Source organism: Malania oleifera, chromosome 4 (assembly GCF_029873635.1).
Source record: "Malania oleifera isolate guangnan ecotype guangnan chromosome 4, ASM2987363v1, whole genome shotgun sequence".
Lineage (NCBI taxonomy): Eukaryota > Viridiplantae > Streptophyta > Magnoliopsida > Santalales > Ximeniaceae > Malania > Malania oleifera.
Window position 1 is genome coordinate 1632661 of NC_080420.1, and position 72089 is coordinate 1704749.

The window sequence follows — 72089 nt, forward strand, 5'->3', positions numbered from 1 at the left end:
TAAGATCTTTGAAGTTTGTCATTACATACTCCATTTGTATTCAAAGATCATATCTATGCAAAAATGTTTTGAAAAGCAAACACCCTAGGTTCTCTTGAGTTTTATTGAAAAATATTATGGAGAAATATTTATTTGAGTTTAAATCTTTGAAGTGCTTATTATATAAATCATTTTCAAAGATTGCAAAATCACTTTGAGGAAAAATTTCATACTTTACTGAGCACAATTTCATATCATAATAGAGTGCATGTTTTAGAGTTTTATTGGTGTACATATTTGCTTAGTTGTAGAAGTATTCTTAATGTACAAAAATATTTTTTATTATACCGGTTGGGTTCAGCCCATAAATTGAACTGGGGAGTCTTTACCCCATAAGAGAGACCGGTTCAGTTCAGCCCGAAAATTCAACTAGAGAGTTTTCGCCCTGTAAGAGAGACTAGTTGGGCTCAGTTTGGTAATTGAGCTGGGTTTCAGTTAGGTTATAGTTTCACTTGGTAAGTGCAGCTGGGTTTTACCTTGTCCCGTAAGGAAATGTTGTAAACGATTTCTGCTCCACCCGTTAAGTGAGCAGGTTTAGTGGAATCTTTGGGAGGTATGCCCAAGGCGGGGACGTAGGCTGGTTTGATCGAATCTCGATAACAAATATTGTGTGTTTCTCTCTCCTTATCTCATTTACTTTCTGCACCTAAATTTCCATATGTGTATGCTTGTTCATTTACAGTTATAATTATTTGCATGCACATATTTGAATTAAATGAGATTTGTTGTATGTGTATGTATGGACTATAATAATCCCAAAAAAGGATATAGAAGATTAGTGGAGTGATTTCAAAAAAAAGAAGAAGTAATAATTAATTAATTAAGTAAGTAAGTAATTAATCGAATTAAAAAAAAAAGAAGAAAAAAAATAAATAATTAAAATTTATTTTTATTTTTATTAATAAAATATATTATTATTAATATTAATTAAATATATTATTATTATTATTATTATTATTATTATTATTATTATTATTATTATTATAACTAGCTTTAGGAGGTTTGTTTTTTTTTTTTTTTTTTTATTTATTTCCTTTGGTTTTCTTCTTTTTCTTCTTCTTCTTCTTCTTCTTCTTCTTCTTCTTTCCTATTGCGTGCAGACATCCTCTATCTCCTCTCATTCTCTCTCCCTCTCTCCTTGATTTCATGGCGGATTTTCACCCGTTTGAAAATCGGAAGATACTGCTAGACTCCATTTTCCGCTGCCGTCATTTCTACCGGAGCGGATCGGTGGTAGGAGCGGCGTAGACGTATCTTTTGGGATAAGTCAATTTTCCCTTTTTCTTTAATTTCTTACAAATTATAAGTCTGATTAACGAACGAACACTACCACAAGAATCTAGGGATGATTCTCTACAAGTTTAGCGGGACGAAATTCTCGTGAGGTTGTCGTGGTCAAAACCCCAAATTTGGGGTACAGAGTTATTAAGGAGATTATTTTTAATTAATTAGGATTAATTTAAAAATGCTAAAATATTGAGCATCTGATGTTAAAGTAGGATTTCTGAAATTTAGGGTCCGGGTGAGCGCCACGGATGTAATTTTGGGATCCGCAAGCAAAATTTAGAAAATTAAGTGGGACAGTTAAATAATAGTTTAAATGATAATTTGGGGTATATGGAGCTTAGGGAAGGTTAGTTGAGTATTATTTTGGGGGAAATTAGTTAATTAATATGGGAAAAATGCAAATTTCAGGAGTTGAATTTCGGGCGCCAATGGCGTAGAATCTGGGTATTAACGAGTCTCTCAGTAAGTCAAGTAAGGGGAATAAATTATAGCAGTATTTTTAGAATTATTATTTGAATTAGTATGTGAAAATGAGCATATGATATTTTGTCTAAAAATTATTATGATATAAATATCAGATAAATTGTGTGGCATTTGAGTAATTTTAAATTATGATATTTTGGAGTGTAAAATATAATGATGAGTAATTTTTGAGAAAATATTGAAAGGAGAATTATTGATGTGATTAGTAAAAAAATAGTGAAACATGGTACTTATATATGAGTAGAAATGTTTTGCCTGAAAGATGAGATTTTGTGAATTTCTGATATTGGAAAATAATGAAATGTGACATTTGTTTGTGAGTGGAAATTATTTGCATGAGAAATGAGTTTGTACAAATTATTGATATGAGTATTTTGGAAAAATGTGAAAAATATGTGAAATATGATATATATTATTACGAGATAATAAAATATGCACAAAAAATGATGAGAATATTTATATTGAACTGAATTGTGATATACTGCAATATGATTGGTGAAATGTCAATACCGCATAATGATTGCGGGTATGTGGTAGTGAACGCTGATGGATGGTTATGATATTGAGCACGATACCATTGCTAGTGGTGTTAGTGCAACCACACGGACTCTTGGACCGTGTGGCATGACAGTCGACGATGCCATTTTGTAGGGTTGTGCGTCCCCTGAGTCTGGATCAGGGTTATAGGCCGGCCAATCGTACTATAGACGCGATATGTGATATGATATTTGATCTAATCGGGTCGACCAATTACGGTTAGATCCAGCCTTCAGGCCGCACAACCTTGACCATGGGGGGAAACATAGCGTGGATAGAAAGATCCTCAGGGTGGTCATGAGTTACAGACGCGATGTTGGTATTTGATACCAAGGATACTCATGAGTCGGAAAGTAAAATTGGAAACGGAAAGTGAAAGAATGATAAAATTGGATAAAATGAAAAATGAAAGAAAGAATGGAAATTGAGAAATAAAGAATGTTAAATATGAGAAATGAATTGTGTGAGTTAATGATATAAATAATTGAGGCGAAGTGAAACTCTCCGCCTGAGGGCTTACTGAGTAAGGTGAGTGCCCTGATAGGTATCAGATGTGGTCATACCTGACTGCATAACGTGTTAGGGCAGAGGGAAGCTACCTATATGAGCGGGTAATCTTCCTTATTCTCAGAAACTTCGCAGATAATTATGTGTTGAAATTATTGAATTTAAGAAATGATTTTAAAGTTTATAAAAGCTTGTATTGTATATCTATATGACTATGAGAATATATTTGCCAATGTATTTTCTCAGTTGAAATGATGATTTGAAAAGTAAAGTGTATCATAATTGAACTCATATGGCCATACACTGTAAATAATTTATTCCTTCTTACTGAGATGTGTCTCACCCAAATTATCTAAATTTTTCAGGGAACAATGATAGATCTGGTGATAGAACTTCGTGATCATAGGAAGCCGGGACCCTGACACACAGGGTGAGTTTTGTGGACTAGGGGAGGTGTAATTCTCCTAGAGTTGTGTTGTTTTTAGGTTGTGATGGTAGTGTATATATTTGTGTATATGTGTATATTGATACTCCTGGTATTGTATTCTGACTGATATGTATATACTGTCTTCAGCTGTTAGGTTTTATAAATAAAATGACTTTTTACCCGGTACCCAATGCGGGTCGGGTTGTATGAATGATAGTAGGGTTATTGACGTGGCCGATTTTTGGATGTGGTTAATGACGAGTGATTATTCATTTATTATTGATTATTGAAAAAAAATTGTACGAAAATCGGGGCGTCACATGGACTCATGGCTTAATCACTTTACATATACGCTTTAATTAAAATGAGATATGATGTGGTTTCAATATGCTAATATTTAATCTGCTGTGAATGTCATATTGATTTTAAATATTAGCATACTTGATTCATTGGGGGAATTGAGATTGCTTAGAAAGACCCTAGGTTATGTAATACTGATTGTGATTTTGAATTAACCCAGGAGAAATTTTTAATACCCAATTCACCCCCCCCCCTTTTGGGATCACACTAATTAAATCAATTGGTATCAGAGCTTGGTTACAATAAGTTTAACCGCTATTTGCATAAAGATTGTCACGACTCATATCTGGTGTATCCTTGTTTTGAGGGTCAAACATTTGCAAATCCTCCACTGCTTTTTAATATATAGATTTTACCATTTGAACATTGAAAATGATTTTTGTAAAATCAATTAATGGGAGGATTTGGAAAGTGTTTGTCAAAGTTTTCATATCCCATAGAAAATGATTTTGAAATGCAAAGTTTCCCAAATTTGAAAATGAGTTGAAAGTGCATGACATGAACTTAATGCATATCATTTGAGTGTCATGCATTTTTTTATTGTGCCTTAGCTACTAATATTTTAGCAAAGTCTATGTTTTATAGTAGTACTAAGGAAAATTGGGAACCGTAAGAAGTATGGAGAGATCGAGAGAGAGGAAGACACCACTCCGAGCTTAAACGATTAAGGAGTAAAATGTATTGGTATGTCTCTGCCTCCTTCAATTTTATTGATTATTCATGCCATGATTCATAATGCATATACTGTGTTAATTGTTTTTGAATCATGTGTAATTATTGCATGATATCTTATGAGACGCTTAAAAAGAAAGTTCATTAATACTCATAAGATGTTAGGATAAAATATATATAAGGGGTCATAATGCCTTAAATGATTAAAGAGTGTTTTGTGCCTAAAATTTTTTTTAATTCTAATATACACTATTGTTATACTAAATTTATTAGAAAAGCAAGCCAATATGAAAATTGTAATTGATAATATCCAATCCAATTGCTTAAATTATATATATTATGATTGGCTAAATTTTGAAAATACTGGCTATAGCATGCTTAAGAAAACCCCCTTCAAATGAACAATTTTCTTTAAATGATTCTTAATGCTATATATGCTTAGAGTTTAAATATTTTAAATATAGCATATTTTGTCCAACACACAGAATTGAGCTTTAGGGAATTCATCATAGTGATATAACTCACATATCCCTATACTCATCATTGAGCTTAAACGATAAATCACTTTCAAATGATAAATTTAATCTAAGAAATTCTTAAGCTCATCCCCATATAAAAAAATATTAGTTATGCCAATTACTGCTAATTGAATATAAATTCCTTGGTTGCACAACTAAGGGGGAGCAAAAAATTTAAAATCTCATCCAGTAAGCTCCTTATTGCAATCTACTTAATTTCATAAATATATTATTATTTCACATTGGATGATTTGTTGTTGAACTGCTAAGTACTATCCATAAATTGTGAAATGTCCAAATCTTTTAATGGATAGTTAATTATAATCATTGCTCTAAATGCCTACAATCCATCCTTCACGTAAATGCTAAATCTCACTTGATGGATTATGTCTTTGATATGAACTACTTTAAGCTGAACATCACTATCCATTGTCTGTAAAATGAACATATTTAATGGATAGTCTATATTGATTCTCTACTGAATTGCATGCCTGTATTAAATGTCTCCTGTATGGCGGATGCAGTGATACGAATTTCATGCTAGTAGTAGATATAGGTTCTCGCATGCTTGAACTGAATTATAAATTGATTGTGTGAATCTATCAGGTTTCAGGTACATGGAAAAATAGGAAAATGTTTAATTTACAAACAACATGCTGCCAAAATTTTGGTAGAACTTTTTCTAAAAATGAAACCATGTATTAAGATAGGTGTTTAATGCATGCTAAAATATTTTTAAAATGATGAGTGAATCATAAAAGAATATTAATTCTCATTTTTAGTAGAAAACACATGCAAAATAATTAAATAGGTTAGTACATGAAAAACCCAAAAAGCTATATAATTTGAAAACATGTACAATTTTTTAATAATCCTTATTTTTTCTTAGAATGCTTTAAATTAGGCAAATCCTTTAAGTCTAGGAAAATCTAACTCATGGACACCATTTGGTCCTAATCCTTAGGAAGTGAACTTCATGTAGGAATCAAATGGTCAATAATCATGTCATGAAATTTGAGTCCATGTATCTAGGCAAAATGCATGACATAGAGGTAGTTTTTCATTTCACACACTCATTGAGTTGTGTTATCATCACTTCACCCCATTTGCACATATATTGCATAACCTTTAAGTACAACTTTGATGGGCCATCATTTTTCAAATTGAAATGCAATATGTCATGCTATGTGCTAAACAATTAATATTTGCTGCACGCTGAAATCTTTTGAAAGGATGAACATATGATGAGTGTTTTTAAATGACTATCATCCTTGAGCTAAATTTCATGTATGCGTGCATGCAAGTATACAGGGGAGTTTAAGCTCCAATCTTAAGAAAAACAAATAAATTCACCTGCCCTATGGACTCACATTTTCATTGCTTCTACTTTTTGAGTCTGAAAGTGTAATGCCCCGAAAAATACATACCTCTAATACCACATTTGTAACCACCTGAAACCCAATGGGGTCCAGGGTACACCTTTCCATATCAAAATTTAAAACAAACAGTGGAAACACAATAAACCTCAAATACCATACCAAAGTACTAAAACCATCACCATTATTACATAGGTATCTCTCCAAAAACAATATTACATCCCAAGGCACACAAAAATATCTAGTTCAGTTTCATACAAACACTTACCCTGACTATACTATCTACACCCTACTCTGAAGCTCCTAAGCCTAATTCCCTGTTTGCCCTAAAATGTGTAATAATTATTTGAGGTGAGACACTTCTCAGTAAGACGAAATATATTATTATCAGTGTGTGGCTAACATGAGTTTTAGTGTAAGTAAAACACATCCATTAATTTAAAAGACATTTGTAAACTGTACTCACACCAGTATAGTTGAAAATACATATTTTCCTTCAGTTAATAAGTCCGACTCAATAATAGCCCCAAATATATAAATCTACAATTATGTCTAAAAGAACCTCTTATTTTGGACTAACGACATGTTTAAACCCCGATTGTGCGGTCCGAAGACTGGACTTCTCAGTAAGAAGAAATATATTATTATCAGTGTGTGGCTAACATGAGTTTTAGTGTAAGTAAAACACATCCATTAATTTAACTTTAACTAAAAGACATTTGTAAACTGTACTCACACCAGTATAGTTGAAAATACATATTTTCCTTCAGTTAATAAGTCCGACTCAATAATAGCCCCAAATATATAAATCTACAATTATGTCTAAAAGAACCTCTTATTTTGGACTAACGACATGTTTAAACCCCGATTGTGCGGTCCAAAGACTGGACTTAGCCTTGACTGGCCTACCACCAAACTAAGTCAAAGTAACTCATCTGTAAGTTCGATTTGCCTACCACAACTTGGTCCAGACTCCAGGAGGGTACAACAGCTCTTCACAGCCAAATCGACTATCCTATGGCCTACACTTTCACAACAGTATGGTTGCACTGATTTTCTCACTAGCTACGGTATCGAGCTTTCCACTGGTCCATCAAAGTTCTTAGAACATAAAATGCAATTTACATAAATAAAACAGATAGCATGATCATAATTGTCAACACATAATTCACAATCATCCCTCCACATCATTCTCAACAATAAATTTCTCAACCCTCATATGATCAGTATATCACCGTGAAATTCACAATCTTTGTCTTATTCTCAACATTTCAAAAACTCAGTATAAAACCACAACTTAATATAAAATCACAATTCAGTATAAAACCACAAATTTTCGCCATATAATACCATAACAATTCCCACAATAAAACAAGTCATTCTCATGCCACACTTATTTGAGTGTTAAATCAAAATATAACCAGTATAGTTTGCTGAAAATAAAGGTATGATCACCTCCACAATTTAATACAATTCCAAAAATATTTTTTATGAGAAAAAGGAGATGATTACCCTACTCACTTTAATTTTTCCCAAATACTTGTATAATAACCAAAAATCATCCATATATTCAAGTTTAATCGATTCAATTTCCAGTATATACTGACATAATCTATTCCCTTTACCTAATACCAAAAATAGGCCTACCACATTCCCGAAACCGAGCCTACAGCTTCCAGGAGACGGAACCCAAGTTTCCTTAAACCTGACCAAGGAGAGAAAAACAATCGAAGAGGAGAGAAAGAGGATTAGAGAGTGGGAGTGGAGACCTGGGAGAGCTTAGGAGAGATAGAGAGACGAGAGAGTGAGAGTGATGAGAGAGAGAGAGAGAGGCCAAAACCCTAATTTGAGAGAGAGAGGGTTTTAAAAAAAACATAAGATCCTCCCCACTTAAAGACCCTCTGTAATGACCCCAAAAATTATATGCATGGAAATGGAAAAAAATAATACTAATAAAATAAATAATTAATTAATTAATATATTAATATAATATATTATATTATTATATAATAAAGTATATTATATATATAAGATAACATCTGGAAGCTAGAAGCTTCTTGATGGAATTGAAATTGAAATTTCAATTCAAGCAGAGCCCTGCATCTCTCACATTTCTCTCTCCCATTGTCTCTCACTCCTCGTCTCCTCTCCCACTCTCCTCAATTTCTCGGCAAATATTCGACCGATCGAAAAATTGAAAATACCGTTGCTTTTCTATTTCTGCCACCAACATTTCTACTGGAGCGGATTTATCGTGGGAGCGACGTAGGCACTACTCCTAGGGAAAAGTATACTCTATCTCTTTCCTTAATTTCTCCTTAGATTTTCAGTTAAATCGACGATCGGGCACCACCATGCGTAGACATTTTTTCCAAAACAAATTTTTAATTTGGGGGTTCTAGGCACCACTCCAAAGCGAGAGGGAGATTTAGGGAATTAAGAAAATTAGTTATTTAGGCGAGTTTAATTGTTTATTGGGAGTTTATGGACCTAGGAAATTTTTAAAATAGTATTTTATTTGAGGTTAAATTGATTGAACTAGGGTTATTGAATTTAGTGTTCGGGTGAGCGCCGTGGGTATAATTTCGGTATCCCTATAGGCATAGTTCAGGAAACCAGATAAGAGAATAGATTAAGTTAGGTTTTTCAGGAAATTTAATGTTTATTAGTATTTAATATATGTTTCAAAAATTATTTGTATGATATAATTAGTTTTGGAAAATACTGATGTTGAACTGAGTAAATCATGATTTTATATTTAATAATATTTTATCACTAAATGGCATGAGTATAAATTGAATGTATTAACAGGTGGTCAGAATATATTTTTATTTCATGGAATAAGCATAATATTACAGTGATTTTAGAACAATGATAATCAGTACAGAAATTAAAGAATATTTTTAGTATATTATGATATGATAGCCGGCGCAGATGTCGTGATCAGTATTATTATGATGTTATGAATTAGAAATTATGAAATAACAATTTTATTCATAAATATGTAAAAGTCAGATTTTATTTCAGGAATATGAAAATGTTATTTATGAATAGAAATATATATTATGTGAAAAGTATTATATAGTATCAAAACCCGGATGGTTACTTACGTTAAGATCACGGTACCGTAGCTAGCTAGTCAGATCAGTGTAGTAGGTATACCCATTGAGTGCTAACCCCAGTGGTTTTGACGGTGTAGTAGGTTGGGTGGACCAGATTGGGTATAGCCGACAGTGCAACCACACTAATAAGGAAGTGTGCGTCGGTGGCCAATTAGCCCAGAAGTGAGTCGGTGTAGTAGGATACTCACTGTGTTACTGACCTGCTAGAAGTATGTGCAGTGTAGTAGGATGGGCAGGCCAGGTTGGGTGGGCAATCGTGCATAGTATGTTATGTTTAACTTAACCAAGTAGGCCAGTTAGGTTAGGTCTAGCCTTCAGGCCACACAACCCAGATCATGAGGGGTGGAGTCATGATAAACGGACATCTAGGGTATAATTTTAGTAATATACAGATTTAGCAGATGATTTCAATGTTATGTAAATTCATTATGATTATGTTTATAAGTACAAATCTTCCATGTATTATCAGCTACAACTTAAGTTATATTACAATTAAATTATTTGCAGTATATGTTTATAATATGACAAACTCATGTTGTCACACACTGATATTAGTCTATTTCCTTACTGAGAGGTGTCTCACCCTAACATTACAAATATTTTAGGAAACCTCGACAGACGAGTGGAGCGAGCTCCGTGACTGAGGAGTTCGTTGGTTTTACCCAGTAGTAGGGTAAGTAGATGAGTCAGGGACATGACGGATTTTGGGGGTTTATATGTTTATATGTAGAGATAGAGAAACTCTGGTTATTGTATATATGTTAAGTATATTATAGTTTTGCTGCTTAGGTGATATGTATGTATAAATAAGTAAATCTTCGGTATCTATGGGTTTAGGTTGACTTTAACTATAGATTATGGTATCTGAGTTTTATCAAAGTAATAATATTTTATGAGAATGAAAAAAAAAATAGTTCAAAAATCAAGGTGTTACACCCTCGGCCTCCTGAAACCGTCGATGGTTTTCCTGAAACCATTAACGATTTGGTCTCATACCAAACCAATTTTTTCGTATTCTTGCATAATGACTCTCAATTGTCCAAAACCGTCGACGGTTTCCCTGAGTTCCCTGAAACCATTGACGATTTGGTCTTGTACCAAACCAATTTATTAGTTTTATTATTATTATTATTATTATTATTATTATTATTATTATTATTATTATTATTATTATTATTATTATTATTATTTCCCGATCTTTACATCCACCCCTCCTTATAAAATTTTCACCCTCGAAATTTGTTAATTAGCATTCAACTCAAACTCTTGAATTTCCTAAAATGGTAACCTAACTCTACAGAAGAGCCAGTAGCCACCCACATAGTAGTTCTGTCCCAAGTTTATTAATAACCCTCACTTATGGCAGAGGAATACCGTGGTTACATACCAAGCCTCTCGGAGATTACAATAATCAACTAAAACTCTCCCAAAAACAACTATAACAAAAACCAAAACCGACAAATTAAAACTAAACAAACCTATACCCAAAGATTCAAGCAACTACATAACCCGTTAAAGTTACCTGACTTAACGTGGAGCCTCGTGGAATAAGTGCGGGTACCTTTGACGTATTTCCTCTTCTAATTCCCATGAAGTTTCATCAACTGCATGATTACGCCAAAGTACTTTTACCAATAGAATCTTTTTGGTCCGTAGCTCCTAATCCTTCTTGTCAAGAATCTGAACTGACACTTTCTCATATGATAAGGTGTCCCTGACTTCCAACGTCTCATAATTTATCACATATGAAGGATCTAGTACGTAATTTTTCAGCATGGAAACATGAAACACGTCATGAATCCTAGATAACACCAGGGGTAAAGTTATTCTGTAAGCAACTGGACCAATCCTCTCCAGTATCTCAAATGGCTCAATATACCTAGGGCTTAACTCACCCTTCTTTCCAAATCTCATAACTCCCTTCATTGAAGCAATCCTTAAAAATATTCTATTTCCTACATCAAACTCTAGCTCTCATCCGCGAGTATCAGCATAACTTTTCTGTCGACTCTGAGTTGTTTTAATTCTTTCTCGAATGAGTTAGATTTTCTCAGAGGTCTGTTGTATAATCTCTGGCCCCAAAATTTTTTGTTCACCAACCTCGTCCCAATATAATGGAGATCGACACCTCCGACCATATAATGCTTCATATGGTGTCATCTTGATGCTAGCCTGATAGCTATTGTTGTAGGCAAACTCTATCAATGAAAGATACTAAATCCAACTTCCTTCGAAATCCAGCACACATGCCCACAACATATCTTCCAATATCTGAATTGTTCTCTCTGTCTATCCATCAATCTAAGGGTGAAATGTTGTGCTAAAGGTGAATTGAGATCCCAAAGCTTTCTGCAAATTTTTACAAAACTGAGAGGTGAAATATGGGTCTCGATCTGATATGATAGACATCAGTACGCCGTGCAATCTAACTATCTCTTGAACATACAACTCTGCTAGTCTATTCATGGAGTAGTTAACTTTCATTAGAATAAAATGGGCAGTTTTCGTCAGACGGTCAACGACTACCCAAATGGTGTTTTGCCCATGCAGTGTTGATGGCAAATGTGCTCTCACTCTACTCAAGAATGTGAAGTGGCTACAATGGTCCTATCGGTCTTTGATGTTCAGTCTTCACTTGCTGACATGTAAGGCACTTCTCTATGAATCGGACAATCTCTCTCTTCATGTTGTTCCACCAGAAATACTCTCGCAAATCTCGATACATTTTGGTTCTTCCTGGATGCACTATATAAAGAGAGCAATAAGCCTCATTCAGAATTGTTCGTTTAATCTCTGCATCATTTGGTACACATAATCTGGTGTGAAACCTTAACACCCCATCATATGAGATGTTAAAATCTGTCCTCAGTCCACTCTATACCTTACTCATAGTCTTCACCAACTCTATATATGTCATCTGTGTGGCCTTAATCCTTTCTAGCAAGGTCAGTTGAATTACAAAGTTAGCGATGAAAACGTGATGATTCTCTTCCACTATTTCCATACCAAATCTTTCTAGATCCATCTTGATTTGATGTTGAGTTACCACTGCCGAGACCGATGCATTCCCTGACTTTCGACTTAACGCATCAGCTACCACATTAACTTTTCCTAGGTGGTAGTTGATGGTACAATCATAGTCCTTTATCAGTTCCAACCATCTCCTTTGTCTCATGTTCAGTTCTTTTTGCGTGAAGAAGTACTTAAGGCTTTTATGGTCCGTAAAAATCTCACATCTTTCACCATACAGGCAGTGTCTCTAAATTTTCAATGCAAAAATCACTGCCGCCAATTCCAAGTTGTGCATCGGATAATTCTTCTCGTACTTCTTGAGTTGCCGAGAAGCATATGCCACAACCTTCCCCTATTGCATTAACACGCACCCAAGTCCTTTCCAAGACGCATCACTGTAAATTACAAAACTACCTTCTCCAGATGGAATGGTCAGGATCAGAGCAGTTACAAGTCATTGTTTCATTTCCTGGAATCTTTGCTCACATTCATCTTACCACTCATACCTCACATTCTTTCTCGTCAACCTTGTTAGAGGACCTGACAATTTAGAAAACCCCTCCATGAATCGACGATAGTACCCTGCTAGACCCAAGAAGGTCCTAATCTCGTGAACATACTTCGGTCTCGCCCAATCCACTACTGCCTCTATCTGACATGGGTCTACTGAAATACCACCCCTAGATATCACGTGTCCTAGGAATGCAACTTTTTCCAGTCAGGATTCACATTTCTTGAATTTAGCATAAAACTTCCTTTCTCTTAACACCTGAAGTACCAATCTCAAATGATTCTCATGCTCTTCAGGACTCTTCAAATAAAATAAAATGTCATCAATGAATACCACCACAAACTAATCTAAATATTTATGGAAGACCCTGTTCATCAGGTCCATAAATGCAGCAGGAACATTAGTCAGTCTGAATGGAATAACCAAGAACTCATAGTGATCAACCTAGTTCGGAATGCAGTCTTTAGAACATCCTCTGATTTGACCTTCTCCTGATGATACCTTGATTGGAGATCAATCTTAGAGAAGACTTGTGTTCCCCAGAGTTGGTCAAATAGATCATCTATCCGGGGTAGTGGGTACTTGTTCTTAGTTGTCACCTTATTTATTTCATGGTAATCAATACACATCCTCATCGACCCGTCTTTCTTTTTAACAAATAACACTGATGCTCCCTAAGGTGACACACTAGATCTGATGAATCCCTTATCCATTAGTTCCTGTAATTGCTCCTTTAACTCCTTCAATTCTGTCGGAGCCATTCTGTATGGAGCCTTAGAGATTGGTGTCGTTCTTGAAAGTAGGTCAATCGTAAACTCAACTTCATGATCGGGAGGTAACCCAGGTAAGTCCTCCAGAAATACATCTGAAAACTCCCTCACTACTGGGATATCCTCAATTTTTAGTTCTTGCATTAGTGCTTCCTTCACACACGCTAGGTACCCTTGGCATCCATCCAAGAGTAGCCTTTTTGCCTGAATAGCTGACAATATCTATGATGAGGAGCGCACGCACGACCCAAAAAATTTGTACTCTTGCTCCTCAGGAGGTCAGAACACTACCTCTTTCCTGTGATAATTTATACTAGCATAACTGGAGGCTAGCCAGTCCATCCCCAAAATCACATCAAATTCATACGTGTCAAACACCACTAGATTAGCAAGTAGCATTCTTCCCTGAATACCAATTGGATAGTCCTTAAGTACTTTCCTACATACCAAGACGGTTCCCATCGGTGTGACCACAGATAGGTCTGTATCTAACAACTGAGTTCCTACTCCACACATCTTAATATACCCTAGAGATATGAACGAATGCGTTGCCCCTAAATCAAATAATACAACAACTTTATTTGCAAAAATATAGATATTACCTGTCACTACGTCACTGGAATTTTCTGCATCTCCTAGTGTAAAAGAATAAACTCGCGCCTAAGCAGTGTTCCTCTAATAGCCGCCTCGGGGTGCTTGATTGTTTTCCCGGTATCAATTGGGAGTGGGTTCATTGCTTAACGACCCATGACATTCTCATGTAATATGGTTAGGTCTACTGCACCAATAATAGATCATCGTTCCAACCCAACATTCCCCCCAATGCCTCATATTACACCTGGAACAAGAAAGGCGCGATGAATTACCTTGATCACCTCAACTCCCCATCTCCTGTCTCTGGACCACATTGTTACTATTTCTTCTCCATGGGTCTTGACTAGTACCAGCGTGAAAACCAGGAAGCATGGGTCTTTTCCTTCGATTTTCTATCCCTGCACTCCTATGTAGGCTTGTCTCCAACACCGTGGCTTTATCCACCAACTCTGAGAAGGTCTGAACTTGGAATACCACTACCTGCTCGTAGATCCTCAAACTCAGGTCTTTCTCAAACCTTTGCGCCTTCTTTTTCTCATCTTTAGTACACAGGAATGACTATTCTAACATTTATTTTTATTCTTATGTTTGGTTATGTTTTTCAAAATGGAAATACTTGTTCCCACTAAAAGTGAGAATAGGCAATAGGGATTCCATTATAAAATGGGACAAAAGCTTATTCAAACCTAATGTTAGAATTGCCTCACCTCCCTCCCTCCCACTCACTCACTCACTCACTCACTCTCTCTCACTCTCTCTCTCTCTCTCTCTCTCTCTCTCTCTCTCTCTCTCTCTCTCTCTCTCTCTCTCTCTCTCTCTCAGTGCATTACGGATGCAATGATTAAGGCTTTTCTTCATTGTTTCAAGCTTTATTTGTGCCGTGAAAATCAATCAATTTGAGCAATTTGCAATTGATTTTCTTCGATTCAGTCGCATTTTGGTGCTGCAAGTCGAATGTGCTGATTTTCAAGTGAATACTTTCATTTTAGAAGTTTAGATTCTTCCAAATATATGTTAATGTGTAAAAAATATTAGAACCAATTTAGAGCTGAAATTCTGAAACTGTCAATGCCTAAAATTGTTCTTCAACTGTGTATGTTAACATAAATGTTCAAAAGGGATTTGATATAGTGGACATTGTCACGTTTGGTTTGGTTTCTGTTCAATTCTGATACTTAGCTTCAATCCCAATTGCCCCTCCAAATGGATTTTAATGTGAGGGGAGGTGGTGGGTCGAAATTGGGCACTTTTCCATTAAGTTATGCCCCTTCGGGCCTTTCTATATCTTGTAGCTAAACCTTTTTCAACAAGACCAGAGCGGGAAAATGTAATAAGTATTATAAATGTTAAAGTTTGATATACATTGTTGGCCCACAACCTAACAACTTAAACTTTTAGTTAAAATGGTAATCTAACATGATATCAGAACTGGTTACCAAGAGATCCTGGGTTCTAGTGTTGTTGCTTGCAATTTAAAAAACAATATTGCATTTCTTATTATGGATGCTATTTATCATGTATTTAGCTCTCCACATGCTGTCGAAATGCACATGCGGAGGAGTGTTAAAACTTGATATACATTATTGACCCACAACCTAACAACTTAAACTTTTAGGCAAAGTGATAATCTAACAATAAATGTTCCTCTTCGGTTTGGGTTTGGGTTCTGATCAATTTGACACAGCCCAACTTGATGGTTGTCTGGGTTGGGCTGCCTCTTTTTTAAAAAATATGGGCACTTGGGCCATTCAAAAAAATGGAACATCAAACCAATCGTTTATTAAATGCCTCCAATTTTCAGTCCTTAGACCCCCACTTCCAGGCCAAATTAGTTTTTCTAATTGAGAATTCAAGAAGAGGTGGGATGCAGTTTTTGTTTCCAAATGACAGAATGGGCAATTCTGGCTTGGGATTGAAAATCTTTCAGCAAGTATACTTCTAACCAGTAGTGCATTTGCAGCCACCCTCCATATCATGAGCTTGAGTCTAAATTAGTCTTCTGTTTCCATTAGGATTTACAGAAGTTCCTGTCCAATTCCGCCGTGTTAAGCCTACAAGCTAGCCAATTTCAAGACAAATATTAGCCGTCTTTGTGTACTTAGATTTCATTGTATCATTTTCTAATTTGACAAATAGGAGTAATCCACACGTTCATTTCACCCTCTTTCACCTTTCATTAGCTTGGATAGCCTTTGGCAAACTAATTTGTACTATAAGTGATTCAGATCTTTCATGGATACTGAAACACAAAAACTGGCAGAATTCCTAATGCCTTCTACTCTTTCTGACATTCAACACTCTAAAGCTGCTGCTGATGTTACTGGTTGGCCTTTTTTTTTTTCTTTCTTTCTTTTTATATTTGTGGTCTTTTTAGAAAAATAAATAAAAATGAAAAAAAAGTATTAAAAGGTTCCTGGAAAGCTAGCAGCTTGGCAGCAGGACTGTTTATGTATACTTCTTTTCAGATTTAATTTAGGATCTTGGATGTTACAGGTGTTTGTGTTTAAATTTCAGATATTTGGTGGTTGTATGTGATGGCATATACTGATATGGATTTCTAAAATTCTTCAACAGCTGAAGGAAAATCATAGCCAAGCATGTCTCGTACAACTTCTACCATTTTTGGCTTCAATTTCTCAGACTTATTAATGCTTAACCACTCTAAACCTTCCCTAAAGTGCTCCACGCGGGAAACTTAATCGCCACGAGCTGGTAGATGAAACTCCCTAATGGTTAGCGCAATCACACTAGGAAATAGAGAACATAAAGGGAGGTTGAGACCTTTGCAAACTCTTCTTCGAGCTTGTGGAAGTTGCTGTTGGGTTAGTTTTGCCCATCTTAGTCAGCATCTCCCATCTTGAGATGGTTAATTATGTAGGCGTGAATTTTGGCAGCTACGGACTCGCAGCTATTGGGCCAGACCAAAAGCCAACAAAGAGGACTCACAGCAATTTGGCCAAGTACAAGATGGTGAGCATACTGACGCTCACAAGCTTTCTTTGGAATATCCATCAAGTCGATAGGGAGATCGTCCTGTTCTTTCTCGAAAAGTTCCTTCCAAATGGGACCAACAACAACTTCATCAACAGGATTGTCATTGAACGAGCTGCAAAAGAGAGATAAAAACATATGGATTGATATTAGCAAAATCAAAGCACCAAGTCCAGGTAAATGGCATTGAAGAAATACTAAAAGTAAATGAGGGACACATACCAGTGCTTCGGCTGATATTGAATCATTATTAAAAGCGGCCATAAACATCCTAATGTGTTTGGAATGTGCATTCGATGAAGTGTACACCGGGTTACGAAATAAAGGTAGCTTTACTTTAATTAACCAACTCAACCAAACTGGTAATGAAAATATTGAATTGCATGCAATCTCCCTAGAGAAGTGTTGAATCAGATTTCCCTCAAGGAAAAATAATATGAAGGAAAAGAGTCTCATTCTAAGAAAATTATCTCATCATTCTCATGCATAGAATATTATCAACCGCAACCAAAATAAATAAATTAATAAATAATTAGTTAAGCCTGAATTCAAGAAAACCCAAAGTAAGCTGTATGGATACTTCAATCAGAGATGCAAACTCTTTGAAAGTATTAAAATTCATAACTAAAAATAGTTTCTGTTAAGACTGCTTCAAGCACCTATTCACTATAAACACACAACCTCTGGAGTACTCAAGACTTTCCTGCGCACCCCATCAATGCTCCTTAAACTCTCATCAGCTATAAAATGAGAGTTTATGGAGCATTGATTTGTTACACGAGATAACCTATATATCCCTATTTCAAATATTTTTCCACCCTGTCTCAAGATTTAAAACTTAAGATCTCTAACATGATATCTCATCATCAGGCAGTTGAACAACTTGAGCTGACCCCTTATTGACCTTTGGTGAATTTATTATAGCTGACTTTTACATTAACCCACAATAGATGAAGAGTTTGGAACACTTTTTCATGAGGAAAACATTAAAATATAACACACATGGAATGGATAAAAGAAAATTAGAAGTATGCAGGGAAAAGAGGTGAAGCAAAGTAAAACAGCAGGGCACTAAAGCCTAGAAGGGATTCCTCCAGCCACGACTAAAGTTTCTCCTGTTATGTAGGAGGCATCATCAGACGCCAGAAATGCAGTTGCAGCAGCCATGTCCTCTGTTGTTCCAAGTCTGTTAAGCAAAGTTTGCTCCTCAATGGAGCTCCTCTGTAAACATTTCCCAACAAGAATTCAGCTTATAGTAAAGTGCAGCGTTCGAGATCAGTAAAAATCTAGACGTCAGAAATATTCTTACAACAGCATCATTCTTGGTGAGGAATTCCGAAAAATTGGTGGGTACGAAACCAGGGGCGACACAGTTCACTCGAGTGTTGGGGGCCAATTCAGCAGCAAGGACCTAAAAGAACATCAAGAATGTTCCGCGGATAAAAACACAAATAATAAAAAAATAATAATGTCAAACGAATTCCATATCATTTGATTTAAGGTGCGAACTATATTCTACTTCAAAGTCAGTAATTTGAAGTGTAACAAATCTTTCTATGAAGCAGTTGTAGCTTTCCGCAGTGGATTCTTGAAGCAAGCAAACTACCTTAGTAAGCCCAAGAAGTGCAGTTTTGCTAACCCCATACATGGCCAGGGAAGTCTCTGGCTGATAGGCAGTAATAGAGGAAATAAAAACAATGGATGAACCCTTCTGCAGGTGAGGAGCTGCATCCTGTGGATTTACAGCAAGAATGCAAGCAAATAGATAATGACACAGGAATTTAATATAGCATGAGTGCGCTAAAAAAAGGATTGATATCATTTATTTTAGACCACATAAGATGCATAACTGAAATATGTAATGAAAACCATGTATTTTTGCTGGTGAAGTAATTTCACAGGCAAAGGAAGTAGATACTTACTTTTAGGATAAGTATAGGAGCTTTGACATTAATTTCCCATATCTTGTCAAGGACTGATTCTTGGGTTTCCAAAATAGAATCAACAGACGGATTGGCAGCTGCATTGGAAACAATTACATCTATTTTCCCATATTTCTGCAACCAACACCAACAAATATAAATGAAGTAACAGAAATGCACTGAAGGATGGTAAAAGTCCTCCAAATGAAACTGCATCAAGTAAGAGAAATGCACTGAAGGATAGTAAAAGTCCTCCAAATGAAACTGAGTGAAAACAACAATAACCAAGACCTGTACAAAGGTTAAATAAACATATGAAAGAAAGAACAAGAAGTTTCATGCTCCACCAGAGTACTTACAGGAAAACACTTAAAGATTGATGCTGAGTCCAAATCTGCAATGTCAGGCCATCATTTTTATAAAAACTAAACCAGGGATGTGTGATGTGCGTGGCACTGCTTTTAGGTGGTAATTGTTTAAAATGTTATTGTTTTAATAATTTGAATGTACATATTTGAAAAGTCTATTATGTATAAATATTTATATATAAAAATAATAAATTAATTTTTTTAAAAATATGTTCTTAATAATTATCATTGTAAATACCTCTTTTTACCTTAGTCTAATGATAATATTAATAATGGTCCACGATCACATATTATTTGTTTACTTTACTAACTTTTGATCTCTCATAATTTTTGCAAGGGCCTGACCATCAACCTGTGCTTGGGATTGATCACTGAGACACATGGCATGTCTCCTGATCAAACGTAGGTTCTGGGATGTTATGGAGAGATTTGGCCTGGTCAGCTCTAACCAAGTCCATTAAGGGTAGCTCACATTCCTTAACCCTTCCTTATCCATGCTACGTGGCATTTCCTTATTTTCTTTATAGCCACGTGTCATTATACCATTGTGTTGATTTTTTGAGTCCGATCCCTGTTTTGATACTGACAAAACGTATGTATCTCATGTATACATTTAGTGTGTGAACAGGTCTATATTTTAACATGTTCATGAGGTAAAAGGAAAATGGAAATCAGAAGGACCTCAAGATCATACATCCTAGCGTATTCCATAAGGCTTGAAGAGCAAGACAGAAGAAAAAGACATCTACTTTCAATTGCATGGCATGCATGATGTGAATGTAAGCTCAAAATGACCATAGACTTACCCTAGGAACCAGCACTTTACACAGAAACTCATTTCTTAAATAACTAACTGGTTAGGGATAAAGATTCGGGCTAAAACAAAATTTACAAAAACTTCAGTCGACCTTTGATCAATGGACGCCAGGTTTTTGGGCTTAATTAAAAGCCTCGGTCGACCGACCATCGCAAGGTCATTTGACCTTGGTCGACCGAACTGAGAAAGTTGACCAAAGTCAAAGCTTCGGTCGACCAAACCCTTGGCAGTATAAATGCCTCGGTCGACCAAACCAACCAGAAGTTAACATGTTGACTTTACTCAGTCGACCATTCTGAAATGAACGTGTCTTCCACGGTCGACTGAACTGACACGTGGCTGACCCCCAACAACTTGGTCGACTGAACCATTAGTTCAAAACTGACTTGGTCGGACAAACCTTAGAAAATGGTCAACCAAACCTGCCTTGGCGGACCAAACCTCAAAGGGTTCGAAATCGCTTTGATACGGTCGACCATATCTCTAGTTCAAAATGGTCACGGTCGACCGAACTCAATAATATGGTCGACCGAACCTTAAATATTGTCAACCGAAACCTCTCGGGTTGATAAAATTTTTACTGCAATAAATCAAGATTAATTGTCATTAAACTCAATTAAACAATTTTCAAAATACCCTTGATGTCCCCAATGGTTATATTTTTTACCCAACTCTATATATACCCCTTTATTTGTTATAATTAGCAAGTAATTAGCATATAGATTGGCAAAATTTTTCCCTGAAAATTTATTGTGCTAAATCTTTCAAACTCCCATTTTTTTCTTACAAGCATATTGCAAAATCTCTTTCTTATACTCATTTCATTACATATCTTTGAGAGAGATTATTTTTGTGGGTATTCATTCATTCTCCTTGCAAGCTAACAACTCTCTCATACTTGCATTTATTGATTGTTGATTTTGGAAAGTAGCTTAAAGCTTTTCCTATTGTATTTTATTTATAAATATTAGATTGAGAAAAACTCTTCATTGGCTTAAGAACTTGCATCCTTATTGCAAGTTTCATAAGCGTGCTTTGTGTTTTGATAAAATCATTTTGAGCAAGCTTAAATCCTAATATCCATTGTGTTTGATATTTGAAAAATACTTTTGGGATGTTTGCTTAGGGTTCTAGAGATGCTTTGAATATTCATATTATAAATACATTATCTTAAAATCAAATGTCTCACTCTCACATATACATATTGACATACATATTATTGAGAGTTAGCACAATGGTTAACAAAATCTCACTTGAACTTAATATTCTATCATTTGTGAGTGCATATTTTGGGCTGTAATTGTTGTACACATCTGCTTGTATTAGAAGCATTTCTTTGTACACAATATTTGATTATCTGTTGTATTCCCAACGTATGGTCGGACGAGGGAGACTAGCCCTGTGAATAGTCCCGGACTGGTTCAGACCCGGTTAAGAGAACTAAGTGCACCATCCTGGTAAGGTGTTGTCTTAGGTGCTGCTCCACCCGTTAAGCGAGTCATAGTGAAATCTTCTTACTTGTGAGCTTGAGGCGGGGACGTAGGCAGTATTGGCCGAACCCCGATAACATATCTGGTGTAACTTTTGCTTGTCCACACTTTCAATTTCAGCACATGTATGTTTTATGTTTGACTTATTATATGCAGTACATGTGTTTGATTGTTTGAATATTTAATTGGGTTTATGATTATATAGAAAAACCCTAAGCTTGTGTAATACTGTTTGTGGAATTTGAATTGACCTAAGAGAAAAATTTTAAATACCCAATTCACCCCCCTCTTGGGAATACACAAATTCCAACACATTGAATGACTTAAATTATTGTTTCCAATTGACTGAAATCTCAAATACAACCACCGTCCTCCCTCGTTGCACAATAGCCTTATCCCTAATTAGCAAGATAAATACCACCCCTCTTGCCTCAGCTGAAGGATCTTTTGGGCCCTCATTTCTCACTAGAGACTTTCTCTCTCTAACCCAAAGCTTCTCTCTCTAAAGCCGTCTGCATCTTTGCGCCATCCTTCCACCACCTGAGACTTGAGCTCCTAAGCATTGCCTAGTTCTCTCTTGCCAACCTCTATTACATCCCATTACTAGTATGCAATACTACCTCTCATCCACATCCAAGAACCTGCATTCACAATCATTGTTGTTGCAAATTTATTTCGTTTATACATTGTTCCAAAGGGAGCATCCCAATTGTCATTAGATGTTTCAAATTCTAGGCACAGATATGCACATGCTTTTGAGTGGTCGTCATTTATGAAGATTAATAAAGAGTTGATAATTAATGAATACATGATCTGCAACTGGAAATAATAAGACTCAAGCTAAAATTATAATCTTACTTTACATGCCTTCAAAAATATAAAATAAAATAAATTTATGTGCAATTTGAAATCTTTTGCATAACATTAAAAAATTTTCAAATTGCGAAATAAATTTAAAAGAGGGAGTCTGTAAAAAAAATTTAAAAGAAATCAATATAAATAAGTATTGTAATTCATGCATGGCATGCAATGGACAAATGTCAAAAAACAAGCAATACCAACCAACAAAATAGACCATCAAATGAAAATATGGAAGTATTTAATGTAATGAAAAAAAAAAAATTAATGCCTTTTAAGCACAAATTTGATGAATAACACTTTTTTCCTATGTATAACAACAATTTAACTAGAATATAAAGTATGATACAATAAAAATATAAATAATTAATCACAGTAAAAATAAAATACATGTTACCTCAATCAAGTTGGACAGATACAAATACACAATCACACAAAAGCAGAACTTCCATTCACTGCACAAAACACCAATTAAACATTTGGACATGCATGGCCAGTACATAATACTCATTGCAACATTGTATCCATGCATCCACCTTTGTGGTTGGATATCCATCTTAATTACAGTATACATATATATGATTCAGAAAGAAAAGGGCTTACAAAAAAGAAAATTCATATGCACATTTGAAGAAACACCTTAGCCACACACAGTTCACTAACACAGCACAACCCAAACTAACTCAAACATAGGATCACACAAACATGGTCACACATACACACAGGGAGATGGGAAAAACATAAAACAAGAAAAAAAAAAAATCAACAGATATCCAATTTTGATTTATACACTAAACGATTTCACAAGGGCTCTCTCGAGTAGTTGGCATCCCCGTTCAACTTCAACCAACACCCAATGAAACTTCCACATTGAGCGGTACCCAGCAGCACATCCAAACTGAACATCCAAAAAGCAGTTGTTCTTCTCAAATTTCAAGTCAGCCATCGTCCTCTGCAGAGACGCCTGATGGGAAGAGAAGGGACGCACAAGGACAGAGGCATTTCAATTGACAAAGGTTCCTCATGTTCTCTGCCAATAATTTGCTCATTCATTGGCCCAACTTCTTGAAATTAACCATGCTGGGCATTCCTTGTTGGATATGGTGGAAGCAAGGATCCAGCAGCAGGAGGTGGTCCTTGAATCACTGTCCTATTTACTTCTACAACCACCATAGTGCGTTGCACGGGCCTTTGAGTGATTTTTTTTTTCAAAAATGAAGCTGTCCCATCTTCTTTTACTATTTTATATGTTTTAAAACCATGCAAAGTTAATGTGGGAACAGTTAATAGGAAAGACGGAATGGGTTTTAATGAAACAAAAAGACCAAACCAAGTTAAGGGGAATCCTCTTTATAGTATTAAAGATGATCAAGGATCGAAGTCTCTATGGATATTAAAGCTACAGCATCCGTGTTGAACTGCAGTCTGAATCTGAAAAAATTCATGAAATTTAAAACCAAAATATCACATGAGTATAAAAACAATAACCACCGAGCCTCAAATCCCACTTGGTAGGCCAACAATATGAATCCTTTCCCACCATTCCGCATGATCTTGGACACTATCAAATGTCACACATGGGCATAAAAGCTACAAAAATATGCAAATGCACATTCATTGCTTCCAAAAAGAATTAATAGATCAATCTCAAGCTTTTTTTATAGATTAAAAAAGAAGGTATAATAGATAGACAGATAAGTTAAAGTTTAAGGGGACAAGAAGTCCACCTGAAAAATATAAATAAATAAAAACAGAAAATACAAAAAAAATAAAACATCAAACAAAGAGAAAAATTAACCAAGAAAACCCCTTTTCAATCCCCTTCCCATTGTAATTCACTTAGCACTTCAAATTTGCTAGCTCCCTTTGACCCTTCTTCGCTTTGAGCTTACCCCCAACAAAACACAGTTTCGTTCTCCCAGCATCACTCCTTTTCAAATCCAATTTATACAATATCTCTTGGGCTTATAAACCCTTCCAAGAAATCACCTCCTCTTGAGTAGGTAAAATACCATCATTGCAGTACATTTCGTTATCCAACCTCTTATTATCAAAAATAGAAACCTCCTCCAGTCCTTCCAATAGTGCTGGATGAACATATGTAAGCTTCCCAAGATCATCACAGGATTCAGAAATATATCCATATCCATATTGTTTCCAAATCTCGTCCAACAGTAAACCCCCATCACACTCAAACTCACTTATGCCATTCATTATCTGAAAAATCTCCCCAATTATTTTCTTCCTTTCCTTTGCTAACTCCATTACTTCCTATATCCCTCATCTTAGCAAGTGCATCTTCCACAATACTCAATTCACCTGCAGAGTCTCTCCTTAAATTCTTCAGCCTTATCTCACCAGATACTCTCTCTTCAGTTAATATAATTTCCACATTTCTGCACCCATCTGAGCAGCCTTCCGATGAGCGTACACCTTTGGGCCCTAAGATTTTTCAGAATTAAAACCTAAAACATCAGATTTTGTACCCAAACCAGATTCCTTCAATCCCAAACCTCCCCCACACTGAAGACATAATTTTCTGAGTTCATATTACTTGCATCTCCTTTGCCCAATTTCCCTTCCAGCACCACCTAAATCCATGACCTGGGATCTAAAGAGCTTGCTGCACCCACTTTTTCAAGATCAAGACAAAACTCCTTCACGAACACACAGAACTCATTTGCGAATCTTCGCCATCCATTACCATTTACACCTAGAAATGAACACTGAAAAGTTCTTCCCTTTCACCCTCAGCCCTAGCTCCAAAAACTTCCCCACCCTCATCCACCTAATTGCCATCCAGCATAGAAGACTTATGAACTTTTCTAGATCCTTTCCAGCTGAATGAAGGTTGATCGGCCATTGGCAAACCAAGAAGTTGCCTCCTTCTAATGTTTAACCAACCTACTTTCGAGAGATGTTGTTCTCAAACATGCACAATAAAGGGATCTTCCCCTCCTTCTCCTAACTCGGATTGAAGGATTTACCTTCGATCTGCACCGTACACCTTAACATCTACAGATTGCACAGCAAAGATTGATTTCAAGTGAGGATGAGAGTCAATTCACAACATACGAAAAGACCCATTGCCAATTTTCACTAGTTCAGAAGTCGTCCGTGCTTGTCTTCTCCTTCTAGTTTGCGATCCCGGGAACAAAGGCTGGGAGGGAGGTTTGAAGGTCACAAGCAGGAGGGCTTAAAGAAGATTCGAGGCTTAAATCCTTCCACACAGCAATGTCCAGCCATGGCTAGAGTTCGAAAATCGTAACTCACAAGGCTAGGGGATTCGAAGGTCACAACTGTCCTCCCCAACAAACCCTTCAATCTCAAGTTCTAACTTAAAGAAACCACATAAGGTATATCAACATATTGACTTGGAAGCACAACTGTCCTCCCCAACAAACCCTTCAATCTCAAGTTCTAACTTAAAGAAACCACATATGGTATATCAACATATTGACTTGGAAGCTGTCATGAAAAAGTAACCAAGCAAAACATACGAGCACAAATCCACTTTGAAAAATATCATCATATCCAAAATGCATAATGAAGGAAAAAAAAAAAAATTACACCCCAGAAGAGGAAAATGTATCACACAACAAAACCAACTAAATTCTCATTAAGATGTTACATGGGCTTCCTTTCCATTTCCAATAAAAAAAAAAATCAAAAACAATAATATCAATAGGAAACTTATGTCTAACCTGAATAGTGCTATCTATGAGATTTTTCCTTTGTTGAGCATTTGATACATGGCAAACGATGCCCAATACTTCAATTCCTTGAGCTTGAAGCTTTTCAACTGCATCATTCACATTTCTCTGCAACAATCAAAATCAAACACCAATAAATTGACCTGTAGTTAACCTCTTTTAAGGCGAGTTTTGGGATAAGTAATAAGTTGCCAAATGCCAAGTAAAACATCTCATCCAATACTCTATGCAATAAAAACCTATATTTAAACTGAACATCTGTGCCCGAGTTAATTGTCCTAAAGGTAGACTTTGAGCATGCAGTAGAATTCCTCCATTATCCAAAAAAAAAAACCTTTCAGAAACTTCCAAATTTCTTTGCCCCTCATTTGGGAGTTTGGAATTTGGCATTGGATTTATCTTTGTATGGATTCAAATAAAATAAAGCGTAGAATTCTACTAAATTTCTTCCGAATCTACATAGTCTAAATCTAACAGTTCGAAATTCATGTTTTCGAACAACTTAATCCTCCTCCTAGTTCCCTTTCGTTGAAAAAATTTAAATTTTGAGGTTATCATCCAAGCCCTTCCCTCAGGCCTCACCAAAGCATAACACCATCATTCAGCTCAGCGTAGATGATGGTTCCATTGTCCGAAACCAAAACAACAGAAAACAATCACTGCACATTTTCTTTTAATTCCTTCTCCCCCCTCAGCTTTCTCGGCGACCGAACACAGAAAAATCTCAGAAAGCAGAAATTCCACAAACCCAGAAGAGCAGAGGTCTAATCCAACTTATCCTACGAAAAGAAGAATCTAATAAGATAACCAAAGAACACAACGATCACGAACCTGCCTGCGAGAGGAGATGACGACGGAGGCACCCTCCAAACCAAGCCGCTGGGCGATGCTGAAACCGATGCCCTGAGTGGAAGCCGTGACGATCGCCACCTTCCCATGAAACCTCTTTCCGATCTTCTCCATTCTCTACTTCTGCAAGCGCTTTGAAGAGAAAATTAAAGGAGTCCCTAGGTTGGGTTTCTGTCGCAGAGCAGCCGTGTAAGAAGAAGAAGAAGAAGCTCATAAGTCATTGTAAGATAAATAGGCTATCAAATTACCATATTCACATACCAAATTATCATTTTTTTTAATTTAACTACTTATATTTTCGCGGAAAGTCATAACTATCAAACAAAGATGAAAAATTTTACATTTGAAAATTTATTATATGGATTCATTTTAGTATTGTAGAATTACAAAATAAAATTATTTTAAAAAATTTTAAATTATTCTAACTGAATTAAAAAAATTAATCATTTAGTTATAGATCATTTCTAATGAGACCATCAATTCCAGCTTATCTTAAATTACCTTAAGAACCACCATAAATATTTATTTTCATTTAATTTTTTTTAAAAAATTATATTTAATTAATCTAAATTATATGACAATAATCAAAAACCATATTTTAATAAAGGAACAAATGACTATGCTATAAGTGATTACAATTATTTATTTTAGCTAAATTATTTCATAGTCTTACTTTTTTTTAAAATTTAAATGATTATTTAACATATTTTAATTTTAATTAAAAATCTACAAAAAAGCTAACTTCATTGTGAAATTATCTTTTGAACAATAATGTTTTAAATGTGGAATTTTTTGATAATTTTCAGAAACTCAAGGGGTAGAATGTCATGTTGGAAATATAATAAAAGGAAAATATTTACTAATAAAATGAAGATTAAATAAAGCATAAATATTTATCAAAAGTTGAGGCGTGGAAGGACTACTATCCTTATAGCTGATTTCATTCATGTGGAGAAAATTTCTCAATGCATATAATCACTGAGCTTACAACCTCTGGGACATTCACAAATACCAGAGTTATAGGAGATATTGTATCATTTAATTACCCAATAAAATATGAATTTCAAGAAAAAAGATAAAACTATTTCGGCAAAGGAAAAAACATATCTTGAAATGAAACTATATCACAATTTTTATAAATAAAATTAAGTTTTACTTCCAACACCACAAATGCAAAACTCTTAAAGTAATTAAAATTTTAAAACAATGTTGATTTCATTCATATGGAGAAATTTCCTCAGTACATATAATCACTAAGCCTACGATCTCCAGGATTACTCAACTAACTCAATTTTGTCTACATTCACAAACACCGGAATTATAGGAGATATTGTGTCATTTAATTACCCAACAAAATATGAATTTCAAGAAAGAAGATCAAACTATTTCAGGGAAGGAAAAAACATATCTTGAAATGAAACTATATCACAGTTTTTATAAATAAAATTAAGTATTACTTCCAATACTACAAATGCGAAACTCTTAAAGTAGTAATTAAAATTTTAAAACAGTTTAAACTAATATATTAAATTTAACATATGCTTAATTAAAATAAAATCAACGATTATTATATAATATTTATTAAATAAATAATTTTTTTAATTGAAATATCCAACATAAATATCAACAATCCCCCACATAGATGAAATTAAAATTAAAAAAAAAAATCGAAGAAAGATAAGAAAGTGGCATTGGGTGACTACGAGAATAATGCATTGGGTGACAAATACCTTTCAGTTTGAATTGCACTAGGAGAAAATATGTTCTGAGTTACAAGAACTTGGTGAATATTAAATTTTTGAACCAAATTCTTTTAACGTAATACTATAAATATATGACTCACATAACATCTCTAGATACAAAATTCTCAGGGGTTGGTACAAATAGGTCATGCACCATACACTCATACCTAAATATTCATGAGCACTGTATAAAGTTTTAGCCCAATAAACTTTCATAGGATACGAATTTATAAAAAAAATAAACTCAATCTCACAATCGTTATACTTGCACTATTCAAACACCATAGAATTGATCAAAACAAATATAGTACTCATCAAACGACTCAATGAATTATTATTACCCTTTGAACCTAATTCATGAGATCTCCAATCATATGACTTGGGTTGTCATCATTACCAGTTTATGTTAAGGGCTTAAGATGCATCCCTCTTTATGTTTATTTTCTATTAGCTTTTCAATTAGTTAAGAAATTTATTAGTCAACTTGTTGTGGAAATCGAGTATAGGATGCACAGCGGAATAATTAAACTTGCAACAAATGATAAAGCACCACAAGACACAATTCATACACAACTAGAATTCTAAAAGCAAATAAAGAGAACAACACAACAATATACGTGGTTAGGCAAAGCCTACATCCACTGAAGCAATTGGCACAAGAATTTCATTAAGAAATATGTAAGTACACAATACACTTCACAATGATCTCTCTCCCTTTCAAAGTATGCCTAGAAGAGCATAAATAACAATCCCTCGAAGGTTTCCCTCCAAATTCCCAACCACCCCAACGTTCCAATTCAAAATTCGAATTCCTTCTCGCAGCTCAGATGCACTCATTGACGAGACACAAAAGACCACTCGTCAACTAGTATGGCCACTCGTCGACAAGTCTTCGTATTTTTGATTTCTTGTTATCGGTATCTCATAAACTTTGAACTTTTTGGGCCTCTCAGTATTTACTAGTCAGCAAGTGCAGGGCACTCGTCAACGAGTCCCTGCTATGCAGCACCATTTAATCCATATGTTTTTCTTCATCCTTTGTTTATAAGCTCTAAGTATAAAAGTCACACATATAAATACAACACAACTGTTGTTTCTCAATTCTCATATATTTGATTATATTGGTACTAGGTATCCTCACATTTTGTGATCACTCTAATAGTAGCTCAATTGACTATTCAATTAGTTTAGGTTAGTCTATAGATACACAAATCAAAGTTAATACTATGGTTACATGTCTATTATCCACTTAGACAATGCACTATAAAATTACACATCTATATGTATAATTATCATACTCAAATTAATTTTCATGCAAATATTTTGCGTCAGTTGTACCCATCTTACTTTGCAAAAATATTAATAATAATTATCGAACACATTAATTTAATTGCATATTTATGCAATACTATCTATTTCACATATGAATAGAATATCAAAATACTTTAACCTCAACAATTAAAAATTATAAATTTACATGCCTTATAAAAGACATGTTACCATATAATTGGGAGAAAATAGGAAATAGTTTTTTTTTCCATATATATAGTGAAATAGAAAAAAATATTAAAATGTTACATATTGGAAAACAATAGAAGATAATAGTGTCATCTCATTTATGCTCATATATGTCTCGTATTTTAATAAATTAGTTAAGACCAACAACAGGAGTGGAAAAAAAAAAAAAAAAAAACTTCTAATTCAATTATTTAAGCCACAAGTTTTATACTTGACTCAAATATAATAAATCTCAAATCATACTATAGCTACTATAACATTGTAATCCCCACACTTCAATATATTTTCAACTCTAACAATATTTAAATAAGTTCAAGTGTTTATTGTAAATATAAAGTAATACCAACAATTCAACCCAACCTTAATGGAATAAAAAAAAATTCCCAAAAATTTAATAAATGCAATTCATTTTTTTTTTCCTTCTAAAATAGATAATAGCATTTGGCTTTAAGATTGTTGGAAATATAATAGAAGAAAAAAAATATTTACTAATAAAATTTAAATGTGGTGTGGAAAGACCACTATCTTTAAAGTCAATTTCATGTTTATGGAGAACATTTTTTGGTGCATATAATCACTGCGAGCACGACCTTCACGATTACTTAACTAGTTCGGTTGTGTCTGCATGCACGACCTTCAGGATTACTCAACTAGTTTGATTTTGTGTACGCTCACAATCACTAGAGTTATAGGATAGGTAGTGTTATTTAGTTACTAAACAAAATATGAACCATAAGAAAAAATAGAAGATAAAGTTAGAAAAAATGTATCTTGAAATGAAATTGGATCACGGTTTAAATAGTTAAAATTAAATATAACTTCCAATACCATAAATACGAAATTGTTAAAGTCGTATTTAATATTTTAAAATTGTTAAAATTAATATATTAAATTTAACGTATACTTAATTAAAATAAAATCAACAATTGTTATAAACTATTTATTAAACAAATATTTTATTTTTTTTAATTTGAAACATCCAACATAAGTATCAACATTCCATATTTAGAAGGCTCAAGATGTAAGAACCTGAACCGTGATATATGGGTTTAATTAATTAAGAGAGGGGCAAAATGATAATTAAACAGGCTTCGTCAACGACGCCAGAGTTCGTCGATGAAGGCCCTATATTTCTCGTCGACGAGGTGCAGGGGTTCATCGACGAGGAGAAGCCGAGAGGTTTTTGGGAGTGCGATGAATTTAGAGGATCGTCGACAAGGAGAAGCCGAGGGGTTTCAGAAAATTGGAAATCCCAGGCTCGTCGACGAGCTGTCTATATGGTCTCGTCGACAAGGACGCCATTTGTCGACGAGAAGTGGCCAGGTCAAAGGGCTATAAATAGATATTTTCATTACTTATCAGCTAAGAAATCTCATTTTCTATCTCTATCTCTTTAGAAACTCAATCTACTCTCCATCTCTCTAGATTTCTTCGCTATTGATCATGAGAATCGTGGATCCAAAGTTACCACGAAGATCGTGGAAGGATTCTCTACAATATCTACGAATCAAATTTTCATTTTGGGCATTTTCAAGTTTTGATGTAAAATCGAGGTAAGGCTCAGTTTTCAATTTTGACCCAGTAGTTGTGTAGAGAATAGGGTTGTGAGCATATTTTGTATTGTGGTATGTAGGTTTTGGCGCTCGGTTCGCTGTTTAGGGGTCTTGGAGTTCGGGATTTGTCCTTTGGGGGAAAGGTAAGGGGATTCAGTTTATGTCGGTTATTTTTAAAATCAGACTCAATGGAACTGTGGTCCACAGTCCTGTGTGCGTTTTGGTTACTCATTTAGGGGGATCTAACGGGTAAAATTATAAGTTTTTCATGATTACAGTTTTGGGAAAAAGGGGGCAACGGGCTGCATCCCTGGTTTTGTTAGAAAATCGTAAATATATTGTGATATATATTGTGTTATAGGGATAGTCGTGCCTTGACTTGTTTAAACTGTATATGTTTGGAAAATCATGATTTTAGATTACCAAATGAGTGTGGTTTTGTTTGGCTATATGAGCATGCATGTGTTGTATTTTGGTGAAATAGGAACGCGGTTCCGAATTGTTCCAGGTTTGAAAATTCAGCTTTTGCCAAAGAGTGCACAATACCACTAGATCGGCCAACTTACGAGCCGAAGGGTGTGCAAACACCAGATCTACACCGATTCAACGCTAATGCTATGCCAGGTTACCGGGGGCACCGGCATTTGCCGAAGGATGTGAAATATCACCAGATTGCTAGTTTTTACAGAAGGGTGTGAAATACCACCAGACAGTCCGACTTTGAGCCGAAGGGTGTGACGACACCAGATTGTATTGCTTGTTTTTTGAAAATACTGGAACTGGTTTAAATTGTTTTGACTGTTAAACTATGCATGTTAGTATGTCATGATAATACTCATATGTCACATACCGATATAACATGTATTATTCCTTATTGAGAGGTGTCTCACCCCTATTGTACGTACACATTTTTCAGGTCCTTCGAGTAACCGGAACTAGCGCCTTTGTGTAGAAGCGTAGTGGTCGGTGTACTACAGACAGTACTTGGGTAAGTACTAGGACGGTATAGGGTGGTCCTTTGTGGTTTTGGGTTGACACTCGGGTTTTGTATTATCTTATGGACCTGGATTTCCTTTTTGTATAAACTCTGGTATGTTAATGTGTATGTATAGAAAGACTTATTTTCCGTTGTGTATATGGTTATATATGGATGTGTATAGGGTTCCTAGGAACCCCACGGGGTCGGACCCTCATTCATCGTATTGTATCTTTAGTGATTTGTATAATACATGGACAGGTTAAATTACTATTTCACCCCTGAGTCCCATTTCCGGGTTTGGGGCGTGGCACAAGAGGTGTTGTTGCATTTTACTCAATAAAAAAATTAGCCGAATATACAAGTAAGGTTGAAGAAAAACCAAAAACAAATAAAAAATAAAGAAAGATAAAAGATAAAAGAACATATAAGTAGAAGAAAATTTGTTTTCTCCACAAAATTTGAATTTAAAAGAAAAAAAACGAAGAAAGAGAGAGAGAGAGACTATGAACGAAGGTAGTTTAGACTAAAGTTTCATTTGGAACCACTTGAAATGAAGTATTTTTCAAAATAAAGTGTTAAATTTAATAAGTATTGAGCCAAAAAAGTGATGAACATGATAAGTAGTGTTTGGTTGTATTAAAAATAAGTGGTATTTGAATACTTGGTTTAATTATAGGATACTATATGATTATTTTTAAATTTATTTTAGATTATAAATATAAATATTTTAAAATTAATAACTTTAATAATTATTATTTTAATTATTTATTATTAAAATTTAAATATTCTCTATTAAAAATAATATAAGATTATTATTTTAATTAACAATAATCTTGTTATTAATGTTTATTTATAACATATTACTATCATACTAAATAATAATAAAAATAATAATATTAATTAAATTCAAAATTTTAATTTATTTAATGTTAATTTAAATTAATAAATATTTCTTTTTTAATCCAAAATTGAATTATAATAATTAATAAACCATAATACATGTAAAATAATATATAATTATTTTAAAATTTATTTTAAAAATAATGATATTTTTATATATAAATTTAAATGATAATAATGTTAACTTTCTATTGAAAGTTTGAATATTTTCTATTATAAAAATAATATTAGATTACTATTCATCAATTAACAATAATCTTATTATTAATAAATATTTTTAACATATAATTATCACATTAATTTATGCTAAAAGTAGTATTGATAACTAAATTAAAATATTTAATTCATTTAAGGTTAATTTAAATTTATAGATAGTTCTTTTTATTCATTCAAAAATTTAATTATATTTTATTAATAATTAATAATCTATAATGCATAGTAAATTAATATATGGTTAATTTTTAATTAACAATTTAATGAATGATTATGTTTATTATTATTTTTAAATTAATATTTAAATATTTTTATTAAGTAAAAATAATATAATATTTTTTTTTATTAACAATAATCTTGTTCTTAATTTATATTTATAACATATGATTATCATCTTAATTTATATTAGAATAATATTATTAATTAAATTAGTATTTTTAATTTTTAATACTATTTCAAATTAATAGATGTTTTTTATTCTTTATTTTATAATTGAATTATGTTTTATTAATAATTAATATAATATATTAAATAATAAAATAGTATATGATTATCTTCTAATGTATTTTTAAAATTATAAAATAACAACCAAATTTTCTTATATTTACAAAATTGACACCGCCTATGAAGCATGCCACTTATAAGTGGCAAAAAAGTTATCTTAGATTGCTTCTCAAAATTTACTTAAAAAGTTCTTAAAAAAATGATTTTAAGAAAACATTTTTTGCAAAAAGTGTTTCTTGTACAAGTTAAACGCCACTTTTTCTTTTTCTTTTTCTTTTTCCTTTTTTATAAAAGTGCTTATTTTAAGTGATAAGTTAGTTTTTTAAAAATTTAATAGGCGAAAGTGTAAACTATATGTTTGAAGTGGTCTTGAATTTGAATAATTGAAATTTATTTAGATCAACTCAAATCCAAATTTAAGATTTAAAATTCATGCTCTCAAACATAATATAAGAATTTTTGTAAAACTAGCAATTGGAGAAACACATGGAAATTACAGTTATTGTTTACTAATTAATTTTATAATTTTATAACTTAGTTAAATTCAATTTTTATGTGTAACATTTTTACTCGCAGGATAATATGCTTCCACTGGGCAATATATGATTCTGTGAAATTTTGATTGAAATTTCTATTTTAATAAAATATTTTAAAATTTTGAAAAATAAAACCTTTTTTGTTAGCTCTAATCAACTGTGGATTACTTAATAATTTTTATGTATTGCAGTATCTTTACTATTCAACCAAATTTGCTAAGGACATTTTACAAAGTGAATTATAGATACAAGAGTGAGAAAAACCTATTTATGTATGTCGTGGATAAGATGATGCTCGTAATAAAAAAAACAACAAAATATTTGACAAGCAAAAGTTATAAAAATAAATAAATAAATAAATAAACCATATTCAGTAAATTTTGAAAAAAATAAGATAGTTGATATATGTCCAAACTGCAAACCATGTACCCTTCATACAAGATAGTTCATATTCACTGATAAGGATTTCTAAAATTCTTCAGCAGCTCAGGAATATCATAGCCAAGCATGTCATCTACAGCTTGTACCAATTTTGGCTTCAATTTCTCGAATTTATCGATGCTGTAGCCACTCAAGACCTCCCTAAAGTGTTCCACATCAGGAAAATCGCCACCCGGAAGATGAAACTCCCTCTGGACCTGTTCACAACAAATTTTATAATGATTAGCACAATCACGATATGAGGGAACATAAAAGAGGGAGAGAGACCTTTGCAAACTCGTCTTCGAGCTTATCGACAAGCCGCTGTTGAGCTTTTGCCTTGCCCATCATCGCCGGCATCTCCTTCTTGAGATGGCTAATTAAGTAGGCGTGAATTTTGGCAGCTCTCGCACGTTTGACAAACTCATTGATCTGCAGTACATGCAAATAGATGCTGTCAAATACCCAGAACAAATGCAAAATTGCAAATGCAAAGATGCACACATGGCAATTGGGCTAAATACAAAATGGTGAGCATACTCGACGATCACAAGCTTTCTTTGGAATATCCATCAAATCGATAAGGAGATCATCCTGTTCTTTCTCAAAAAGTTCCTTCCCGATGGGACCAACAGCACCTTCATTAACAGGCTTGTCATTGAATGAGCTGTAAAAGAGAATAAAAAACACTTGGATTGATATCAGCAAATACAAACCCCAAAGTCCAGGAAAATGACATTGGAAAAGCACCAAGGTAAATGAGAGGGACAGGTACCAATGTTCTGGGCTAATATCGAATCATTACCAAAGCTGTTATTACATCATAATGTGTATGGAATGCGCATTGGATGAAGTTGAGTACTAGGTTAGGAAATAAAAGTAGTTTAGTTTTAATTAACCAACTCTCACAAAAACTAGTAATGAAAATATTAAATAATTTTATGCAATCTCCTTTGAGAATTGTTTGATCAGATTTTCCTCAAGGAAAAATAACATGAAGGAAAAGAGTCCCTAGGCAAATTGTCTCAACATTCTCATGCATGGAAAATTATCAACTTAGCCAAAATAAATACATAAATAAACAACTAGTTAAGCTTGATTTCAAAAACCCGAAATAAGTTGTATGTATACTTCAATTGTAGATGCAAACTCTTTGAAAGTATCGAAATTCAAAACAGAAAATAATTCAGTCAAGACTGTCTCGAGTACCTACCCAATATAAACACGCACCACCTCTGGAGTATTCAAGACTTTCCCGAGGGACCACATCAATGCTCCATAAACTCTCATCAACTATTAAATGAAAGTTGAAATGTTGCCATCAGCAACTGCAATCAAGGATTTCAAAATATACATACAAAAGGCAGCACTACTGTAACCAAGGAATTACAAATACATGCAAAGGAATAAAAACTAATAGCTACAAGCCTACAACTGACCTGCTGTGTATCAACTTGGTCTGCTTTGTTAAGAACCACACGTATCTTGTCATCATGACCACGTAGAGATGTAATCACACGTTTGAATTCATCACTGATATCAAGTTTATGTGGATCAAATAAAAGAAGAATAAGATCACATTTTGCTGCAAACCACGATATAACACCAGTGAAATCATAGCTACGCTGTGTTCGTTGCTTTTCTCCAGATAAAACCCCTGGAGTGTCCACAAAAGTGATGTGTTCTAGCAGCTGCAAGCATACAAACAGAAGATCAATTTATATTTAGTGACGGTGGTGATGATGAGCAAGCTAATCATAAATAATTAAAACTTCTATAAATGCTTATAACTCACTGGATGTTGCATCTGAGAACACTCAAATTTGGATAAAAATGCACCACTAAATTTTGTCAGACCACTAAATGGCATGTCTGCTTGAACAGCGATAGTGTTCCCCGGAATACTTCTTTCATCAGGTCCAGACTAAGCAAAAGAAGACAGTAAACTAATTAATTACTAACATGCAAATAAATTCAGGCAAAAAAAAAAAATTTAACCATTCAATCCAAACTCTACAGGCTTTTAGGAGTATATAGCAAAAGAAGAAAAAAAAGTACAAAAATAACTTTAATATACCATGACGACAACAAATCGATCAGTTGTGGGCTCAGGTCCAATATGGGCTCCTGTTCAAGGAAGGAAAATTGTAACCAACAAAAATCACTGCTGCTTACTAGGCATCTTTTCAGAATAAAAAATCAATCAAAGAAGTTCACTAACCTGGGTAATTACATTTAAGCAGATGTTTTATGAAAGTTGTTTTTCCAGTTGAATATTGACCCAAAAGCATAACCATAGGCTTAGCATCAAAATCACTGTTTGTCTGCAGGACAAATCACAAAACAATAGCTGTATCAAACGAAACATCTGTGCATAATTCTATGGCATGCTGATTGCTGACAAGAAAAGGGCACTTCCACTTACAAACCAAAGTTTACAACTAAGAAGATAAGAATACAACTGACCAACTCCAAAGAATAGAATACAGTTACTCTATTGATAAATGGTAAAAGTACTTGTCCTGACCAGTTTACTTACCAAGAAAGGAGATACAAAATCATTAAACCGGTATGTAACTTCCAATGGCTTTAGCTTCTCAATGTACAATCTCTTCAAGCCATCAATTATTGATGTAACCATAGTGAGAGATACCACCTAAAGAATAAGGAAAGATGTGGCAGTTAACAAATAAGGCAAGAAACCAACGCAAGGAGAGACCCCCCCCCCCCAAAAAAAAAAAAAAAACACAAATGCAAGCATATGTTTATTGTGTGCTCAGATGCTTGGTTAATCTAGAAACAATGTTGTTTACAGGGATGTTGTTTAGGTTCAGGAATTATGCAAGGTTTTTATCATATGCAAAAATCAAACACCCTCTCATCATTTGGTGGAAGGGCAAATCTAGAAAAGTAATAACATTCCCATGCCTAAATTTCAGCAATGTATAATATCAAATAGTAAAAAATGAAAAGAATACATTTCTTTGTATGAGGAAAGAAGCATTGAATTTGTACAAAGGGGCAAAAAAGGATTACTCAATCATCAAATTCATATGCAACACACTAACACTCCACCATACAACAGCACAAGGAATTCATTGCACAAGAGAAATTTTTTTATAAAATAACTACAAAAAGCAGCACAAACAGTACAACAACAACTACAACAAAACCAAACCTTAAGTCCCACTAGGTGGGGTCGGCTATATGAATCTTTTTCTGCCAATTTATGCAATCATGGACCATTTCTTTTGACAAATTCAGGGATATTAAATCCTCACTATCTCCACCCAAGTTATTTTTAGGTCTACACCTACCCCTTCTACTGCCCCCAATAGTAACTAACTCACTCTTCCTCACTGGTGCACTATGTGGCCTACATTGCAAGTGTCCATACCATATGAGTCGTCCCTCCCTTATCTTATCTTCTATAGGAACTACACCTAACTTACCGCAAATAAGTTCATTCCTTAATTTATCTTTCAATGTTATACCACTCATCCATCTAAACATTCTCATCTCAACAAGTTTTACTTTTTGGATATTATGTTTCTTTATCGCCCAACATTCCGATCCATATAGCATAGCTGGTCTTATAGCTGTCCTATAAACTTCCCTTTCAATTTTAAGGGTATCCTACAATCACAGGGCACATTTGAAGCACTTCTCCATTTTACCCAACTTGCTTTAACTCTATGCATTATATCATCTTCAATTTCTCATTTAGCTTGTATAATAGATCCAATGTATCGAAATCTACAAGTGCTATTTATTTCTTCATCATCAAGTTTAACTTTGTCTCCAATATTCCTCCTATCATTACTAAAATTACATTTCATATATTCTATCTTATTTCTACTTATCCTAAAGTCTCTAGACTCCAAAGCTTCTCTCCATAATTTTTGACTCAGCCTCTACTCCATCCCTAGTTTCATCAATTAATACAATATCATCTGCAAACAACATACACCATGGAACCTCCTTTTGAATACTAGTCCATCGCTAAAGGAAAAAGATAAGGACTCAAAGCAGATCCTTGATATACACCTATGGTGATTGGTAATTCTCTAATTTCTCCATCTATTGTCCTTACACTAGTCACTACTTCATCGTACATATCCTTAATGATATCAGTATACCTACTACAAGCACCCTTTTTTTCTAAAACCCACCATAAAACTTCTCTAGGTATCCTATCATATGCTTTCTCAAGGTCAATAAATATCATATGCAAATCCTTCTTCTTTTCCCTAAATTTTTCCATTAATCTTAAAAGATATATAACTTCTGTGGTAGATCTCCCAAACATAAAACCAAATTGATTTTTTGAGACTTTCATTTCTAACCTTAATCTTTATTCAACTACCCTTTCCCATAGTTTCATCGTATGACTCATAAGTTTAATTCCACGATAGTTATTACAATTTTGAATATCTCCTTTATTTTTGTATATGGTTATTAAAGTGTATTTTCTCCATTCATCTGATATTTTCTTAGTTTTTATAATTGTATTAAATAAATTAGTTAACCATATAATTCCATTATCACCTAAGCATTTCCAAACTTCAATTGGGATGTTATCTGGTTTCATAGCTTTCCCATTTTTCATATTTTTTAGTGCAAACTTAATTTCGTTAACTCTAATTTTGCGAATAAATCTCATATTTTTAATCCTTTCCTCATTAGACAATTCTAAGTTTAAGCCTTCTATTTGGTTTTAAACAACTTACTAAAGTAACTTCGCCATCTTTCTTTAATGTCGTCGTCCTTAACCAAGACAATATCATCCTCATTTTTTATACTTTCTACATTTCCTAAGTCCTTACTCTTCCTTTCTCTAACTTTAGCAAGTTTAAATATATCTCTTTCCCCTTCAAAGCAGCACAAACAGTGAAATATAAAAAATATATATATAAAGCTACAGGAAGCATACACACAATGATGCAGATATTAGACTGAAAAATATTTCCCACACTGTTATTTGGTCACTAAACAATCATTATCACTAAAAATTTCTACAAGCCATGAATGAATCAACATTAAATCAAATGACTTAAAAGATTTGGGCACATCTAGACAGATCTTTTGCACAACAGCACAAGGAGCAATACGTAAATTAACTTCATGATTTGAAAATCCCTTCAACCTAAGGTTTCCTTCTTGAAATACATCCAAATATTCAATCAATCGACATCAGTCTCCTTTGGGATGGAAAGGGTTCAAAATTATAGGTTGATTTGGGCCAAATTTTAAGTCCAGTGTATGTGGAAGCTAGGCACTTGCATTTGCTCTTATGACTTACAGAATGTTTTCCTAGCATCCTAGTCAGCCATCCCAGTCAGCCCTTATGGTCACAAAAGACAAGAAATTTATCAAAAGCATTGTGCTTTTCGATTTTTCTTAACAAAATCCATTGACACTCCATTGGGAGAAAGAGTTAATGATGTGGCAAATATTTATAGTGGGATACAAAGAGCTTACTTGAATATCTCCGTACTAAAAGACAACCATTGCACATTGGATGACATTAAAACAATGTGTACAGTTCAAGACATAATATGTTACAAATTGAAGTTTAGAGTGTGTCTGGTTGGGGAGAAGTGGAGAGAAGAGAAAAGAGGCTAATAGGAGAGAAGAGGAGAGAAACCGGTTTCTCTCTATACACTTGGTACAACAAGCTATTTTTCCCTATCTTTCAAGGGGAGAGAAAAGAAAAGAAACAGTACATAGTCATTTTACAATATTAAGCTGGTAAAAAAAGTGCAGCATAACGATGTGCAACAACAGCATATAAAATAAAAAGTTTTTTAACTAAAAGTATTTTTTTAGATTAATCCAATTGCTCTAGGCTCCATTAAATGCTGAAGAAACCTAATTGCGGACTTGGGGATTGGTTTAAATGTGGAAGTGTAGACTGAAGAGCGCTGTGCCGATACAGGGTGTCCACAATGTGTCCAAGTCAGTCTAGTGAAAATCATGTTTTCAAGCTATTCATTATCGAAATTCTTCTACATATGAACCCATGGAGAGAAACTCCAGCAAAATAATGAAAGAAACTTGAATTTTGGGGGGATATAATCAGAATGTCTTAGATCAAGGAGGGTTTCAACTTTCAATGCGGTGCTTCCAAAGATGAAGGATTATGTTTGGTAAAGTAGAAAAAGTAGAAAGTTGTGGTTGACTGGTAGCCTCTAGTGGTAATTGCAGAGGCTTTGTAGAGAATGGAAACAAAAATTATTGAGTTTTGAGTTGTAGAAATGGTTTAACTTCTGAAATTGCCAAAGTAAGGAAGGCAACAATTGGATTATTAAGGATGCTAAAAGTGAGGAAGTGCCTATTTTAGAGAAAATTGGAGTATTTGAGTCCAATCGATCACTAGTGATAGAAATAGTTCTGATTTTTGCCTTGGTAATTTAGGTTTGCATAATTTTTCTTGAGTTATTTTTAAAGGTTGAGAAACTCTTGAATATAGTGCTGGATGTTTTGTTGTACAAGATTGGCTTTGAGGGTTTGGTCATTGGTGTCTCTATAAGCACCTAGAAATGTTGCACTTTCAACAGTATTGAACATAGTGTATAGTTTTTAGTCTCACATCGGAATGTTAGGATAACCTCACTCTCTTGTATAGCTATATATACATCTCAAAGTTGTAAGCTAAGTACACCAAGTGATATTCACTTCCTCTTGTATAGTTCTCTCTCTTTTACTTTCTTCTTGGTATCAGAGCAAGGTTGGGTTCCTTATTTAAGGTCCGAGTTCTCAATTAAGCCGTATGTTTTGCACTCGCCACGTATGTAGAGCTTGTGCATCTAAAAGCTTTATTGGTAGTAGGTAGAGTCGTATGCTCTGTACTTGCCACTTTTAGTGGATCTTGTACATAAGAAAACTTAGTCTACTATTTTCCCGGTGCATCATTTCATACTGTCACTTTTTGGTGACCTTTTTCCGACAACTTTCCAAAGACTTTTTCGGTGACTCCATCGACGTTTCTAGCGGCTTTTCCAGCGACTTCAACAACTTTCCCGATGATTCCGGCATCCTTTTCCGGCGGCTTTCCCAGTGCGGAGGTTTTTGCCACTTTTCGGCATTCTTCCAACGACTTGCTTTGCTTTACTGCGTTGATACTTTGCAGCCTATTCCTCTTCTTTACAATGGCTAACAAGGACGGTGATATCCCTACCAAGGACAGTACATCCATCTCTTCTTCTTTGAACTTTCCACGCCCGAACTTATCTCTGGCTCAGAATGCTCCTGTTCAAAAGGTCACCAGCATGCTTCTGAATGGCGGCAACTTTCATGCCTGGTCATAGTCCCTTCGCTTATATCTTGGGGTCGTGGCAAGGCTAAGTGATTTTTACGATTGGAGTTTTGCCCTACTAATATTGATCCGGCTCACCAACAGTGGTCCATTAACAATTGTGTCATCTTGGGTTGAATATTTGCTTCTATGGAAGACCGCCTCTACAGGATGCTCATGTTTCACGATACTATTCATAGTCTTTGGTCTACCTTGACCAAAATGTTCGCCCACACAAGGTGTGAGGCTCAAATTTTTTAGCTTTATCGGGAGCTCCACCAAGCGACTCAAGCTTCTTTGGGTTTATCTGTGACTGACTTCTTTGGCTATCTCCAGTCTCGATGGGAGGAGCTCGCCCAGTATGAGTCTCTTTCTGAGTTTCCTACCGAGGCAGCAGCTATTGAGGCAAAGCACCAAGATCATCAGCATACCTATCAGTTCTTGATGGTTTTAAAACCTGAGTTCGAATCACTCTAAACTCATGTTTTGAACACATCCCCAGTGCCCTCTTTCTACGAGGCATTTGCAATAATTGATGGTGATGATCGGCGACGACGTCTTCTCCCTGAATTTGCTTCTTCTCAGACCAAGCTTGATGATAAGGTCATCCAGTGCATTTTTCTAGGATATTCCTCTATGTCTAAGGGATATCGCTGTTATGACCCTATTGGTCGGCACATTTATCACTCTCTCGATGTCACATTCCATGAGTCTACCCCCTTCTACACTGACTCCTTTCCTTCCATATCTTCGACAATGCCATCTCCACTTCCTCAACCTGAGCCTATCTTTCTCCCATCTGTACCAGTGCCCCCTTCTCCAGTGCCGTCTTCATCTTTTGAGCCTCCTACCTCTACCCCCACTGGGCAGGACCATATTGCTCTCATTCCACAAGTTTACACTCACTGACTGCGCCCTTTGGAGCCTTTGCCAACATCTTCACCGAGCTCAGGTATGTCTTCTATAGTCCCTGATCCCCCTGCTCCCTCCTCACGGTATCCTTCTCGAATCCGTCAAGCTCCTGATAGACTTTCTTTAGCCTGTTTTACTGACTACCCTATCTCCTAGTATTTTTCTTATCAGGATATTTTCTCGAGTTATCAAGCCTTTTTGATACAGGTTGATGCTATTATCATACCTCGCTCAGTTCATGAGGCCCTCCAGGACCCCAAATGGGTTGCAGCCATGCGTATTGAGATGGAAGCTCTACAACAACAGCATACTTGGGATCTTGTTCCCCTTCCTTCAGGTGCACGAACAGTGGGCTATAAATGGGTGTTCACAGTCTAGCACCTTGCAGATGGTACTGTTGACAAGTATAAAGTCCGCTTGGTGGCCAAGGGTTTTACACAGATTCCACATCAAGATTTTCATGATACATTTGCTCTTATGGCGAAGCTTACTACTGTTTGCCTCCTGATCTCTTTGGCGGCTTCTTTCACTTGGCCTTTTATATCAATTTGATGTCAAGAACGTCTTCTTGAATGGTGATCTTACTAATACTATTTACATAGATCCCCCTCCCGATTTTTCTGCTTAGGGGGAGTATTCTGAAAAGGTGTGTAAATTGCGCAAGACCTTATATGGGCTTAAACAATCACCTTGTGCATGGTTCAAAAGATTCAGTGATGTGGTTCTCTCTATGAGATTTATTCAGTGCCAATCAGACCACACTTGCTTTATTAGGCATCTCTCTCATGGTCCTTGCACCATTATCTCTGTCTATATGGATGATATTATTGTTACAGGTAATGATTTGTCTGGAATTGCTCAGATTAGAAAGGACTTGGGGGACACCTTTGACATCAAGGATCTGGGACCCCTCAAGTATTTCTTGGGCATTGAGATTGCACGCTCCTGCAAGAGCATCTCCCTCTCTCAACGGAAATATGCCCTAGATCTCCTTATGGACAATGGTCTGTTGGAATGTCAGCCTACTTCTACACTCCTGGATCCAAATATCTCCCTTTCTGCAGAGTCTGGTGATCTATTGACAAACCCTTTGGTGCATCAGAGACTTGTTGGTCGCCTCATCTATTTGACCAACACTCGGCCTGATTTGGCCTATGCAGTGAGCCTAGTAAGTCAGTTTATGCATTCTCCCCGGACTTCACATCTTGATGTCGTCTATCACATCTTACGATATGTGAAAACCTCACCTGGACTGGGATTATTCTATTCATCTAAAATACAACCAGGTCTTTCCGTGTTTACTGATGTTGACTATGCTGGGTCCAAGATTGACAGACGATCTACCTCAGATATTTGTACTTTCAACGGTGATCATCTTCTTTTTGGAAGAGTAAAAAGCAACAGTGGTTTCACGTTCTTTTGCTAAAGCTGAGTACCGTGCTATGGCACAAGGTACCTGTGAAATCCTGTGGCTACACTCTCTCCTATTTGAGATTGGCTTTCCTATGACAGACTCTTCTTTGTTGTTTTGTGACAACAAGTCTGCTATATCTCTCTCTTCTGATTTAGTTCTACATGAGAGGACCAAGCATATTGAAGTGGATTTTCACTTCATCAAGGAAAAAGTTCGTTTGGGATTATCACTCCCCACTTTATCTCCTCCAAAGGCCAGGTTGCTAATGTCTTCACCAAGTTTGTTGGCCCAAGTTTATTACAGACTACTCTCTCTAAGCTTCAACTTGTCTACATCTTCATTTCAATTTGAGGGGGAGTATTGAACATAGTGTATAGTTTTTAGTCCCACATCGGAACGTTAGGATAACCTCACTCTCTTGTATAGCTATTTATACATCTCAAAGTTGTAAGCTAAGTATACCAAGTGATATTCACTTCCTCTTGTATAGTTCTCTCTCTTTTACTTTCTTCTGAAAGTGTTGGGTTACAGTGTTTTTGAAGTTTTAAGTGTGTGAGAATTATATCTTGTGCCCTACAATAGAATGGATGCATGAAGTATATGAGCTTATTCTCTATTTTAACTTATTCATAAAATGTAACTCTGGCAATAAATTTATTATAAAAAAAAAAAACAAAAGAAGAAGAAGAAAGAAAAGGATGACTATTAATTTATCATAAAACAAAAAAACAACCAAACCTATTGATTTAGTGTGCATACTCAAAGTCAAAAGTAATAATTACACATGCCCACTTTAAGGAAAAAAAATATATAGATGCATGTGTACATGGATTTGCATGGAGTGCAAGAAAGAACCAAGGGAAGAAGCCAGACGGACTTTAGTAGGAAAGTCAATAAATCACTCGAACAACTAAACTTGATGAATGATGAGAGCTAAACATAAATCCAAATAGATCATTCTGAATGCATAATAGATGCAACTAATGATCAATCATTTGGCAAATTCAAATAAAAAAGATGTCCAAAAAAACAATGACTATAATAATTAGGCAGAAAATAAGGGGAAGTCAGTGAAGAAAAAATTTACCTTCTTTGCAGATTTTGAACTGAACTTCTGAGCAGATGGTAATGATTGCAGCTGAGCAGTTCCTACATCATTGCCACTAGGTTGATTAATTCAAAGAACAAATGGAGTAAATCAAGTCATGTCACTTATAATGAAAAGATAAGAAATTCACAAACCATTGACTTCAGATTCGCTATAAATTGCTAAAGATTTGACATTCTGTGAAAGAAAAAAATATATATATCATGAGTAAAAGTGTCACTAGAATATTAAAATGCACAAGCAGATGAAAGAGGAACAACTTACAGCAATTAAAGCATCCAAACCTTCCATTAATGGAGGTTCTATAGCTTCCAACTCAGCTGCAATAAAAGAAAATGCATCACATTAGAATCTCGAAAAATGTAAATACGCTTAAGAAGCATTTAAAGCTAAACCTCCAAACTCCCATTGAGGCAAAACTGATCAATGACTACTCAAAACTCAACCCAAATGCATGATGTACATATGCCATAATACTATGTTTATTTAAGAACTAAAAGGTACTTTTTTCAAACTTCTCTTGAAATTCTGCAACATAAATAGATTATTTGAAAATGCAAACTTATATAATAAACAACAAAAGGTTCTCCTACTGATGGTGGAAATTGGGAGCACAATCCCATTAAATAAGATTGCAGGATTTCTTTAGTTTTTAATCTCATCAGAAGGGAATTAGATGATGCAGGATTTTCTCTGATTTTTTTTCAATATGGATGGATTAACACACATCAATTTATTTCTCCAAAATCATTCTTTCAAAACATTTTAGATTCTTTAGTAAATTATTCCTCAAGAGCTAGACAAGCATGATGTGTAAATCAAAGCTCCATGCACCTAGAGGTCTTAATGCCCCACTTCAGTTATAATTTTCCATTATAAGATTTTTCAAGCATAAGCCTCAGTATCCGAGGTTTACCCTCCATGTGCCCTAAGTCATGAGGTCTTACTGCCTGCCTTCATACTTCCAAAAAGAAATGATGAACAAAAATATTTAGAAGAACAAAGAATAGAATTAATGAACAGTCATTAAAAATGAGTATTGCTGTACTTGCCTGCAGATTTAAGATATGTGGTCAAATCATTTCCTGCTTGTGCCAAAGAAATCAGCTGTTCACCACAAAATAGAAGATAATTTTAAAATTGTTTCAAATGTATTGCATAAATTGCAAAGGCGCAAAAAATGCACATTACAACCTGCATTGCAGTAATGAACTCCTTAAAACCTAGAAATCCTTGTCGTTTGGAATCTGCAATTGCCCATACCTTTAAAAAGAAATGAAAAAAAAAAATAATAATAATAATAATAATAATAATAATAATAATAAAGGAAAAGGTAAGTTTAGAATATAACCAATTCAAAAGAACGGAAAAATGGAATGCAAAAAATAAGCTGTATGACTAAATTCAGGTATCTGGAAAAGAATATTCACAAAGTGAAACAAAGAGATTTCCATGTACAATGGTGAAAAGAATTTTTATATCAGGAAAAATAATATACTTAAGACTTGGTTTTGTTGTTGTTGTTGTTGTTGAAAAATAATATGCATGGTTCCAATGTCATGTTCACGCAACTGAATTCAATGAGGACAGAAATTATTTTTTCAAAATAAATAAATAAAAATACAAATACCAGTCGAGTCCAAACATTCAACAACTTAAAAAATCTGTATTTACAAAAAAAAATCCCCAAATCAATTCAATCCAGAAATTAGAGCAAAACACAGCTCACTGATGACCCAAACAGGCAGCCATCCAATTTCCAAGACTACCTAAACAATTTAAGGTAAAAAACCAAAGCTAAATAACACTCCATGAAGTCATAAACACTCTATTGTCTAGTTTTCATCATTTTGCTGAACTATATGAACACAATGATCAATATGAAGCTCAATCTACAAAAAGTACAACTGAGAGCCAACCCTACTTTAATTTGAGACTACCCAAATTTTACTTACGGACTGAACAACCCTACTTCCATAAACCACCAAAAATACATAACTAGAAATTAACTCGCGTCTGCTACACAAAATTAAACAAATAAATTAACATCAAATTAGTTCCTGAAACGATTAATCGAAAGCAACACAACAAACATTCGGGGACCTATCAGAAACCTGCTTGAGTTCTGGTCGTGACAGCTTCGACGCGGCGAAGAAGTTCGTGGCATCATTTCCAGTAAGACGACCATCTCTATCTGAAGAAAAAATTGAAAACCATAACCGAGTTTCTGTTATTTAATATTCGAAGCAAGAGATCTTTCGGTAGATCCTTTCGAACTCAAAATTGGAATAGTGACAAAAGGAACCTGAATCGGCGAGGCTGAACCAATGTTGGTAGATCTTTTGATGCTCTTTCGAGCAGGAACTGATCGGAGCAGATGCAATCTCCATCACGGTATGGAACTCCGATGATCGATGGAGGAGTCTGGAATTTCGAAAATTGAAATTTGAATGAGAAGAAAACAGAGGCTTTGAGAGGGAGAAGGTCAGGTGCCAGAAGTGATTTTGCTCCCATTTATAACTGTTTTCGCGCTTTAAAAAATTAAAAAATGGAAAAGAGAAAACGGCGTCGCTTTGAAAATTATTGCAGCTTTTTATTACTGGCCAAAGAGTTTGTTTAAATAGGTTGCATTTGGATCTGGATCATACTGGATCTGATCATGGTATGATCCAGATCCATTTGTTAAGATTTAGATATGCAATCTAATTTTTGTATTATTAATAGTTAATTGACTCGAATTAAAAAAAATTAATTAATTAATAATTTAGCATATAAAATATAGTAATTAAAAATGTTTATATTTTTTTCAATATATTATATAAATAATTTAAATTTTATATTTATTTTTATTAAAATCATGGATTACTTATTTTTTTGGAGCAAATTAATATAAATTATAGTATACATTTTTTTATTTAATGAATTAACATTTTATAACTCAATCCATCAAAAACTATTTGGATCAATGTGATCGAATTCAATCAAATAAGATCCAATAAAAAGTTAAAGTTTAATTAATCTTTTAATTGTTGCACTTACTATTGTTCCTCAAGTGTTATTACTTTCATAATAATGAAATGTCATGGAACAAGTAGCAACATTAACTTTGTGGCATACATGAGCTTACAATTATTAACTTGAGTAATTAGTAATTTAATGCAATAACACTCTTTTGTTTTGAGTACTTGGAAATTAAAAAAGCATGATGAATCATTCAAGAAAAAAAAAAATAATAATAATAATAATAATAATAAAAGCCCATTTAGTTGTGGAAATTATTTTTAGTTTTTTAATTTTTAATTTTTAAAAATAATTATTAAAATTTTACTTTATTTTTAATTATTTAAAATTTATATTAAAAGGGTAGATTTTTTTTAACTGTACAAAATATTTTTTTTTGTTTTTATATTTTAAACTAATCACAAAAAAAAAGTCAAAATTTTATGCAAATAAATATTTAGAATCATAAACTTTGGAGTTTGAATTTGAATTTTGTGAGATTACAGATTTGGATTTAATTCATGAAAGGTCCAGCATATATTTTTCACTAGCTGGATTTGGATTTAATTCATGATAGACCTTGACAATAAATTTTTAGTTGCTTGGAAGGCTGAATTAAACTAAGGTGATTTTTGGTAATCAATTCTTAAGAATTAGACTCGAAATGATTGATTTTTATTCCATTCCTAATGTTTATTTTATAATAGTTTTATTCTAATTTTTATTTGAAGTAGAAATGAAATTCTTTCTTTTACTTATATTTTGATTCCTAATTTTTATTCTAAAATCAATTTCTGATTACCGTAAACATAGTATTTATTATAATACTATAATTTATATAATATAATATAATATATATTACAAAAATTTTTAAAAAAATATTAATATTATGATATCATTATTCATATTTAAAATATAATATGATTATATATTTTAATATAAACATTAATCCGTCATTATTAATATTTTTTATTATATATAATAATATGAGATATAAAAATTAATATAAAAATATTAGATGCTAAAATATTAAAATATACTTATGGTATGATTATTTATTCACTATACTATTATTTATAAACTTAAAAATAAAAATAAAATAAAATATTTATTATTATCTTCAATTACAAATATATAATAATAAAATTTAATAATGATATAGTATAGAAAAAAAATATAATACCATTGAATATTAAATATACACAAACACACATATTTTATGACGTAATATTATCCATAATATGATAAAATATATATTATAAAAACATAAAAAATAATATTAATATAATAGTATATATAATATAATATATATTACATAAGTCTAAAAATTAATATTAACATTATGACATCATTAAATATAAATATAATAATATATTATATATTATAATATAAAATATTTTAACCCTTATTATAAGAATTTATATTACTTAAAATAATAATACAATGCATAAAAAGTAATAGAACAATATTAAATTATAAAATACTATGATGTAATTGTGGAATGATTATTTACTATATTATTATGTAGAACCTTAAAATAAGATAAACTAAATATTACTAATATCGTCAAACAAATATATAATAATAAATTATACTAATAATATAATATGCAAAAAAATACAATTGTGTTGTAAAATATAATGCTATAGTGCTTTTTTATTATATTATTAATTAATATAATTAATATCGTTAAACAAATATATAATAGTAAATTTTACTAATAATATAATGTGCAAAATAATAATAAAATACTATTGTCTGATAAAATATATTGTTATGGTGGTTGTTTTATTATATTCTTATTTTATGTTAAATAATAAATTATGTTATACAGTCATAATATATGAGATTTTTATTTACATTTAATAAATTACATATTAAAGTATAACATTAATAAAGTATAAGATAAAATGTAATATTAAAAATTTTGATAAAATATAATATGCAAAATATAATCAAATATATGATTAACAAAATGATTTTATTATAAAAAAAATTATTTATTTATATATTAAATTAATTGAATATTTTTTATACTAACTAGACTTATTTCTAATTTCCAAACACTATATATAATTTTGATTATGAATTTGTGCCGAACCAAACATGAGACATGAATTTGACATTCCATTTTTTATTCCAATGAGTTCTAATTATATCTCCAATTCTAATTTAAAATGTAAATCGAATGTTATATGAATGCTGATGGAAGGTGTAGTGGGAGATTTGTTTGGGCGTTAGATATTATAATTCTTCAATTCATACTAAGGTTGATACAAAGATGGTAGCAAAGTTATGGTAACAAGACTAGACTCAGGAGCTCTTGGTAACCAATTTCTATACCATATTAGATTATCACCGATACACCCTAAATATATCAAATTCAAATGGTCAATCTGCCATAGGGGACAATTAGGATGCGGAAACAATCAAGGTCATCAACACTCGAAGGCAGCTACTCAGAATGGGTCAAACACCATAAAGGCTAGAGTAACTCACGTCCGCGCCATAAACAGTTGGTGTCAACCTCATAAAGGACAGAGTGATTCACGCCTGCGCCATAACTCGCCAATAAATGGCATTACCTCCTAAGGTCAAACTCCTCTGCTATAAATAGGGACTCAGGTGGAGAGGCAAAGGTGTAACACCCCGACCCCGAGGGGCCTGGGATATTAACTTTTTACTACTGATTAACAGCGGAAGCAAATAAACTCAACTTTTATTAAACCAGAGCGCTAATTATCCATATTACAATCATTTATTTCAAAAGAAGAAAAATTACACAAACATAAATATCTAAAACCATACTAATATTTCTAATCAATCTTTATTTTTCTAATCCCCACCCGCATGCTTGCTAAGCTTGATTTCTGACATGTCCTTCAGAGTTATCTGAAATAAAATACGATTGGAGTGAGATGACGCTCAATAAGTAAATAAAATTATTATTAGTGTGTGGCCAAAATGAGTTTTTAAAGAATTTCGTAAAACAATATTTAATACTATAACTTCAAGATTGCTTTTAGAATAAATATAAATTTAAAAAATACTGCATAAAACTTTTGTCATCAATTTCAACAGTAAATTTTTATAATCATATACTATAACTACTAAATTAAACTCTTAACTTTAAAACTGTAAAAATATTTAATGATAAACATACATATACTTTTCCTTATACGTTTTCCTTAGATCGTCATTTAAGCACCAGAATGATCCTTTTCACGTAAACTTACACTTTTCCTTCAAATCATCAGTAACTTTGTACACGTAATTAAATATGTATAAACATATATTATAAAAAAAAACCACCCTTAGGCCTGTTTGCCGTAAGTCATGTTTACCCCCATGACTGGGTTGTGCGGTCCGAAAACTGGACTTAGCTGGCTGGCCGACCAAACTAAATCAACGTACGTAAACTTCAAGGTTGATTTTCCTTATTAAGTCATGGTCCGGAACCAGGTGTGCACTTAGGAGAAATCCACTAACATAAATAACCACTCTGTAAACAGTGTGGGTGCACTATGATCCGTATAAATTTTAAGCTGCGGTACCGAGCATCTGTAACTTTGAACTTTCGTTGCCATAAGGGGTTTTAAAATCATCTTATTATAATTTATGCAATTTAAAATAATATCGTAAAAATCTCATCTTTACTCATATTTTCATAAAAAATGCAACGTAGAAATAAACTCATGCCACACAGTTTTTGTGTTAAAAATATATATAATTTTATTTTTGAATAGAAAGAAATACTGAAAATTTACCCGAGGGGATTGGAACATTTCTTAACCCAAAAATAGATGCAAGTATATTAAAGATAGAACTGGTATAATTAAATATGCGTAAAAATAAACTCATGGAAATTTTATGGAACTAATTAACATAATTAAAATTTACATACAAAATAAACTCGAGTATGAATTTAAAATAAAAAGAAACTAACATAATCAAAATTTACTTACCTTCTTCTTTTACCATGTGCTACGAACACAAAAACTATCTTTAAGCAATGAGATCGGAAAGAGTGGGTGAGTGAGAACTTACTCAAAATTCTCTCTCTACCACAAATTCTTTCACTCACAAATCCTTCTCTTCCTTGGAAAATTGTTGTGAAAAATGAAGGTTGAGAGCTCCCTATTTATAGGAAAATTTTGGGGAATAAATGAAATTTATAAAAGTGTGGGGAGATGGGTAAAATTATAATTTTTAAAAATTAAAGAATGGGCAAGGGATGGGCAAGGTATGGGTTGAGTATGGGATGGGGATGGAGGCCATGTTGCCACCATTCCCATTAAATAAATTTTTAATTAACTACTTACCTAATTAATTAATCAATTAGTTAATTAATTATTTTATTATTTTATTATTTTTCTTAATCATTATTATCATTATTATTATTGTTGTTATTACTTTTAAACTATTTTTAGTATTTATTTATTTTATTATTTATTTTTGAACAAAAATTAAATTTGAATTTTGAAAACTCATGTGGGCCCCACACAACTTCGAGACCCGAATGGATCCTACGTAACTCGAATAATTCTTATACGATTTTATGCATCCTAAATAGCTTTGAGACTCATGTAAACCTCCATACGGCTTCGGGACTCATGTGGGCCCCACACAGTCTTGTGGGCCCCGCATATGATACTTACATTATTATTATTTTATCATATATTTCTACAAATTATGTCAGTCAAAACATTATTTTATGTACTTATTTACGTATATAAACAGTGTCTACCCTGTTTATCCTATGAAATTCCATTTTGACCAGGCCGACCTCCAGGGAGCGACTGAGTCGCAGTGGTCTCTGAGCACTCGCTTAAACAAGATCTTTCTTAGGCATCAAACATGGAATCAAGGATCCTAACAGACTTTCTTTTTTAATACTAACTATTATTATTATTATTCTTCTTTTTTTTTCTTGGGTTATTACAAAAGGTATCTCATTCTAACCCAATTTCAATGTTGCATTCAACCTCTCTAAAGCATTCCCTTACTTAGGCATTGGAGAGATCCCCCAGAGTACATCCAAGTCCTCCAAGCTACCTTTGTTTTCATCCATTTCAGGTGATCGGAGATTGGAAGGTTTGTCGAAGGTCCTCGACATCTTTATTCCACAACAGTTGGCGTCGTCTGTGGGAACGTTTTTTAGAAGTGTTCATCACACTTCCGACCCCAATCCCTAAATCATGGCAACAACTACCAACTCCAAATCTAACCCTGCTGTAGGCGATCAGTCGCCCCAGTTCGTGCACTCTACACCCATAGACCGTTCATGAGTCACAAGGGAGGGGTTCCTTATCTTCTAAAGGAGAATGGAAGCCTCCCAAAAGAAAATGGAGGACATGTTCAACATACTCTTACAACAAAAGAGTCATGGAGAACCTGACCTTCACCAACGGCCAATCAATCCTAACTTACTAGAGAAGGCAGAAGACCTGAAGGAGAGCAATGGAAAGACAAATCCCCTAAAAAAAGTGGAGGACACGAATAGTGTGGGAGCAAACGACAAACGATTGAATGAGTTATAAGAGAGGATAAAAAAGATAGATCAAATAGAAAAAATGATGAAAGAGAGACAAACTAACCCTTTTTATGGGGAAAGTTCATTAAAATCGTTAGGTCCACCATTTCCCAAAGAAATGATAGAAGTTCCGCTGCCCAGCAAGTTCAAGATGCCGACTTTTGAAAGGTATGAAGGCTCGACTGACCCAGTGGATCACCTGAATACCTTCAAGGTATTGATGCAGCTACAGGGTGCACCCGATGCCATCATATTTCGTGTGTTTGCAGCTACCCTTAAAGGTAATGTCAGGGCATGGTTGTCACACCCCGAACTCGCCAGGTGGGGCCCGTGGTGTGATGAGTGACTCACTCTAAAAATGAGCAGTGCAAATGTTATCCCAAGTATAGGAGTTTTGTCGCGTAATAATTAGTCCAAGGGCTAGATCGTCTCCTTAGGGAATATAGATTAATTCCAAACGTTGTGTAAATCCAAAAGAAAATAAGAAAAGAAAATTTTACTAAACACAGTTCAGATTCAGTTTCTTGGATTTTTCATATTTTTGCAATGAAATTTAAACCCTAACTAAACTAAACAAGTGCCAAACTCAATACTAGAATAACAAAATAATTAAACACTGCAAACATCCAAAATAAAAACAAACTAAACTCATTAATAAATAAAGCTCAACCAAATAAAAGTAGCAAATTTAATAACAAGCCCAAACTAGATTAAACAAAATAAAAACATTGACTTTAATAATAAGAGTGCCCAGAAATAAATATTTAAATCCTACAAAGATGTCTAATTAATAAAGAAAGACAAACTGCTGATTACTCAAACAATTAAAATTCAACAATTAATTTACCGCAAGAAACAAAAATAATTTGAAAATTAAAGACACTCCTAAATAAATTAAACTTTTAAAATATCATCAAGAAAGATGTTAGTTTTGGTGTAACCCCAAAAAGGGGGGGTGAATTGGGTATTTAAAATTTATCGCCTAGGTCAATCGGTTTAACAGCATTATTACACAACCTATGGTCAGTCTATGCGATTAATAAACAAACATACACGTGCAATAAAAGTAAAGTGCGAAAAGTAAACAATACACACGATATGTTATCGGGGTTTGGCCAATACTGCCTACGTCTCTGCCTTGGCCACACCAGTAAAAGGATTCCACTACTGCTTACTTAACGGGTGGAACGACACTAATTACAACCAAGTCAATTCAAGGGGCTGACCTCAACCAACACGCCTTACCAGGATGGCGCACCTAACTTTCCTAACTGGGTTTAAGCCAGTCTGGAACTATTCAACCGAGCTAGTTTCCCTCTTCAGGCCCACGTCTGGAATATAACAAATGATATGAATTTTTTGTACATAGAAATACGCTTCTTCACAAGCAGATATGTACTACAATACGCATAGTCTAATCAATACACTACCAAAAGATAGGATTTGATAAGTTCAGTATAGTCTAAGTGTCTACCCTCGGATATTTATGCAAATATTTCAATCAATGCGTGAGAGTGTAAATGATATAATCTTTGTGTCAAATAATGATTTCAATCAAAATGTAAAAACAAAGATCACAAGCACACTTTAGATATATCAACAAATAATTTTTCTCAATATAAACCACAAGAGATATTCAAAAATGGTTTGCAAAATTTATTTGATTTTTGTATCAAGATGAAAAGATATAACAACAAAGATCTTCAACACGCTAACAAATATCTCAAAATATTTTTCTCAAGATAAATCACAAGAGATATTTGAAATCGGTTTATAAAATAGTATTTATCTTCAAGCACACTTCAAATACCTTCAACAAATATTTTTCTCAAAATAAATCACAAAAGATATTTGAAATCGATTTGTAAAATATTATTTCACAACCAAAATACAATATGAACTCTTGAGTATTGCAATGAAAATGTAAAACTCAAAAGCTCTAAGAAGTTTTTCTACGAAAGGTTTATTTACGAAGCCCCCTAAAAAAACTATAAGCTTACTCTCTATGAAAAATAAATCTCAATCAAAACAAGCAAGAGAAAGTTTAAGCTTTATGAAATAAAACACAATAATACTCTTACAAAGAAGTACTTGTAATATGAAAGAGTAAAAGGAGTAGTATATGGCTTGAATATGAGATTTTGGCTTTTTGAAAATTAGAGGATATTTGCTAATTATTATTGCTAATCTCATATTAATTTTTGCAAATGAAGGGGTATATACAGAGTTCCCCAAAAATATAATCGTTCAGGACACATAGGGTATTATTAGGATTGTTTAAAAATATTTTAACACCACTAACCTTGTTTAAAAAATTTAATTGCGGTAAAAAAATTTTCCAACTCGAGAGCACCAGTCGACCGGACTTGAGGTTCGGTTGACCAGGTGACGAAGTTCGGTCGACCGGGTGAAATTTGAACTGAAGGTTCGGTCGACCAAACTAGGGGTTCCAAGGCGATTTTTCCATTTTAGCGTGGTTCGGTCGACCAAGTGATTTTGAACTATGAAGTTCAGTCGACCAAGGCATTGGATTCTCCCACATGTGGGTTCGATCGACCAAGATGTTGCCCATTTAAATTTGGTCGGTCGACCAAGGAGTCAAACGTTGACTCGGTGGGAGTTCGGTCGACCAAGTCATATGAACTTGGTACAATACGGTCGACCAAGTTATGGTCAAAATGTTGACTGCTTGGCCGGTTCGGTCGACCGAATGACTTACATTGTGAAAGTTCGATCGACCGAACATGCATTTTTAATGCATTTCGATTCTAACTCTCTTATACATTCACCCTATTCATATGATGTTTATTTTTAATGCAATAGGAAACTTTTTCATGCAGATTTGTGGGTCCTAAGGTCAGTCTAAGGTATTTGAGAATTAACCCCAAAAATCTAGCGTCGATCGATCGAAACCGAAGGGTGTTTCCTAAGGTCAATCTATGGTCTTGAGCTTATCCATCCTACTATGCAGGTAAGACATTAATTATTACAAACCATGTTCCTATGTTACTATTATAGACCAAAATTGAATAATAATGAATTACAACACAAAATGATTTTTAGGATCTTTGTCTTCTTTAAGCCAATGTGCGTGTACCATATGATACTTCCGACTAGTCGTGCACACAAACTTATCAATCATTAAATATTAGAGTATTTGTCATAATTAAAACGGGATATGACTTATAAGGTCAACAAAAGAAAAGAGAGATGAGAGATAACCCAATGATAATATAAATATTGCAATCATCAACTTAAATTAAATATTTAAAATCTGTATTGAGAAAACAATAAGATAAATAACAAGTAAATAAAACTAATTAAACAAAGAGAGAGATATTGAAACAATTACATTAAAAAAAGAAACGAACAAAACTAAATTTAATACGATAATCCAATAGAAATTAAAACTTTCAATACTTTAAATAAAACACAAATGAAATTAATAATAATTTATATAAGTGTTTAAATGCGAGAGAGAAAGAGAGAGAGAGAGAGTGTGTGTAACGACCCGGCCCTTTACACGGACTCAAGTGTCACTCACATACATCAAATACCTATACCTGTTCAAGATATGAAAACAACCCGCCCTAAACAGGGACATACGGGTGTAAATCATACATAATCATGATGTAAATGTCGCGGAAAAACATAAATATCCATTGGGATTACTACTAGCCTTATACCAAAGTTCACTAATACATCCATAATTTACATACATTCGGACTTAGAGTAATCGTCATATTACAACCCTCCAAAAAGGACTTTCATCAAGTTTAGTACAAAATTTAGATGCTTACGTAAGCTAACCAAAATAACCTCCCCAGTCCCTTTATCTACTAGGACCGACGCACGGACGGACCTGAAAACAAAGATTGTAAGATAGGGTGAGACACCTCTCAGTAAGGAAGAAGGAGTTACAACAGTGTGTGACTGCATGCATGCATATTTTCATTCAACATCTGGAATATAAATCAAATATTTTCAATACAGTAGTGCATCAAATATATCATTATTCATATTACAAAATTCCCACATCTGTCTTTCGACCATTTAATGATTTATTAGATGACCAACGGCAAAATATCCCTATAACCAGTTTTACCCCGTGGCTCGGGTTGTGCACTGGTACTTGTCCAATGCCCTGTTCGTGCAAACACTGCCGAGTACCTACATACGATCCAACTGCCCCCATAGGCCCAATATTAGCCAATGGTTTCACCTTGCTAGCCGACCATCTTGGTACCGACATTGTTTAATACGTGTGGTTGCACGTGTACATCTAGCTACGATATCGTGCCGTATCATATAATAGTGGTTTCATTTCACCCTGCAAAGAAAGTATTTTTCAACCCTCCCGGGACTCTCAAGCTGTGGTTTTGTGTATCATAAATTCAATTTATACAAATATGATAACCCGCGCATTTCCAGTATTTTTCACAAATTCATATAATAGCATTGGGTTCAAACCGGTGTCTTTCCACTCAGTTTACCCTTCTTTGTTTACTGATGCGGCTCGGTGTATTACCAGCCTCTGTTTATTCACATTATCAGTATAACAAATTTGGAATTTCGTTCCCATATTCTATATCAATAGTATAGAAAATCCATTCATTCCCATATCAACATATATCACACAAGTTTAATACAAAAACCCGCTAAATGATAGAAATTCAATATACATAGTTTAACTGAATAAATAAAGGATTCGAGCCTCTCCTACTATAGTATAAACACAAATAAACGATGTTTGTAAAATTTTAGAGATTACACGTCGAAAACCTCGTTTTTACCAAAAACTGTAAAATCGTCAAACCGGCATCTCTGCTTAGTAAAATTTCACAAATAAGCAGTTAAATCATAGATAATAACATAAACTAGCTTTTTAGCGGTTTAGTTTTCCAAAATAGCTGTTGTAATCAAGTTCCCCTTACCTTATACTCGAAATGAAAGTTCGTATGAAAACGGTCCAAATCGACAACTCGAGATCCCGAAAACCTAAAACTACATAACATAACCTTACTATGTTTTCTACTACTATCCAAATATCCAATCAAAATTATGATCAGATTCCTACCTCAATTCTTGGGAAAACCCGAAACTCTCTGAAACGACAATTCTATCCACTAAAAGTGTAGAGTTTCCTCTTCTGATCCACGCAGTACCCTCCGTTTTTGGAAACGGACGACGAACGGCAAAGGATCTTAGCGAGAGAGAGAGAGAGAGAGAGAGAGAGAGAAAATGAGATAGATAGAGAAAGAGAATGCGAGAATAAGAGAGAATAAGAGAATTTATAGAATAAATCCTAACTTAACCTTTAAGTAATCTAAATAAATATCTCCTCCAAAATATTTATATATAAATATCTCAAAATATTTCTTTTCAAAATATTTTCTCCAAAATATCTTTTTATTTATTTATTTTATTATTATTATTATTATTATTTATTATTATTTTTTCGGGGTCGAGTTACTACAGAGAGAGAGAGAGAAGAAAAAAGAAGACAAGAGAAGAGAGTCGCCAACCGTGAGAGAAGGTTGGAGAAGTTGCTGTGTGCGGCGCTCCTCCCCAAGGCTAGCCAACCTCTTCCATCCCCCCAAAACACAAAAGAAAACCCTAATAAAATCTACTTCCCAAAAAGCCCCTAAAAGCAAACCTTCACTTTTCATTATAAAAAAAAAAACCAAACAAATAAACAAACCTTCCGGCGCCTCTCTTGCTACGTATGGTGTAACATCCCGAAAAATAATATTAATTGGGGTAATTCTATAAAAAAAAATAATTATTATGAATTAATTAATTAATTAAGTATTATTAAATCTAATTTATTAAATAAATAATATGATATATATATAAGATTTAATAATAATATAATAATATATATTATTTATATAGGAAGTAAATCTACCTCATGAAGATCAAACTCTACGTGCTCTCTCAGTCTCTCACTTCTCGTCACTTCCTTCGTCCTCCTTCTCTCTCTCCTAATTTTCTCGGACAATATTCAACCGATCATAAAACGGAAGGTATCGTTGGATTTCTAACTCTACCACCGACATTTCTACTAGAGCTGATTTGTCGTGGGAGCGGCGGCGTACGCACCACTTATGGGGAAAGGTATATTCCCTCTATTTCCTTAATTTCTCCTTAAATTTGCCGCTAAATCAATGATTGGCACCACCATGGGGTCCTAGTTTCGATCGTCATCATTTTGGTCGGAGTAAATTTTCAATTTGAGTTTCCTAGGCACCACTCCAAAGCGAGAGTGAGATTTGGGAATTAAGTAAATTGGTTATATTTGAGAGTATAATTATTTATTAGAATTTATGGGTCTAGGAAATATTAAAATAATATTTTATTTAGAGTTGATTTAATGGAATTAGGATTTGTGATTCAAGACTCGGGTGGGCGCCACAAGTATCTTTTCGGGGTCCCTATTGGCGTAGTTCAAGAAATCAGGTAAGGGAGAAATTTATATATTAAACTAGATAAGTTATATTGTGACAATTATTTATATATGCCTCTTATATTACCCCTAAATATACTCAACATTAGTATAATCAATATGATGCAGTTAGATAAGTCTACTAATGTAAGTTTTACGACATATCACACACAAGGTAAAGCAGTTTATAATAAATCTACTAACATAAGGTTTACGACATATCACAAACAATATAATGTAGTTCAATTACATCTACTAACGTAGATTTTACAACACATCACACATAATTAAATTTACACTTTTATAGCACTTCTATATGCCACACAGGTCTTCTCCTTCAATTTATATGCCACATAGGCCTTCAGTATCAGTATAGACTTCACACAGAGTTTCTATACTAAGTATCACCACTTCAATTTATACGCCACACAAGCTTTCGACATCACTATAGACTTCACACAGAGTTTCTATACTGAGCATCACCACTTCAATTTATACGCCACACAGGCCTTAGACATCAATATAGACTTCAAACACCAAGCCCTTTCAGTTAGGGTTTGGTTCATCCTTTTCACCACACCATTTTGTTGTGGTGGCGTGTTGTAAAATGTCTCCTTTTGCCATGCTGCTTGCAAACCAACTCAAATTTACTCTCAATTAAATTTTAAATTTAATAATTATAAAATTAATTGACTTTAAGCTTTCCACCATTATATTAATTTGACTTGACTCAAATACATCCACAACATTAGAATACATTTAATTCCCAACTGTAATTGTCCATAATGAGACATCATCATTACTCCTTTGTGTCATATATTATCTACTTGTATTATTCTAGAAAATTTTTAATTATAATTATTTATTTACTTTACTTTAATTGTAGAAGGTTCTATTGCAGCTCCCTAGAATAAAAAATAAGAGTATATTTGAGTTAAATCATTCAATCACATATTCGTCTCAAAATTTAAATTAGAACTTAATTCAAATTTCATAGATCTTATAATTTTAAGTTTTAGAACTTAATTCAAATAGATCTTATTTTGCAATGGTAAGGTTGCCGCCGTGTGACCTGGAGGTCACGAGTTCGAAACGTGGAAACAGTTTCTTGCAAAAATGTAAGGTAAGGTTATGTACTATTGATCCATTGTGGTCCGTCCCTTCCCCGGACCCCACATACCCGGGAGCTTTGTGCACCGAGCTGCCTTTATTTTATTTTATTTTATTTTGAGCTCTTAAAACTAAAAGCTCAACTTGGTTAGGCATGATTTGGCTATAAAATTATTAAATGAACATTTACTTTGGGACACTTCCATTTTGCCCAAATTGCAAGTCGACATTTTTTTGGGAACCATTATTTTCACTTGGAAATCAGCTGTCCAAACTTTTATTACGAATGCCATCAGCTAGAACTAATAGTGTACTTTCATCTCCAAGGTTCACAACCTAAAATCAGAGATCAAATGGCCTCCCTCTGTGGCCATTTGACTTAGGCTTTTCCTACTGAAAGCATGCAATGTCCAGTCTAAAAACCCTAAAGGGGGGAAGAAAGGTTGGGGTTAGAAATATCAAACTCAAAAGTTAGGAGTAGGATGATCAACATGTTATTTAAATATAACAGAAAATAAGAAAAATTAAACGTTAATGACAAAATTTTGTTACCAAGCATTTCGTTTTCTTTCTCAGTTTCTCATTTCCTAGACAGACAAACAAGAAAAAACAGATGTCTATGTATTTTTCTTTTCCTTTGCTTCATATTCTCCCAGTTTCAAATGAAGCCTGCAAATAGTTTACTATTACCCTTTCTGATTAGCTCGACACCTACCAGTTACAGCTTATCTTTCCTTTTGCGCTATACAGGTGTTTGCTGTTCTTCACTGTAAGCTTGCATGGGGGAGCCAGCTTGTTAATACCTAATTAGCAGGCATGACTCCTGCTCTAAGTTACAGCAGCCATCTTCAGTTTCTGGATGACACAGGCCAAACTGCAGTGTGTGTGTGTGTGTGTGTGTGTCTTGTGTGTTTTTTGTCTGTGTTCAATTCCACAGATCCACAGATAAATTTAGTACTTTTCAGAACCAACTTGACAAAAACTCCATTTTTTCTGTTTTATTAAATACCAAGTCATGTATACACTAGAGGTAAGACATTTACAGTGACAAGGTATAAAATATTTGCATGAATATGAATCTCTCTCTATCTCTCTCTCTCTCTCTAGCAAAGAGTAAAATTAAGAAATACCAACTGTCTTGCTGAGCAACCAAAGCACAAGGGACATCTGAATCCCAAAAATGGTATGAAGCCATGTTCTGTCCAGCATGAATCCAAACACTGTAATTCCTGCTCTGTTGTTCTCTAAATATGTCACTGCAAACACATATCAACCGCTCAGCAATTATCATTAAATACAAAAAGAACTACACATTAGGGGCCAAATTATCCAGAAATGGATGCTGGAGTTTTTCATCCAACTTACCCAGAGCTTGCCTCTTCTGGAAGGAGATAGTATGTGCATAAATTGGTACTACCTTGGTATTGTCCAGATCATCATCTCCATCTCCTTCTTCGTCATCGGACCAGGCATCAACAGGGAATACTTGGGAGAAAGCAATATCAGTGGTCGGAGTTTCTCCATTTGTGCTGTCAAAAGAGTTTATTGTGGCACAGACATGCCACTTGGCAGCGAGGCTCGTGACTGCTTGTGCCTTGTGTGTGATTTTTGTTGCGCTACGCAGACAAATGAAGAGCCCAGTCACCAAGGTGATGGAGCATAACTGCACCATAACAGGAAACATGAGTGAGGATTGCTAAAAAAGTAATGACCATGTAAATTTCTTGAAGTGAAGTCACTGAGCAAGAGCACAGGGAAGATGATTACCGCAAGTTCTCCAGCCTTGTAGATATTAACTTTAGCACTGGACCTAGTTACAATGAGCAAGGAAGCAAGCTGACTCACCGAGACGAACACAAGAGTCAGCAAAATAAATAGTCGAAACCGGTGGCTTATGATGCGGAGATTTCTTCTGATCCTCAAGTGTTCTTTCAAGATTGACCCAACATCAGATTCCTTTTGGAAGACCTGAGCAAAGTCTTCCAGCCTGAGTATCTGCAGAAAGCAGATCAGTCGAAAGAGAACGCACACGAAGAAGAAAATTGATGTTCGATAAAGCCATGAACACAGCTGCAATGTGCAAGCAATTATGTCGCTGATGTAGATATTACCCCAGTAGGATATTTGGGAGCCTCCTGAGCTGTACCACCATATTTTGTATGCACAGACAGCAGCAAAGCAGGGGAGAACGCAAAAGGACAGGGGCTTCATTGCTCTCTGCAGGAATAGGAGAAATTTTTAAAAATGTTCCTCTCAGTGGAAATGCTATTAAATCAAGTGACTGGTATAGAATGTATGTAAAGATTGTTATCTGTCACACACAAAAAACCTTTCTGCTTATGCTAACGAAATATTAAAGATCCAATGTTTGGTCATTGAGCAATGCCCAGGAAGAGAGGGGCCGGGGGGGGGGGGGGGGGAGGAATCAAGCAATGTTCTCAACGCTATGAAACTTGCAAAATTCAATACTTTACAGGTATAGCTGGTTTGGCTCTTTGCCAATTCTTGGCAGGAAGCTTGATTATTAGTTTAAAAAGAAAAAAAGAAATCCTATTGATTTTCAGAAAATATGCTCTCTCTTCTTCAGACTCAGATACCAGAATTTTAGCTCAGGTTTAAGCGTTTAACACTCTTATACTTAATAGGAACTAAATTCTGCCCTACGAAGTTTCAAAACCAGAGAGATGGGTAGCAAAAAGGTAAAATGGAAATAATTGTTCAGGCATCAAATTGCAATCAAGTAGAAGAAACTTCACGTCACTTTCTATAAAAAAAATGAATCAATAAATAAATAATGCTAATATTAATAAGGTGAAAAATTAATATGAAAGCATCTAAGAATCAAAGTAATTGTCACTTACACAGCATTCCTAGAAAAGTTTCTCATATATAGAATTAGACAAGAGTTTCTATAACTTTATGATCTAATGAATTTTCTCTAGCCTAGCGATTTATTTTGCAAGGCTAGATTATGTGATCAAGAGATATGGACAAAATTTTAATAAAATCAACCAGCTTTGACATGTAGATTTTGTAAGTTTATTGATTCTGTAGAGATATATTAGTTTATACATTGTTTTCTCTCAATTTCTTAGAATTGGGACTCTGATATAGTCTAAAAAGAAGATGGTATCAACAAATAGTAATAATTCAATCTTTTAAAAAATTATCCTTTCAATTTAACAAATTCAACTGTTTGACAGCTATGGAGGTTGGAGATTCAGCAGATCTAAAATCATCAATAGTTAATGTTAACATATCAAAACACAAAAATTATACTTACATCTACTATGTTGCTTTTAAATTTCAATTCTGTACTAGTGCTCTCAAAATTACCAAATTGAACTAGAATTCAAGTTTCAATAAACTACACTTCAAGATCACACACAGGAGGAACCGTAAAGCAGAAGAATGCGAAGAGGAAAAGGAGAAGAAAAAACATACGCGAAGCTGTTCCGTATAGCCCTCTCGAACCTTCGCGCTCTCCTCGCGCAGCTTATCGAGGAACAGAAACCTCCGAATCCCATACTTCCTGGCAAACCCAGAGAGGCAGAGGAAGGAGAGAGTGGCGATTGTGGAGAGCGAGAGCTGCACGACTAAGTCGTACGGGCGGCGGTGCTCTTCGTCGCAGCCGGAGCAGACGTAGAAGAAATGGGTCACGAGGGGATCGCCGATTACCAGGAGTAAGAACACCGACCACGAGAAAACTACCCTCCAGAGCGTGGATTGATCCAGGCACATCCATCGGAGACCCCTCTTGAAGCTCTGCAGTTCGCCTTCAGATGGCTTGTTTCCGGGCAAGAAGGAATCGACTTCGTCTTCCATGATTACTCTGCTCCGATTACTTCCAAATTCTTCTTTCATGCTCGGAGGATCTTGCCAGCATAAGAAGAAAGTCAAGAGTCGGAAGATGACGAAAAAGGAAAAGGGTGAAAAGGAACGGCCATGGCAAATCTGTTATTGCCACATGTGACGGCGACGCTGCTCTGTTTTTTTTTTTTTCAAACCCTTGTTTTCTTTTTCTTTTTTTTTTTTCTTTTTTTATTTTAATAACCAGAAACTTCATTCTCAAGCCGATCCTTTGGACCTTCATGAGCGGCACCAACTCTGGAGGTTAGAAAAGATCCCCACTCTTCTTCGCCTGTAAACTAGGGTTTGATCTCGCCTGACTCGGATAGCAGCCGTCCAAAACAGATGGAGTCCACCACGCCTTCAACGACAAGAGTCGCATCCATTTGTTGCACTCGAACTCAAGACTTGCTAGGAGAGAGCACACCGCCTCTTCCACTTGAGCAACCCCTGGGATGGTCTAACCCTTGTTTTCTTGTTTGAATAATTGCACAATTATATTCATAGTTGGTATTTTGGCTTGATATGAAATTAAAGTTAAAATTTAAAAACACAAATTAATCAATTCACAAGTTATTTAATTTGTAATTTAATTTGTGACGCCATATTTATCTTATATAATTATTTAATTTTGTATTTATAAAAACATAATAATTTTTATTTTATATTTATTAAAAAATTGAATTGAAAATAAATTAGGTTACCTAATTTTAAAAGACCATTGACAACTAATCACATTCTTTACTTATTTATTTAATTAATTAAAAATTCACATTAAATACAAAATTTATAATAATACACCCTCCAACAAAAACGTAAGGCTTTTAACTATTAGAAATAACTTTTGATTTGTCTATTTTAAATGAGATCATCAACACGGAGAAGCTCTTCAGAGAACCAACCGTGACAATTGGATGCATTAATTGGTAATGTGCCCCCTCTTTTCACTTTTTCTTTTACCTTTCCCTCATGCTCTTCTTGCTCTTCTTCTTTCGGGCTCGTGAAAGGCAGCTCAATCTTTAAGCTAAGCCCACCGAGATGCACATTTGGGTGTGAGAGGAGTGATGATGATCACAAATTGTTCTTTACTAAATGTGTCAACATGTGAAAATTATTTTTTAACAAATAAAATATATTGCACGAATCGAAATAATGGTGGTTTCAAAAATAATGTCGCTAATGTGGTGCTTTAGAAATTTGTAACATGAAAATATTTTTTCTTGAAGAGGTATTGATGCTTCTTCTTATTTTTTATATTTTTGGAGTGATCGAAGACCTACATTGGGCTGATATAAACAATGAAAGATAATCCTTCTTCCATCTCATGTTCATTCTTATCCTTGTCAAGATTCAAAATTGATACACGTTAAAGTTTCAAGATTTTGACCAATAAAATTTCCTCTAAGAGACGGGATTATATTTGGTTGGTGAAATATCTATTATTTGAAATAGAATGCTCGTAATACAAAGAATTAATAACTTACAAAAAAATAAAGAGTATAATCATGTTGTAAAAAAAAATGAAGACAATAGGCAAAAAAAAAAGTTAATATTCATAAGATATAATAGATAATGGATGAATATTCTCAAATTTTAGGGTAAGAATCTCTATCTATATCTTATTTCATATTAAATGTAATGTTTGATGTAATTATAGAAACTTCTGCATTAAGCAATTTTCTTGCAAATTATTATATTTTACTAGAATTTATATTACATTCCCATCTTATTTCAATCTATAACATTTTGCCCTACCATTCATGGATAATGGAATGATTAAAGGTATTTTGCATGAAACATCATTTTAAACCCAACTTTAAATCAACCAAACTTTTGATTTAATAAAAATAGTGAGGCTTACTGCATAAATACAAAAAGTCCCTTGGAATCTATTTCTAACCTAAATGTTGTAGACACCCCATTTTGTCCAAATCTTATATAACACAATTTGAGGTTGTTATTTATCGTGTAAATATCCATTAAAATGGGAAAATACAATAACAAAAAAGAAAAAAAAAACTAAATACATGGAAAAAATTAAAAAAAAAACAAATACATTAGAAAATTAAAAAGAAAATGAAGCAAAGTGGGCCAGCATCTTCATCTTTAACCTACAACTACAAAAGGTAAAAATGAAAATTTTACATGCGAGAATTTGCACAACATGTGGGTGAAATTTTAGTTTAATGCAAGCATAAATTGATCAATTCAATTTTATTTTGATTGATCAATTAAATTTTGATTAATCAAATTTGAATTGATTGAATTGTTCCCTCAAGCTTATAAATAGTGGGCTTCAAAAGGGCAGGGAACTAAGACACAGAAAAAAAAAGGAATTGTTCATTTAAAGTTTTTGATTCAGAATTGTGAGGATAAGGAAGAGAGGTTTGAAGATTTGAAATTGAGAAGGAGAAAAAAGATAAAGGACATAGAGGTTGAGACACAGAGAGAGTAAATAAAAGAATTTTTTACTGAAATTTTTGAGAAGGAATTGTGAAGATTAGGAAGAGAGGTCTAAAGACTTTGAAATTGAGAAGAAGAAAAAATAAAAGATTCAGAGGCTTGAATTGCAGAAGGTGAAAGATTGGCAAAAGGGAATTCAGGAGGCTTGAATAAAAGGAAGAAGAAAATTGCTGATTGAAGAATCCAAAAACAAAGGTAAGTATTGGTTAATTTTGCATTATTTCTTTTAAACTTCTAGCAAAGGTTGAGTTTTGAATTCTATAGTTAGTATTTAAATCGAGTAGAAAATAATTTTCTTAGAGTATACAAAATAGGGTTCGGGATTTTGACCAAATTTTGAATGTCCAGACCCGAATACTGACCCATATCCAAATTCTCATACCCGATTACCCAAAATCCGACCAATGATAGGTCCATACCCTAATAAAGCAGGAATTATGCAGAAAAATTTCAGGTTGCGATTTCTCCTCCATTACTCGCCTGCGAGTGGTTCTCCACAAAATTAGGAAAAAAAATCAAATGTGATTGTGGCAGTTTTTTTTAAGTGTTTGATCCTCTTCCCAATATAAATAAGTGTGTTGTGAATGTAAAGATCATCAGAAAATAAAAGAGTTGTGAGAAGTGAGTGGGAAGGCAAAGAGAGTTGTGAGAGTTGAGAGAGTTTTGAATGAGAATTTTTATCTCCTCCTCCTCCTCTGTATTTTTTAGGAAATACATACTTAGTTATCTCTCTTGTGGATGTAGGCTGAAATTAGCGGAACCACATATATCTCGGTGTTTTTTGGGTGTGTTTTAATCTCTGTTTTGCTCAAGTTTCCGAACAAGTGGTATCAGAGTCGTGTTGGAAGGTGTCCGACAAGTTTTTCCGCAGTCTAGATTCGATCGTATCATCGTGTAATTCACGACGAGACAATCAAAATGGTGAAAATGGCGTAAAAAACGGACTCCGAACAAAGTCACACCATGCGTCGTAAGATTCAACTTCTTACTCTGTTTTTTGGTTTGAATGTATTCCCGCAACTCTATTTTGGCTAAAGGTTGAAGAAGGTGCCACATCACCCCCACCACATCATCAGCCATGTCACCACAAAGGCCCACTGCCACATCATCACTAGGCTCCAATTCCGCGTCATCATGGGCCCCACTACCATGTCATCACCAAGCCTCACTATTGCATCATCGTGGGCCCCACTACCATGTCATCACTAGGCCCCACTACCACGTCATCACTTTTGTAATAATATATTGTGTTAATTACGTGTCTAAGAAAAATTCTGTTTAGGAAAGTGAGACTTAAGCAGTCCATTGTGACCCCCCACTTTCATGAAAATTTACCTGGTGTCATTTAGTACAATCATCACTGGGCCCCGCTGCCACGTCATCAGCACGTCCTTAACAAACGGCGTCATAAACAACCAGGAAATATTCTGTCAATCAGGGAATATTTTGTTACTAAGTCAACTCACTCCAGAACAGGTTTTTGGGCCGAGTGAGCCCATTTAAGGTATATTTTTTACAAGGTTAGAAATGTTTCTAAGGTTTTGGGCCGTTCTGGACACAACCATGCAATTGGTTTGTGTGATTTCACTCCGATTATATTGTTTGAACAAGTAAGAATGAAAAAAAAAAAAAACTCAAGTCCATTCTATGGAGGATTCAGGATCTCAAGTCATGGTCAAATTGACGACATCAAATTATACTCTATGGAGACTGAGGACGGAGGATTTCTTGAATTGCAAGGATCTGGTAGATCCATTGGAAAATGAAGGTAAGAGACCCGAATCAATTTCTGTTCAAAATTGGAATAAAATGAATAGGAAAAATGTTGGTTTTATTAGACAATGGATAGACCACAATGTATTCCATCATGTTGCTCAGGAGACCGAAGCCTATACCCTCTGGAAAAAAGTTGGAAGATATGTATCAAGCTAAGATGGCTAGAAATAAAGCCCTCATTATGAGATGATTACCAAGCATGAAACTGAAAAGCGGAACCTCTATAGCCGAGCACACCAGAGAGTTTCAAAACCTGGTGAACTAGCTCGTCAATGTAAAGTTGAAGCTTGATGAAGTTCAAGCCTCATTACTGCTTAGTTCTCTACCAAACAATTAGGAGACGTTGGTAGTATCCCTAGGAAATTTAGCTCCTAAAGGCAAACTTACCATGTCATTGGTCAAGGATTCTTTACTCGGTGAAGAAGCCAAACGAAAGGAAGTAGACATGGATCAAACACATGCCCTTGTCACCGAAAACAGAGGAAGACCTCAAGCAAATATGAGAGGTAGGAGTAGAGGCAGGAGTAGAGGTAGAAGTAGAGGACGGTATTAGACACGTGATGGCAAAAATCAACAAGGTAAATATGTTTGTTTTTATTATGGCATTGCAAGACATGTTAAAAGGAATTGCCGCAAATTTCAAAGAGATAAAAGTCAAAGCAACAACTAGCTGAAAAATGAAGGGGGTGAATCTCTGGTCACCCATATGGGAGATGTATCACTTCTCTCAGCTTATGAAGAGATGTGCGCTCACGTAGCAAGTCAAGATACTGAGTGGGTGGTAGACACAACAACTTCATACCACGCCACTTCCCATGGTAATTTTTTCACTTCATACAAGGCAGGAGACTTTGCAACTGTGAGGATAGGAAATACCAATTTTTTGGAGATCGTGGGTATTGGAGATATTCAAATCAAGACAAATGTTGGCTGCACAATGACTCTAAAGGATGTTCAGCACGTCCCTGACCTTCGTCTCAATCTTATTTCCAGAGCAGCCCTCGATCGACAGGGCTACGACAACCATTTCAAGAATGGCAATTGGAAGTTTGAAAAGGGAGTTATGGTTGTCGCTTAGGGACACATCTACGGTACCATGTACAAGACCCATGTGAAAGTGATGACAGATAGCCTCAATGCAACTGAAGACGGGGCCTCACCAAATCTGTGGCACAAGAGACTCTCACACATGGGAGAGAAAGAGTTGTTTACATTGGCAAAAAAAGGCACTCATCAATGTGCCTAAAGGTACACCATTAAACCCTTGTGATCATTGTTTATTTGGAAAACAACATAGAGTCTTATTTAATTCCTCTACAAAGAGAAGATCAACGTTGTTGAGTTTAGTACATTATGATGTTTGTGGTCCCATGGAAGTAGAAACTTTAGGCGGTAACAAATATTTTTTGACATTTATTGATGATGCTTCACGAAAGGTGTGGGTATATTTTTTGAAAAAAAAAAGACCATATATTTGACAACTTCAAGATATTTCATGTCATGGTGGAAAGAGAAACAGGAAACAAGTTAAAGTGTCTCCAATCAGACGATGGAGGCGAGTACATTCCCAAAGAGTTCAAAGCATACTATGTTG

At 34.2% G+C, this 72089-nt stretch overlaps 4 protein-coding genes across 5 annotated transcripts; all 4 read right to left on the reverse strand.

Annotated features, from left to right (window-relative positions):
* Positions 1–16765: 16765 nt before the first annotated feature.
* Positions 16766–18035, reverse strand: LOC131152811 (EH domain-containing protein 2-like). The gene is made up of 2 exons (XM_058104685.1): positions 17429–18035; positions 16766–17321 (listed from the first exon to the last, which is right to left on the reverse strand). The coding sequence occupies exons 1-2, from the start codon at positions 17497–17499 to the stop codon at positions 17054–17056; spliced, it is 339 nt and encodes a 112-aa protein (XP_057960668.1). The 5' UTR covers positions 17500–18035; the 3' UTR covers positions 16766–17053.
* Positions 18036–18095: 60 nt separating this feature from the next.
* On the reverse strand, positions 18096–27480 carry LOC131152810 (tropinone reductase-like 3). Its single transcript, XM_058104684.1, has 6 exons — positions 27206–27480; positions 26366–26482; positions 19129–19263; positions 18813–18938; positions 18516–18617; positions 18096–18427 (listed from the first exon to the last, which is right to left on the reverse strand). Exons 1-6 carry the CDS (start codon positions 27335–27337, stop codon positions 18278–18280), a joined length of 762 nt encoding a protein of 253 aa, XP_057960667.1. The 5' UTR covers positions 27338–27480; the 3' UTR covers positions 18096–18277.
* Positions 27481–35503: 8023 nt separating this feature from the next.
* On the reverse strand, positions 35504–48826 carry LOC131154279 (EH domain-containing protein 1-like). The gene is made up of 16 exons (XM_058106952.1): positions 48625–48826; positions 48434–48513; positions 47514–47582; positions 47372–47426; positions 46584–46639; positions 46454–46496; positions 46299–46360; positions 38128–38244; positions 37810–37912; positions 37666–37715; positions 37384–37512; positions 37028–37279; positions 36802–36881; positions 36129–36255; positions 35877–36020; positions 35504–35806 (listed from the first exon to the last, which is right to left on the reverse strand). The coding sequence occupies exons 1-16, from the start codon at positions 48707–48709 to the stop codon at positions 35621–35623; spliced, it is 1638 nt and encodes a 545-aa protein (XP_057962935.1). The 5' UTR covers positions 48710–48826; the 3' UTR covers positions 35504–35620.
* A 9663-nt stretch (positions 48827–58489) lies between these two features.
* On the reverse strand, positions 58490–66699 carry LOC131154431 (uncharacterized). 2 transcript variants are annotated; one of them, XM_058107199.1, is made up of 5 exons: positions 65852–66699; positions 64175–64624; positions 63773–64070; positions 63538–63663; positions 58490–58714 (listed from the first exon to the last, which is right to left on the reverse strand). In XM_058107199.1, exons 1-5 carry the CDS (start codon positions 66269–66271, stop codon positions 58692–58694), a joined length of 1317 nt encoding a protein of 438 aa, XP_057963182.1. In that variant the 5' UTR covers positions 66272–66699; the 3' UTR covers positions 58490–58691. The 2 variants fall into 2 exon arrangements, with proteins under 2 accessions (XP_057963182.1, XP_057963183.1); XM_058107200.1 differs by lacking the exon at positions 58490–58714 and having other exon boundaries at positions 63380–63663.
* Positions 66700–72089: the final 5390 nt, after the last annotated feature.

What these genes read in the sequence shown, in the direction of transcription:
- LOC131152811 (XM_058104685.1), bottom strand. Translation starts at nt 17,499, where the DNA reads ATGCACATTCCAAACACATTAGGATGTTTATGGCCGCTTTTAATAATG. An exon ending in CAATATCAGCCGAAGCACTG is followed by an intron (nt 17,322 to 17,428) that starts GTATGTGTCCCT and finishes TCTCTTTTGCAG; the next exon opens with CTCGTTCAATGACAATCCTG.
- LOC131154279 (XM_058106952.1), bottom strand. Translation starts at nt 48,709, where the DNA reads ATGGAGATTGCATCTGCTCCGATCAGTTCCTGCTCGAAAGAGCATCAA. An exon ending in ATCGATTTGTTGTCGTCATG is followed by an intron (nt 37,513 to 37,665) that starts GTATATTAAAGT and finishes TCTTTTGCTTAG; the next exon opens with TCTGGACCTGATGAAAGAAG. An exon ending in GTGGTGCGTGTTTATATTGG is followed by an intron (nt 36,256 to 36,801) that starts GTAGGTACTCGA and finishes TCTCTTTTACAG; the next exon opens with CTCATTCAATGACAAGCCTG.
- LOC131152810 (XM_058104684.1), bottom strand. Translation starts at nt 27,337, where the DNA reads ATGGAGAAGATCGGAAAGAGGTTTCATGGGAAGGTGGCGATCGTCACG. An exon ending in TCATCTCCTCTCGCAGGCAG is followed by an intron (nt 26,483 to 27,205) that starts GTTCGTGATCGT and finishes TGATTGTTGCAG; the next exon opens with AGAAATGTGAATGATGCAGT. An exon ending in CACTTCTTGGGCTTACTAAG is followed by an intron (nt 18,618 to 18,812) that starts GTAGTTTGCTTG and finishes ATGTTCTTTTAG; the next exon opens with GTCCTTGCTGCTGAATTGGC.
- LOC131154431 (XM_058107199.1), bottom strand. Translation starts at nt 66,271, where the DNA reads ATGAAAGAAGAATTTGGAAGTAATCGGAGCAGAGTAATCATGGAAGAC. An exon ending in GCTATACGGAACAGCTTCGC is followed by an intron (nt 64,625 to 65,851) that starts GTATGTTTTTTC and finishes CTATTCCTGCAG; the next exon opens with AGAGCAATGAAGCCCCTGTC. An exon ending in CCAGAAGAGGCAAGCTCTGG is followed by an intron (nt 63,664 to 63,772) that starts GTAAGTTGGATG and finishes ATGTGTTTGCAG; the next exon opens with TGACATATTTAGAGAACAAC.